Source organism: Rana temporaria, chromosome 4 (genome assembly GCF_905171775.1).
Source record: "Rana temporaria chromosome 4, aRanTem1.1, whole genome shotgun sequence".
NCBI lineage: Eukaryota > Metazoa > Chordata > Amphibia > Anura > Ranidae > Rana > Rana temporaria.
Window position 1 is genome coordinate 319077910 of NC_053492.1, and position 72089 is coordinate 319149998.

At 42.4% G+C, this 72089-nt stretch overlaps 1 protein-coding gene across 1 annotated transcript; it reads left to right on the forward strand.

Annotated features, from left to right (window-relative positions):
- Positions 1 to 407: 407 nt before the first annotated feature.
- Positions 408 to 37796, forward strand: DACT2 (dishevelled binding antagonist of beta catenin 2). The gene is made up of 4 exons (XM_040350677.1): positions 408 to 756; positions 15243 to 15345; positions 22137 to 22397; positions 35966 to 37796. The coding sequence occupies exons 1-4, from the start codon at positions 604 to 606 to the stop codon at positions 37624 to 37626; spliced, it is 2178 nt and encodes a 725-aa protein (XP_040206611.1). The 5' UTR covers positions 408 to 603; the 3' UTR covers positions 37627 to 37796.
- Positions 37797 to 72089: the final 34293 nt, after the last annotated feature.

Here is a 72089-nt window from a genome sequence, read left to right on the forward strand (position 1 = left end):
ATAGCACCCCAAGCATGGATAGCGGATGTGCGCTTTGCTGCGCAACGTAACATGTTACTAACGCAACAAAATGCCACGAAGATTCATGACCGAAAAGGTTCTGGAGCCACTTTTGGGGCATTTGTCATGTGTAGGGAAGCCCAAGGTGGCGCGCACATTAATGCCTGAAAGGTGGGAACGCGCGTTCCCGCTCCGCTCAGGTGTGAATGGTGCCTACAGGAGGTTGTACAATCAGATTGTATTAATCAGTGTATTGATCTATACTTTTGTGTCATTTCTCTTTTTTCCATCCCAATGAGTCCAGACATGTCCTTGCTATTGTCGGAAGTGATTGCAGAGCCATAAAGGAGGACTATTGTAGGACTGGTGGAGTGTGCTTGTAGAGCTCAGTGGGGGGTGCTCAGGCACTAGAATAGGAAGAAAGGAGAAGGAGGGATCACAGCAGTTTCGTCCAGGAAGGTGTCAAACATTAACACAAAGTCACCCGACCAGTCCGGAGTGCAGATTCAATCGGTCATTACAATAGACATGACATCCTGCTCCAGCCTCCTCTTCTTGTTTCCTTCATAGAAGACTATAGGGACTCACTAAGGAAGGGACATCATGGCTGTCAGCTCCTGGGATCGCTGCAGGGTCAGGGAGAGGATACAAGCCGCACTGGCCGGACTACAGGAACTCCGCACATTACAGGAGACACAGGAGAGGAGGGTGGCCGCAGTGCTGCACCTACCGCACACTCCACTACAGGGCCATACGGTACGTTCACACACCATCACTACATTGGGAGAATGACTGGGGGGCTCATACTAGTCTTTCTGTTTTAAAGTAGAACTAAATGCAATTGTTTACACCAGCCAAAGTGTGAAAAGCGAGTCACAGTGGATCGCTATTTAGGAGTGCAGCTAAGCAGCCCCTGTCGGATGTTCAGGGGGGCTCCTAAACGCCTGTTGTATTTTTTTTTTCTCTTTCAAACAGCACTTTATAAAGAGTCTAATGATTAGTATGACATGCTAACGATTCTTTTATTTATAAAGTACTGTTTGGCAATGAACAAAACATAAAAAAAACTGTTTAGGAAACCTGAACACCCGACATGGGCTGCACCCCCAAAATTGCCAACTATTTGTTGGCGCTGTTAAATCGTGTATAATAACTGTTGGCGCTATATAAATCTTAATAATAATTGTTGGCGCTAATTAAATCCAGAATAATAGCTATTGGCGCTGTCAAATCCAGTATAATAACTGTTGGCGCTATAAATCCTGTAAATAACTGTTGGCGCTATGAATCCTGTATAATAGCTGTTGGCGCTGTCAAATACTATATAATAGCTGTTGGCGCTATAAATCCTGTAAATAGCTGTTGGCGCTGTCAAATCCTGTAAATAACTGTTGGCGCTATAAATCCTGTATAATAGCTGTTGGCGCTGTCAAATCCTATATAATAGCTGTTGGCGCTATAAATCCTGTAAATAACTGTTGGCGCTATAAATCCTGTATAATAGCTGTTGGCACTGTCAAATCCTGTATAATAACTGTTGGTGCTATAAATCCTGTATAATAGCTGTTGGCGCTATAAATCCTGTATTATAGCTGTTGGCGCTATAAATCCTGTATAATAGCTGTTGCGCTGTCAAATCCTGTATAATAGCTGTTGGTGCTATAAATCCTGTATAATAGCTGTTGGCGCTATGAATCCTGTATAATAGCTGTTGGCGCTATGAATCCTGTATAATAGCTGTTGGCGCTATGAATCCTGTATAATAGCTGTTGGCGCTATAAATCCTGTAAAATAGCTGTTGGCGCTATAAATCCTGTATAATAGCTGTTGGCGCTATAAATCCTGTATAATAGCTGTTGGCGCTGTCAAATCCTGTATATTAGCTGTTGGCGCTATAAATCCTGTATAATAGCTGTTGGCGCTTTAAATCCTGTATACTAGCTGTTGGCGCTATAAATCCTGTATAATAGCTGTTGGCGCTATAAATCCTGTATAATAACTGTTGGCGCTAAAAAAAATCCTGTATAATAGAAATAATAACAATGCAATGCAACCGCGAGCCAATCGCATGACTTGCAGTTGCAGCACAGCCTGATTGACTTTAATGGCCGAGTTTGAGAAGCGGTGCCGCCTGTCAGCTCGGCATGCCGCATACGATTTAGGGCACATTTAGCTGCCCAAAGAAGTTTGAGTGCCCTTAAGACGTGTTAATGGCACATTTTTTGATTCATTTGTCTCACATTAGGGCTGGACTCACACTGGTGTGTCGTTAGACATGTGATTCGCACGGCACTGCTGTGTAGATCACATGTGATGTCTGTGTGATGCATATTCAGCCATACATATTGTATGTCTGAATTCGCATCGCATTCGCCCCAAAATGGTGCAGGACCCTTTTTTATGATCTGCACTGGAATCGGATCGCATTTGACAGCTCGCACTGCGATACTGGTCTGAGGGTGTCATTAACTTTCTATGGACACCCGCAGTGGTTGGCATAGGGCAGTGTGAATTGCCTGCGAGTTTCTATGCAATGCAGAAACCGGCACTGGAATCGCACTGGTTCCCACATTGCGCTGCTGTGAACCGGCACTAAGCCTAGGTTCACATTAGAGCGATTTTTCATGCGATTTTATCTCTCAAATCGCATGACAAGTCGCACCCTATTGGAGGCAATGGCACTGTTTCAATCGGTGCGACAACGATTTTGCGACGCTGCACCGATTTGCAAAAGTAGTCTCTGCACTATTTTTGCACATTTCATGTGTGACTTCAATAGACATCTGTGCATGAAGCCACACAGATGTCTATCAAGTAGCAGCTTCAAGTGAAGTAGTGCGATTTTAAAGTAGCATCAATGTGAACCAGGGCTAAGGCTGAGTTCACACTTGCTGTGGCTCACAGCATGGGGTCCGATGCGTCCCTGTTCACCGATTCAGGTGCAAATCAGGTCCAAATTTCTGCCTGAATTTGCACCTGATTCGGAGCCAAAGATACACAGGACCCTTCTTCAACGCGGACCGCGGCCGCCCCGGAGGTGTGTGAACTTACTCTATTGAGAGCTGTGCAAACTCTCCTGTCATGCGAATTTGATACAGAGAAATTCCACATCCAATTCGCATAAGTGTGAACCCAGCCTTAATGTTTGCCAGACGCCCCTTCTGTGTTGTTTTTTTATTCTATATATTTTTGTATTACCATCTAACACTTTCTAAATGCATCCCAAACACAATATAAACTTCATAAGGGCATGTTGTGACATGTTTGCGGTGCGTTTGCAGAACATTTCCATTGATATCAATGGAAATGTTTGTGAAACGGTAACGCAAATTAGTGAACATCACTGGGCGCCATAATGCACACAATTTTGACAAGCGCTTCAAAAACGCTCATGAAATGCCTGCTTTAAAGCGGTTGTAAACCCTTGTTTACAACTTAATGTTACAGGAAAGCCTATATTAACCACTTAAGACCCGGACCATTATGCAGTTTAAGGGCCTGTCCTCTTTTTGCGATTCGGCACTGCGTCACTTTAACTGACAATTGTGCGGTCGTTCATCCAAACAAAATTGGCGTCCTTTTTTTCCCACAAATAGAGCTTTCTTTTGGTGGCATTTGATCGCCTATGCGTTTTTTTTTTGTGCTATAAACAAAAATAGAGCGACAATTTTGAAAAAAAATCAATATTTTTTTACATTTTGCTATAATAAATATCCCCAAAAATATATAACATTTTTTTTTACTCAGTTTAGGCCGATACGTATTCTTCTACCTATTTTTGGTAAAACAAAATCCCAATAAGCGTTTATCGATTGGTTTGCGCAAAGTTTATAGCATTTACAAAATAGGGGATAGTTTTATGGCATTTTTATTAATATTATTTTTTTACTACTAATGGCGGCGATCAGCGCTTTTTTTTCGTGACTGCGACATTATGGCGGACACATCGGAAACTTTTGACACATTTTTGGGACCATTGTCATTTTCACAGCGAAAAATACTATAAAAATGCACTGATTACTGTGAAAATGAAAAAGAAAGTGAATGGGTTAACCACTAGGGGGCACTGTAGGGGTTAAGTGTGACCTAATTTGTGTTTCTTACTGTAGGGGGGCGGGGCGGGACGTGTGACGTCACTGATCGTCGTTCCTTATATCAGGAAACAGACGATCACTGCCACAGAGAAGAATGGGGAAGGTTTGTTTACACTTACCTCTCCCCGTTCTTCAGCTCCTGTGACCTGATCGAGGGACACCAGCGGCGATCGGGTCCCGCAGGCGTGGTCACGGAGCTTCAGACTGGGTCGACAACGCGCCGCAGGCAGCACGCTCGCGACCCACGGCTGTTTTTTTTAAAAGAGGACGTGTATATACGTCCATGTGCCCAGCCGTGCCGTATATAGTCGTGCGGCGGTCCTTAAATGGTTAAGGCTTACCTGTAACTAACAAGGATATCTTCTCCTAAACCTGCATGGTTTTAGGAGATATCCCTGTATTTGCCGACATCATGCGGCACATGCACACTTAAGCCAACTGAAGCAATGGCACCATGTTTGGCAGGCATTGCTGCTTTGCAGCTGCCTCCATTATTATTTTTGGTACTTATATAGTGCTGTCAATTTATGCAGTGCTTTTACATATATATTATACCTTTACATCAGTCCCTGCCCTCAAGGAGCTTAAAAATCTAAAGTTCCTAACTCACATTCATACATACTAGGGCCAATTTAGACAGTATCCAATTAACCTACTAGCATGTCTTTGGAGTGTGGGAGGAAACTGGAATACCTGGAGGAAGCCCACACAGGCACGGGGAGAACATGCAAACTCCAGGTAGGTATTGTTGTGGTTGGGATTTGAACCAGTGAACATTTTTACTGCTAGGTGAGAGTGCTACCCACTACACCGCTGTGAAGCCCTCCATTGCCTACTATTAAAGCGCACCACAAGCGTCCTGTACATGCACTGTAAACATGCTTATGGTGTTTACAGGGCGTTTAAGGTGCGGTTGCAAAGCATCAAAAATGATCATTTCCTGTTTTAGCCTTGAAAAAAAAAACATGTCACAGGGCGTTTGAAGAGTGTTGCCTGACACGACATGAATGCCTGTACAACACATCCAAAATGTTCATTAAAGGGGTTGTAAACCCTTGTTTTTTAAATTAAGTTTTGCACAGTGGCCACGATCCTCGTCTTCTGCGTTCCCCAACGGCAGTCGCGGCTCCTCCCCACATCGGTAAACCCCCTAGGAGAAGCGCTCTCCCTGGGGGTTTTTGTGCGGGCATGCTCCTGAGTCCAGCATTTGCGTCCATAGACAAAGAATGCAGGACCTGGCCCCGCCCCCCAGCGCCGCGTCATCGGATTTGATTGACATCAGCGGGAGCCAATGGCCCAGAGAGGGTTTGCGCGTCTCTGGCGGGGAAACAAACTGGCTCAGGTGAGTAAAACGAGGGAGCTGGGGGGCCGGTCAGTGAAAGATGTTTTTTCACCTTAATGCATAGGATGCATTAAGATGAAAAAAACATGAGTGTTTACAACCCCTTTAACACTATAAGTGTACACTTTAAGGCTGCCTTAGAATTAAACGCCTGTCTGAAAGAGCCCTCAATGTAAAGTAGCCTTACAGCGGCCACAACACAAAGAATCGCGGCTGCTGCATGTGAACAGCTTCCCCTGGCTGTAATTTAGCCATTAGGTGGGTGGCCGGTGGGGTTTGGTGGGGCAGTAAAACCATGGCTAAACTGCTTGTGTTTACCACAGCCCATGGTAAAGAGGCCTAAGGGAGGGTTATAGCCCTGTCAGATTGTTTTTTACCATCTGTGTCCTATTGGAGAAAATTCCCTTCACTTCCCCTAAGGAAGGTTTATACACAGTGACGGCTGGTGGGTTCTTCTTTTGGAGGGGCGGCAAACAAACAACACAGCCCCCCCCCCCCACAGACAGCACTTCTCCCAGTGGGCGGTCCAGCAATTACCTGCTCCTGTGGCGGGGCTGGGGTGTCCTCCCCTCTCCTGGGGTGCGGGCAGCGGCGCCTCCAGTGTCCGCTCCTCAAGCTTTCTCTGCCGTGTGTCTCCTCTTCCACCAAAGAGGTAGACATCCAAAAGGATCAACTGACACTTTGGCCTATCGGGAAACAGATCTCCCGATCTGCCTCCTGATTGGTGGGGAGAAACTTTAGTGTGAAAATAGCGTAAATTTATTCGCTATCGTCACACAACTAGGTGGGCTCGGAGTGCAATGCTCTGCGCTACGAGCCCACCCTTTTTTGAAGCCTATTAGAGCTTCTGGCTCTAATCAGGTTCTTCAAAAAAACACCCCTTACATTGCAATCCATGGTCCAGCGCCACTGATATGTAGATCAGGAGGCTGGGCGCATGGATAGGGGAGGCAGCACCCGTGCGCCCTCTATGAACTGGTAATACAGTAAACGTTTTCAGATTGTGCTTTTTTTTTTTTACATCTGGGTCCCATAAGGGAGATTTCCCTTCACTTCCTGTCCCACAGCCACAACAGGAAGTGAGTGGATATCTCTGGTAGTCACCAGAACTAGTGTCCCCTTGAGAAGGTTTTCCCTTTATTATTGTTCTGGTGGAGTTTTTATTTTTTGTTTTTACTTCTGGTTTTTACAGGACAAATACAGGGCCTTTTTATACTGATTAGTTTTTCTTTTGTTTTTTTTTCACTTGCGAAAGAAAATGCATGATCATTAAATCCTATGGAACTCTTCAGACCAGTCTGTTGCATTTTTGTGACATGTTTGGTGCTGTAAAAAAATGCACTCAAAACACACCTCCCCATTGCAATACATTTAAAACGCATCAAAGCTTGGAAAAAATGCATCAAAAACACATCTGCCATTGTGTTTTTGGTGCGGGTTTTGATGTACATGTCCTTTTTTCACCGGTGCAAAATGCATCAGAGACGCGGCAAAGATGCATAGGTCTTTTTTCAATGGAGCAGTGTGAAAGAAGCTTCTATCTCCTTAAAGGGGACATATATAGCAATAAAAGCAGGCCATAGATCAGTGGTTCTCAACTCCGGTCCTCGGGACCCACTAACAGGTCACGTTTTCAAAATAACTGAAATACAGTTATACAGGTGATATCATGGTAATATTTAAAATCTGGCCTGTAAGTGGGTCCCAAGGACCGGAGTTGAGAACCACTGCCATAGATGATGCAATTTTCTTTTATACATCCATGAGTGCAGTCAGTGTTGATGGGGAAATTACTCTCATGGAGCTATTGTGTTTTCCTGGCAGAGGGGGGGGGGGGGGCTCTCCTAAATGCTCCTAAACACTCTTAAAGCGTTGCTAAAACACTACTACAAAAAGCTATTACCAAGATTTTTTATCCATTATTTTTCCTAGCGTTTGCTTAAAGTGGATGTAAACCCAAAAATTGGACATGTTTATCATATGTTATGTTATGTTTATCATAATATGAGGTGATCCACAGTATAAAAAGTGAGAAATCCACCCCTCCCCCACATAACACATCCTGGTAATATACAATGACCTGTGGATCACCTCATATTATGATAAACATAACATAACATATGATAAACATGTCCAAGCTAGATATGTAAATAACCTGTCACTCAAAGCAAGGAGAGAGAAAAGGACTTTGTATTTAGACAGGTTTTTATCTGGAAGTCTGTTAATTTTCACTGAACAATAAAGGAGGATTGCTCAGAGCTCTATTAACTCTGTGTGGCAAGACTGGGCACAGATGATAGGAAATCTTATACTCTACATTGCGACATCAATGTATAGGATGCATTAAGGTGGAAAAACATGAACCTTTACAACCCCTTTAAGCTAAACTCCATTATTATTTCTCCATTAATATTATTATTATTATTATTATTATTATTATTATTATTATTATTTTTAATGACATTTCACCAGTTTTTGTCACTTTTGTCAGCCTGTCTGCTTTTCAGCATCATCCATTTCCAGGTCAAACTTTTATTAATTAAAGAGACCCTGTCGCCTGGCCGTTAATTTTTTTAACAATATTCCCATTATATTATACCGTATATGGATTTGACATATTTTATCTGTGTTATTTGTCTGTAAAAGTCTCCATGATGTAGCTAGCCCAGTGTTTCTCAACTCCAGTCTTCAAGGCTCCCCAACAGGTCATGTTTTTAGGCTCTTCATTATTTTGCACAGGTGATTTGATCAGTTTCACTGCCTTAGTAATTACCACAGCCGTTTCATCTGAAGGGAATCCTGAAAACATGACCTGTTGGGGCGCCTTGAGGACTGGAGTTGAGAAACACCGAGCTAGCTTAAAGGGGTTGTAAACCTTCGCATCCTATGCATTAAGGTGAAAAAACACCTTGCAGTCACCGAGCCCCCGTTTTACTTACTTGAGCCCCGAATTTCCGAGGGCGCGATCCCGCGTCGTTCTCCCATGCCTGTTGGGCTCTTCATTGGATAGATTGATAGCAGCGCAGCCATTGGCTCCCGCTGCTGTCAATCAAATCCAATAACACGTCCGCCGGGGGGCAGGGCCAAGTCATACAATTGGCAGCTATGTATGCCGAGTGTATAACACAAGAGCACGCCCGCAAGGTAACCCCTCGGGAGCGAGCTTCTTACGGGGAGGAGCCGTGAGAGCCGCCGTGGGACCTTAGAAGAGGACGATCGGGGCCACTCTGTGCAAAACGAACTGCACAGTGAAGGTAACTATGATATGTTTGTTATTTAAGCTTTAGTGTCACTTTAAAGCCCTGAGACTGATGCTGAGCGCTTCCATCTTGGATGTGATGCCGACAACCCCAGCAGATTCAGAGGTGTCATTTAAAGCGGAGGTCCGCCAAAAAAAAATATATATTAAAAGCCAGCAGCTACAAATACAGCAGCTGCTGACTTTTAATAAATGGACACTTACCTGTCCAGGGTGCCCGCCATGTCGGCAGCTGAAGCCGAGCAATCGCTCGGCTCTCGGCTGTCCCCGCCGCCATCCTCGGTGAGAGAATTTGGAAGTGAAGCGTTGCGGCTTCACTTCTCAGTTCCCTACTGCGCATGTGCGAGTCACGCAGCGCGCCCTTACTGGTCCCCGCTGTCTCCTGGGACCAGTGTGTTTCCCAGAAGACAGCGGGGGGGAAGGGGTGTGACTCCCGTGGGAGTCTATGCCTGGAAGTGGATGCAAATATCTGTCCAGGTACCTGCACCCCCCTTCCCCTGAAAGGTGTCAAATGTGACATCGGAGGGGGGAGGGTTCCGAAGAGCAGAGGTTCACTTTTTGTGTGGACCTCCGCTTTAAAGTGTATTTAAACCCTAACAGTTAATTTATCTGCTCTCTTTTGGTCTGTTAAATCTACAATCAAAAGCATTTTTACTATATATGTAAGTGGAAAAAAAAAAAGATTTATGGAATAAATAAATAATACTGCAAGTAAGCATTTAAAATACTTGATTTTACTGTACTTTTACCTGCACTTTTTTGATTAGTGACAGGGTCTCTTGAAAGGAATAGAGGATTTCATGGGAATATGTGTTAAAGTGAGACTTTCATCCACTGGTCCTGAAAGCAAATATTTTCTTACAGATATTCTGCAAAAGCCACGTATGTAGTTTAGTGTGTGCCTGCATGGAAGTCATTTATTTTGCTTGCACTAACCTATAAATCCTAATGTTGACCATGCTTTCTATTAAACAAGCAGTGCTTTCACCAACATGCCACTCAATATGTTACTCATTACTTCTTAATGGTTAACTCAAGTAGAACCGAAGAGTTACTCCAAGTTAAACTACTCATCTTTTTGTGTTTAACTGAACTGCAGGCAGTTATTTAAAACACAACATCAAGTTAAAGATTCACTAAAGACTAAAGCCAGCTATATATGGATCGAATTTTGGACGCTTCTGCAGGGACTGGCCGAATTTCGATCCATGTATGGGCAACCTGGTTTTACAAAAGTCGATCTATCAGCCGACTTCTGTACAGCCAGCCTGTCGGATAAATGGCGCAGTGCTGACAGCTATAGCCAGCATCACTGATCACTCAGTATGTTCTGATGGAGGGCAAGTCTCCCCGCTGTCAGAACACAATAGCTCAGAGAGGGTAATTCTCCTATTCAATTCCAATGTATGAATGAAGGAACTGGGTCATTTTTTTCTGCTCAATCCCCTGGAATAATCTATGGGCTGCCTAGGTGCACTTTCTGTAAAGAAAAGTAGTAAATGCACCAATATTTACTAAATGTGCATTTCAGCCTGGATCAGTGGATTGTGGCTGCAGTGTACAAGTTTTGTTGCCAAAACATAGAGTGATACTAAAGTCTATTTTTTTTAGTTAAAAATAACAAACATGTTATACTTACCTGCTCTGTGCAGTTGGTTTTGCACAGAGCAGCCCATATCCTCCTCTTCTCGGGTCCCTCGTCGGCGCTCCTGGCCCCTCCCTCCGGTCAAGTGCCCCTACAAAAAGCGTCTTGCTATTGGGGCACCGAAGCCGAGCCGCAGCTCCGTGTGTCCATTAAGACACAGAGCAGTGGTTCTGCCCTGCCCCCTCTCTCTCCTGATTGGCTAACTGACTTTGATTGACAGCAACGGAAGCCAATAGCACCGCTGCTGGGTCTCAGCCAATCAGGAGGGAGAGTCCCGGACAGCTGAGGCACTCGTGCACATTGCTGGATAGAAATGGGCCCAGGTAAGTTTTAGGGGGGCTGTTACACACAGAAGTTTTTTTTACCTTAAAGCGGAGGTTTGGCCATTTTTTTTTTAAAAAGCCAGCAGCTACAAATATGGCAGCTTTTAAAAAATGGACACTTACCTGTCCAGCGTGCCTGCGATGTCAGCAGCGAGGCTGAGCAATCGCTCGGTCCTCGGCTGCTTCCACCGCCATCCTCGGTGAGGGAATCAGGAAGTGAAGCCTTGCGGCTTCACTGCCCGATTCCCTACTGCGCATGCGCGAGGATCGCAGCGCCCCATCACTGGTCCCCGCTCTCTTCTGGGAACAGTGTTTCCCAGAAGACAGCGTGGGGGAGTGACGTCACAGGCTGGATTCCCCGCAGGGATCCGAACCCGGAAGTGTTCGAGACAGGTATTTGCACCCCCCTCCCCCCTGAAAGGTGCCATATGTGACACCGGAGGGGGGAGGGATCCAAAAAGCGGAGGTTCACTTTTTGTGTGGACCTCCGCTTTAATGCACAGAATGCATTAGGATAAAAAACCTTCTGTCTTTAAAATAACTTTAACTGAACAAGCTGAAGTTAGAAGCTGATTGGTTACTGTGCACATCTGCACCAGATTCTATATGAACCAGTTTTAGTAAATCTCCTCCTATGTTGCATGTTACACTCTAAATAATATGGGCGTAACACGTAACATGGTAAAAAAAGGTGGAATTGCAAGCATCCACCCAGTTCAACCAATAGAAAATAAATGAATAAATAGAGAACCTATATATATATATATATATAGATAGATAGATAGATAGATAGATAGATAGATAGATAGATAGATAGATACATAGATACATAGATAGATACATATTTATATATATATATGTACCGTATATATGTACTGTATATACAATCCTATACCCACAGTTAAACCAGATGAAGGAAAAAAAAGCATGGTTTAATCTGCTCCAGCATGGAAAAAAATCTTTCCTGATCAGAAGGCAATCAGATATTCCCTGGATGAACTAACCCTGGTATTATTACCTATAAATTTTAGTATGCGATTATATTTTTGTGCATTTAGGAATGCTTCCAGCTCTTTTTTAAAATAATCTACTGACCTGGCCAGAACTAGTTCTTGAGGGAGTCTATTCCACATTTTCACAGCTGTTACTGCGAAGAAGCCTTTCTGTATGTGTAGGTGGAACAAAAAAAATGTAGATTCCCTCCAAAGCAGCAGCTGTCAGAATACCTAAACAGCGGGTGCATCTGATAGGATCCGTTGCTTGGTGAACAAACCACCCGGTCGCCCTTCCACCAGCACTTACTCCATCTAGTTTGCGGGCAGCTTCGGCAGCTTTCCCCTGTGTCTCCTTGGCAGCTTCCCCCTGCTTTTGCTCTTGGCCAGCCAATACCATCACTTCTCCTCTCGTCCAATCAGGTCTTAAGACCCGCTTAATGATTGGGTGTGAGGAGAAGCAGGAATAGCAGGAATATTATTCGCTATTGTGACACACCCTGAGCCCACCCTTTTTGAAGCCAATTAGAGCCTCAGGCTCTATTCATGTGCTTCAAAAAATATATATTAAAATCCATGCATGTAGATTAGGGGCCGGGTGCATGGATTAGGTGTCCCTGCGCCCCTAATGAAGCGGCCGCCACTGCTCCTAAGGAAGGACTTCAGAGGTGTAGGACACAGCCACGTTATCTGCCAGCAGTGTCTAGATACTACTGGCTAAGCAGAATATACACATCTTTGACAGGCAAACAAGTTCACATAAATGCATTCAATTATGTTTTTAGCCACATAAAAAAAAAAATATATAGATAAACAAAGCAGCTGCAGGGGCAGCTACAGTGTAACTTTTTTATTTTATTTACACAAGGATAAAACATACTGTTGCAAAACTGAAATTAAAACTCAAAGTTTATTCTTGCAACATTTTTGTTTAATCAAGAAGTAGCGTGGTTTACAAGCGCTTCACAATACGGGCTGTTTTAAAAAATCCTGTCTCGATTTGCTTCTGGTGTGCATTGCCGCATGTGGCCATGGGTGACGCTCTGAGAAACCCAGAAACGTTTCAGAGTGTTTCGAGTGTTTCCGAGTGTCTCCGGCACCCCCATCTCTGGCCACATGCGGTACTGCATACACTAGCAGTAACACTGGAACTAATTATATGAGTTTCCATTGATTCCTATGGGGAAACTCATTTTGATATACGAGTGCTTTGGATTACAAGCATGCTTCTGGAACTAATTATGCTCATAATCCGAGGTATTACTGTAATTCCTATTTTTGGCCTGATTTATCCACCTCATTTACAAAATAAAATGCACAAAAAGTTGAATACCCCCAAGATGACCTTTGCACTCAGTATTAGAAAAATTGAAGGAACTGTCGCTCCTGCACACATGATCTGAAAATTGTACGAAAAATACCGCTTTTGCAGTGATCATACGGTAATCTGATCATTAGTACACATCTTTCGATAGCCGATCCCGACAATTCATGCAAAATTATCAGAAGACACAAATATAAAAATTGTTCCCGTACGATACCAGATCATACTTTTTAAAATTTTTGTTTAATCAGTACAGTTTTCATCCGAAAATACAATACATTATATCACTTCCAAATTTGTATTCTGTCATACGAGAATTGGCGTTAAGCCTGGCACACATGATAAGATTATCGGACAAATGATCATTCTTTTTTTTATTTTGCATACTAGTCTCCATATCGAAAATGAAGATGTTACTAAACTTCCGAAAATTCTTGTACAACAGAATAAAGATTCGGAAGTGATGTAATGTACTGTATTTGTATTGTATTTTCAGACTAATACTGTACTGATTAAACAAAATTGTATGATACCAAAAATGATTTTGGATGAACTGTCGTAATTGGATCTTTAAAGCTGTGTACTTACGATCAGATTATCGCACGATCACTTTGAAAGTGGATTTTTTGTACGATTTTCTGATTGTGTGTATGGGCCCTTAAGTTTAGTTTCCTCTTCATTTTTGATGTAGACTAGCATGCAAAAAAATAAATAAAAAATCAGACAATCATTCATCTGATTAATCTCATTGGGCCATATTCTCAAATAATTTACGCCGGCGTATCAGCAGATACGCTGACGTAAGTCCGATCCTATGTTTAAGTGTTTTCTCAAACTGAGATACACTTAAACATGCCTAAGATACGACGGCCTGCGCCGTCGTATCTTAGGCTGCAATATTTACGCTGACCGCTAGGTGGCGGTCAGCGTAGAATATGCAAATTAATAGTCACGCCGATTCTCTAACGTACGCTTTAACGTTGTTTCCGTAAGAGATACGCGGCGTAAAGATAAACATGCCCCTTAGGTGGCGTACTCAATGTTAAGTATGGCTGTCGATCCCGCGTCGAAATTTGAAAATTTAACGTCGTTTGCGTAAGTCGTCCGTGAATGGCGCTGGACGCCATTTACGTTACAGTCAAAACAAATGACGTCCGTGAGACGTCATTTAGCGCAATGCACGTCGGGTAATTAACCCGACGGAGCATGCGCATTACAATCGGCGCGGGAGCGCGCCTAATTTAAATGATCCACGCCCCCTACCAGGATCATTTGAATTAGGAGGGCTTGCGCGGGTGGACTTTACGCGACGCTGCCGCAAGTTTACAGGTAAGTGGTTTGGGAATCAGGCACTTGCCACTTAAACTTGCGGCGGCGTAACGTAAAGGACATACGTTCCGCCGCCTCAGATCTTTAAGAATATGCCCCATTGTGTGTACCGGACTTTAGCCTAGAGAAGGCTGGCTGTGAATCAAAAAATCAGGGTCCAGGTATAGAGGGCATGTGTCAGAGTAGCAAGGAAAAGGTTTATTTTTTCAACCCTAATTTATCAACCCCTTGCATTAAAAAAAAAAAAGAATATGTACAAAATGCCGAACACCCCCAAGATCACAGTTAATCCCAATAATAAAGCTGAACTCTCAGCAAACCCCTAATGCCCCGTATACATGTTTGGAATTTCCGATGGGAAAAGTCAGACGGACTTTTTCCATCTGAAATTCCGACCGTGTGTATGGAGTTCCATCGGAGTAAAAGAGAACATGTTCTCTATCTAAACTCCAATGGAATTAATCTGAATTTCCGATGGGTCATACAGACTTTTTCCGATTAATTTCGTCGGAGTTTAGATAGAGAACATGTTCTCTTTTACTCCGATGGAATTCCGTCGGAATTCCCATGTGATTTTGGTCAGACAAAAGTCCGACCTTGTGTACGGGGCCTAAATACACAGATTATTTCATATGTTAAAGCAACTATTTTAGCTTCTGAGGAATTTGTATTACTGTCCACCAGTCCTGAGATAAACTGACTCATGTTCAACCAGCTAGCCCACGTATGGTTTTACCTAATAAAGTCCAAATAAGTCAGAAATAATATGTAGTAGGTAGTGGATCCAAATACCACTGAAGGAAACCAAAATCCCAGCAAGCTGAGAGAGAAACAAGAGGGGCCCCTCTCCTTGTTTCCCAAACCACCATTTAAGGATGTTATATATAACTGTGTCATAAAAATTCCAGCTGACTTGTTTTTTGTTTGTTTTTAGTCTCACTTGAGTAATCGCCTTGATCAGCAAATAAGTGCACGCAAACTAGATGGAGATAAATCATCAACAGAACATCTGGAAAGTGATAGCAGGCCAAGCTCAGGTAAGAAAACAGACCAGTAGAACCAAAGTTTACTTTTGTGGTTGATAACACAATTGTAAATTAGAGATTGGCTTTTGTTAAAGCGGTTGTATACCCGCAATAATTATTTATTTTTTTACACCTGCAAGGCAAAAGGCATAATGAACTAGTATGCACCGCATACTAGCTCATTATGAATACTTACCTTGGAACGAGGTGTAGAGCACTTACCTGGTCCACGCCGAGCGAGATGTCATCTTGTCTCGGCGTGTCTTCTGGTATGGCCGCTCCAGCGCTGTGATTGGCTGGAGCGGCGAAGCGGGAGACTTCATTCCGGCAAGGTCCGGCGGCTGCCGGTCCTTTAGCCGAGGATCCCCGCTGCGCATGCGCCACTGCAATCAGCGGCGCATTGCGAGGGGAATATATCCTAAACCGTACAGGTTCCAAAATTCGAAATGTCGAAAATGAAAAATTTGAAATTAGAACATTCGGAATTTCGAAAATTAGAAAATTCGGAATTTCGAAAATTATAAATTTCGAAAATTCATAAATTCGAAATTTCGAAAATAAAAAAATTCGAAAATTGGAAAAATTAAAAATTAGAAAATTCGAAAATTGAAAATTTCGAAATTCGAAAATTGAAAATTTCCAAATTCGAAAATTGAAAATTTCGAAAATTCGAAAATTGAAAATTTCTATTATATTTTGAAATTTGAAAGTAAAAAATTAGAAATTTCGAAATTAGAAATTTGAAAATGAAAAATTCGAAAATTCGGAATTTCGAAATTAAAAAAAAAAACGAATTTTTTCGTATTTCCGAATTTCCGAAAATTCGAAATTGAAAATTCTGTAATTTAAAAATTCGGAAATACGAAATTGAAAAATTCGAAAATGAAAAATTCCAAAATTCGAAAATTAGAAATTTCGAAAATTAGAAATTTCGAAAATTTGAAATTTCGAAAATGAAAAATTCGAAAATTAAAAATTCGTAAATTCGAAAAATAAAACATTTTGAAAATTCGAAAATTGAAAATTTCGAAATTCGAAAGAAAAAAATGTGAAATTTCGAAAATTGAAAAATTCGAAATTTGAAAAATCGAAAATGAAAAATTCGAAAATTAAAAAATAAATGACAAATTCGAAATTTCTAAAATAGAAAAATTCGGTATTTCTAAAATAAAAAAAACGTACATTTTTCAGATTTTCCGAAAATTCGAAATTGAAAAATTCGAAATGGAAAAATCGAAAATTCGAAATTGAAAACCGTACAGGTTTAGGAGATATTCTTTATACCTACAGGTAAGCCTTATTATAGGCTTACCTGTAGGTAAAAGTGGTAGTAAAGAGTTTACTACCACTTTAAATGTAGTACACACAGTCAGAAAACTGGACAAAAAATACAGCTTTTGAAGCGATCGTATGATAGTCTGATTGTTAGTGCACAGCTTTAGATGATCTTGACCGAATATGCAAAATTATCTGAAGGGACAACATGAACATTTTTCTCATACGATACCAGAACGGATGACTTTCGTTGAATCAGTACAGTATTCATTCAAAAAAAAGGAAGACCAAGACAATGACAGAATACATTACAATACAATACAAGACATTACATCTTTTCCAAGACTGTATTCTGTCATACAAGAATTTTCATACCTTTAATAACCTCTTCATTTCTGATATGAGACTAGCAAGAAAAAAACAGACGATCATTCGTCCGATATTCTCATTGTACGAGGGTTTATGGCCCGTACACATGTTCCGAATATCGGACGAAAACGATCCTCCGATGAAGGATCGTACGATTTTCGGGTCGTGTGTACACTACTTTCGAGAGCCGATCACGACAGTTATTATTCGATATTATTCGATCAGACATACACGAAAATTTTCCTAGTACGATGTCAGATCGTATGATTTTCTTTTAGTCAGTACAGTTGTCGTCCGAAAATACAATACAAATACATTACAACACATGACATCACTTCCGATTATTTTTTTTGGTCATACGAGAATTTTCGTGACTTTAATAACCTATTTCATTTTACTTGCGACTATTAAGCAAAAAGTCGTACGATCCGTCGTACGATATTCGGATCGTGTGTACGGGTCATTAGTCTGGATAGAAGATCCAAAATCCAGAAGGAAAAACATGACTTATCAGTGTCCAAGTAGTGCTGCTCCTTTATCTTCTCTTTCTTTCCTAATTTGTTCCATTTTCACTGCTCAGTCAACTTCTAAAGCAGGGAGGATGTTGTGAAGCAGTCTGTAAAATTTCCTTACCTCCTGTGGGGGTGAAACTCGCTGTGCCCTCAATTCAAAGGTTAATTGCTCATTTAGGTCTAGGGCTCAAAGAAGATCTACTTACCTGATCCTCCCCTCTTCCATGCTGATGGTCTCTGCTTTTTTCGTTTATGTTATTTTCGTTTTTTTTATTCTTTCGGAAATTCGGGAAAATCAAAAACAATTTTTTTTTCGTTTTTGTTTCATTCGTTTTTTTTATTTTTTCGTAAATTCGGAAGTTCGGGAAAATCGAAACTTTTTTTTCCGTTTTATTCGTTTTTTTGCTTTTTTCGTAAATTCGGGAAATTCGAAAATTCGGAATTCCGAATTTTCGGATCTCCGAAAAAAGCAAAAAACGAATTAAACGGAAAAAAACGAAATTTCCGAAAAAAAAACGAATGAAACGAAAATGAATTTTTTTTTTCCGGAAATTCAAAAAATGCCGAAAATTTCAGAAATGAAAAAATTCCACAATTTCGAAAATTTCACAATTTCGAAACATTTTTATTTTTCGAATTTTTCATTTTCGAAATTTCGAAAATGAAAAATTCCAAAATTCGAAATTTCGAAAATGAAAAATTTGAAATTAGAACATTCGGAATTTCGAAAATTAGAAAATTCGGAATTTCGAAAATTATAAATTTCGAAAATTCATAAATTCGAAATTTCGAAAATAAAAAATTCGAAAATTGGAAAAATAAAAAATTAGAAAATTCGAAAATTGAAAATTTCGAAATTCGAAAATTGAAAATTTCGAAATTCGAAAATTGAAAATTTCGAAATTCGAAAATTGAAAATTTCGAAAATTCGAAAATTGAAAATTTCTATTATATTTTGAAATTTGAAAGTTGAAAAATTAGAAAAATCGAAAATGAAAAATTCGAAAATTCGGAATTTCTAAAATTAAAAAAAAACTAATCTTTTCGTATTTTCCGAATTTCCGAAAATTCGAAATTGAAAATTCTGTAATTTAAAAATTCGGAAATACGAAATTGAAAAATTCGAAAATGAAAAATTCCAAAATTCGAAAATTAGAAATTTCGAAAATTTGAAATTTCGAAAATGAAAAATTCGAAAATTAAAAATTCGTAAATTCGAAAAATAAAACATTTTGAAAATTCGAAAATTGAAAATTTCGAAATTCGAAAGAAAAAAATTTGAAATTTCGAAAATTGAAAAATTCGAAATTTGAAAAATCGAAAATGAAAAATTCGAAAATTAAAAAATAAATGACAAATTCGAAATTTCTAAAATAGAAAAATTCGGTATTTCTAAAATAAAAAAAACGTACATTTTTCAGATTTTCCGAAAATTCGAAATTGAAAAATTCGAAATTGAAAAATCGAAAATTCGAAATTGAAAAATTCGAAAATTCTAAAAAAAAATCGAAAATGAAAAATTCGAAATTTCTAAAATTGAAAAAAATCGAAAATAAAAAATGAAAAATTCGAAATTTCTAAAATTATGGATTTTTAATATTAAAAAAAAAAGAAAATTATTCGTATTTCCGAAATTCGGAAATACGAAAATTCGGAAATTAAAAATTCGGAAATTCGAAATTTCGGAAGTCCGAAAATTCGGAAATTGAAAAATTCGGAAATACGAAAATTAAAAAATTCGAAAATTCGATTTTTCGGAAATACGAAAATAAAAAATTTGTGAAAACGAAAATTCGAAATTAAAGAATTTACGAATTTTAGTTAAAAAACGAATTAGAAACTAAACAAATTGCACATGTCTAGTCAGAATACAAAGGCTCAGCAGGAAGATTCCCCCATCCGCATTGAGTGTGTGGATAGGGGAATCTGGTCTTTAAAAAAAAAAAAAATAATGCATGGACTGCACAAGTTCAACCCACTCGTTAATAAAAAAAAAAATGTTCTACTAGTCTAAGGCCCATTTCACACTGGGGCGGGAGGTGCGGTGGTGGTGAAGCGCCACTATTTTTAGCCGGCAGAATTGTGGCGGTATTCGGCCGCTAGCGGTGCGGTTTTACCCCCCGCTAGTGGCCGAAAAAAGGTTAATACCGCCGCAATGGGTTTCCCATTGCTTTCATTGGGAAGGAGCGGTGGAGGAGCAGTAAACACACTGCTCCTTCACGGCTCCAAAGATGCGGCTAGCAGGACTTTTGGAGCGGTCCTGCTAGCGCACCGCTCCAGTGTCAAAGCCCTCTGGCTTTGACACTGGAGAAACAGCAGCTGCTGTTTCAGGTCGGTTTGCAGGCGCTATTTTTAGTGCAATAGTGCCTGCAAACCGCCCCAGTGTGAAAGGGGTCTAAGGTACATCATCATCAAGAGTCCATAGCCCTGCATTGGATGTGATGACGCAGAGGGACAGTGCACTCAGAGGAGTGGAGGATCAGGTAAGTTAAAGTGCTTTTACTGTCCCCTAGACCAGTGTTTCTCAACTTTTCAGTCAAGGCACCCTTTTAAAATGATGGACAATATCGAGACACCCCATTCTAAAATGTAAAAAAATAAAACTATACTAATAGTTACTAATAATTTTACAAATTGCAGCAACATCCACACATGTAGGACACCCAACATTGGAAGTACTTTATTCCTACAAAGCAAATACATCTTTTGCACACTGGTACCAACTAGTAATCCAATGTTTCTCTTCTCCCTCAGCTTCTCTCCCTCACCCAGCCAATGTGCTGATGGAGAGGGGCAGGGAAGGGGCAAACAAGGGTGAACAAGGGCCCTCTTAAACAGATGATGTCATTGATTAATAGGAGGCCAGCAGCTTGAAGGTTGTAATGGTGCATAATGTGGCTTTGTGTAACTAAAAGGTAGGCCTTATCCACCTGCTGGCTAGTATGCAATTTTTAGGTAATTTGCCAAGGCACCCCTGAAGAAACCTGAAGGCACCCTGGTTGAAAAAAAGTAGGATATAAAATAAAATTCTTGCTCACAATTTTTCAGTTATTACAGTTTACAGTTATTATTGCTGTAGCTTTGATCCAAGCTATGATAGGTGACATTTTGTCTGTTAGAATACCTTAGAAATCTGAAACTCACTAATATTCACATATATGCACTCTATTTGAGTTTTGTTTGTGTGAAACAGGGTGCAACATACAAGCCAGCACTTTCTCCACATACAGTCTTTGTAAGCCATTGTTGACCTTCATCGTGTTATGTGTGCTAGAAATCCTCCTGCAGTTGGTGTACATGTTTCAAGTGGATATTACTGCTGTGACCCTTTTGCCTTGCCACCTTTTCATTTTATTAAAAAAAAAAAAAATATATATATATATATACAGTATGTGTATATATATATATATATATATATATATATATATATATATATATATATACACACAAGGCAGTCCTTGGGTTACAAACATCCGACTTAAAAAAGGAGGGAGACAACAGGAAGTGAGAGGAAATGTACTTTGAGGAAGGGAAATTCACTCCTGTGAAGCCTCGTACACACGACCGAGAAACTCGATGGGCGAAACACATCGTTTTGCTCGTCGAGTTCTTTGTTAGGCTGTCAAGGATCTCGGCGAGCCAAATTTCTTCATTCCCGTCGAGGAAAAAGAAGACATGCTCTCTTTTTGGCTCGACGGGATCCTCGACAGTTTCCTCGTCGAAAAGTGTACACACGACCGGTTTCCTCGGCAACAAAAAAAAAAAGAGCAAGTTTCTTGCTGGTTTTTGCCGAGAAACTCGGTCATGTGTACAAGGCCTAAGAGTTATCATGGGAAAAAGGTACCTCCACTGATGCTTTATCACCAATCCTTGTTTCCACAACCCAAAATTTTCAAAATCCAATTGTCATTGAGACAGAAATTGAGGTGAAGGGGCACAGACAGCAAAATAAATGTTACAGGGGTATGCTATTCAAAAAGCTTAAAAATAGTATTTTTGGTTGGAGCTACACTTAAAAAATGTACCTGTTCCAACTTAAAAACATATTCAACTTAAAGGAGAAGTCCAGCCTGAGCTTTTTAGGCTGGGCTTCTCCTCTGGGTCACAGGAGTGCAATTCGTTTTGCACTCCTGTGACCCTTTTTCAGCGGAGAGCGGTCTGAAGTTCGTTCTCCGCTGACGTCACGGCCATCAGTCGGGGTAGCGCGTCATCACGACTTCCCAAGCTGCCCTGATTGATGGCAGTCTCAGCGTCCCAGTGAGCCGCTGAGACAGCCTCTCCCCGCCCCTCCACTGCTCAGCTCTCCAATGAGTGTGGAGAAGTAGAGAGGAAAGAGGCTAACAGTCAGCCTCTTTCCTCTCGGGGATCTGTGAGAACCGAGCCAGCGGCGATGTTCGGTAGCTCGGTTCTCTGTGCAGAGACGGCGGGGGACAGATGGAGCATCAGTCTGATGCTCCATCCACCGAGGTAAGTATGAATCTCAAATAACCTGGAAGCCCATACTTCTCCTTTAAGAACAAAACCTACAGACCCTATCTTGTTTGTAACCCGGGGACTGCCTGTATATATATGTATATGTATATATATATAATTATTGTATCAAAACAATTACTACAACAACACTAAATACCTATTAATTTTCTACAGGTTTTTATGATCTGAGTGATTTGAGCTCCTGTTCTATATCCAATTCTTGCACATCTGTATATAGTGAAATTTTGCCATCAGCCTGCAAGGGTGTAAAGCTTTGTTCTCAAAAATGTGGAAACAATTTCAAAATCTCCCGACCAAGATCAACAGATGAAAAATCTTCGCCTGATGTTTCTACCAGAGATACCCATGAGAAAAGAACAAATTCTGGTCCCTCAAATATCCAAGGGAAAGGGAGCCAAAGACCTGTCTCAACTGGTAAGAAAATGAGGGAATACTAACGTTATCCTAAAAATAAATCAGTATGCCGCGCTGTGCTCCCCTAATAAATGTGAATCTTTATACTAACTTCAATTACAAAAGTGAAATAAGAGTTTTCCAAAATATGAATAAACTTTAAATTTCACAAGTGAATGAAAAATATTCCACAAGATAAATGACGTGTATCATCACATATATATGTCCAAAGTTACAACTATAAATGATTTCATGCAATTGATATGCTCAAAGAATTCCATAAAGCAACTTAAAACAACTTAAATAAATGTTAATTAAGTAAAGTGCAATCCATATAGTGAATTAGGTAACAAGTCTGTTGATTGTTGCTGTATAGCCTTCTACCAATCACACCTGTGATATTACTCCATCTGCTGCTCGAAATATGCCACCGCACTTGTGTTCCCCTCTTTTGGGTGTATTCTCACCTTGCTAAATGTGACCCCACAATTAGGTTTGGTCAAATCACGCTTTTTAGCCTGTCCAGGGCTGAGATAAAAACAATCTAGATCTCCTCCTCCTTATTTGCTGCTGTTTCACAGTATGTCAGTCTCATCAGAATACACATATAAAGGTAAAAAACGCCAATAATGCATATATCATAAAACCTAATATTTATTAAAAATGTATGAGAAATCCACTCGCATATTTCAGGTGCTTCCGGCGTACCACTCTATAACACACTTGTAGCTTTTATTTGGTATATCCGTGACACCACACAAGTTGCAATGCAAGTATCTCTACACTGGGTACAGGCGCTGTGCTGTCCTACTGCCCCTCTCCTACGCATTACGCCACATGGACAGGTGGCTTCCTCAGGGGGATTCCTATTGGACGGGTTGGCGTTCACTCTATATATCCATCTGGGCCATCACCATTTTTTTGGAGTCCAATCTTAATAAAGCCCAGGTTAATCCTAATGTTTTCAGCCTTCCATGGCGGTTCCTTGGAATCTTTATAAAAAAAAACTTTTTTTAGGCCGTCTTCTCTAATATTACATATATTGGGATTTCACAGTGTTGTATAACCGTGTGTGTCAGAGATAGATCAAATAATCACATTATTAAAAATTCCCAAATCCTTCATTTTTACCACTGTATACAACTATCAAGCTAACCATATATATTTAATATGCTCTATGGGAGCAAAATTAATAATATTAATATATTAAAAAAACATAATTATACCTAAAAATCTCTATTATTTAACAACAATACTATTATTAATATTAATATATTGCACCTACCCATTAACTGTATCCTCTAGAGCACAGGTATCAAACTGGCGGCCCTCCAGCTGTTACAGAACGACAAGTCCCATGAGGCATTGCAAGGCTGACAGTTACAAGCATGACTCCCACAGGCAGAGGTATAATGGTATAATGGGACTCGTAGTTAGTTGGCACCCCTGCGAGAAATTCCCCATATTAGTAATTACTCAGAAAACATCCCAAATCAAACTCTTTCTTAAAACCACCTGACGCTAATGATCCTAATTTTTATATCCACCATGATTCTCTCACAAAATGATCCCCCCTCCAATGATTTTTAGGGGCTTCTAGACCCCAAAATTGCAGACCTCTATAATCCCTGTTGTGTTTATGCCTAAAGTGCACAGACAAGTAATGTTTATCATATTCCAGCCCTCAAAATTTCCACTCGCCTACTAGCATTTGGCGAGTGGATTTAAGCTGGGGGCGAGTGATGACAGGGCTGCATGACCAATGTCCCTTCAATCTGTGCCTACACTTAGAGTCCCGATGAGATTGGCGGCCGAAGAGGAAAGATGCATGCTCGGGAAAAGTAGTCTGGTGAGCCGCGCACAGGCAGAGCAGTACACAGGTGCTCTACTTACAATTCTCATTAAGCCATGGGACCCAACAGTATGACCTCTCTGAGCCTGCCCCCCTCCCCCGGGCCCCGACCAATGTAGCTGGAGAGCAGAAAGTAATGAGTGAGGTGGAGGATTGCAAAAATTACCACTCCATTACCACTCACTGAAAGTTGCCCTGACATGAGAGCGGCAGCCTTCTAGTTTGTGCAGTTTTCTTCTCCTTGTGCTCTATGTAAGTATCCAACAGTTTAGCCTGAGCACTGTGAACAGACTGGTCTCAATGTGTGCTGTGCGGTGTCAATGTGCGCTGTGCTATGGTGTCAACGGCTGTGCAGTTGTGTGGATCTCAGCGCTGGATTGTACTCCCTCCCGCTGTGCTGCAGTTCCTCTCCTCTCTGCCAGCCTGAATAAAAGGGGGAAGTGGGGACATGCAAGCGTGGAGCCGCACACACAGGCTCCTGATGATGAGATGAATGGGAGAGAGAGAGGATGGATGGGAGTTTCAGAGGAGACAGCAAGAGAATGGGGAAGAGACCCAGTTCTAGTGCCCTGTCCCTCTGGTCTGCCCCCAGTGCCCTGTCCCTCTGGTCTGCCCCCAGTGCCCTGTCCCTCTGGTCTGCCCCCAGTGCCCTGTCCCTCTGATCTGCCCCCAGTGCCCTGTCCCTCTGATCTGCCCCCAGTGCCCTGTCCCTCTGGTCTGCCCCCAGTGCCCTGTCCCATTTTGTTAAAGTTGTTGGTAACATTTAATTTTGTAACTTGATTCTGCATAAAACATTGTCATTCCATGAGATAATCTACGAGGGCGTGTTTACGGGTGCAATTAGGCGCAGGGCAGTGTATGAATTAGGTGGGGCAACTGGTGGCGAGTAACTCTTGAGGCCTGGCTAGTAGCTCAGGACTTGAAATTTTGAGCACTGTCATATTCTATACTTTATGTACAGGCTCATTTCTTTTCCTCAGGGGTCTTTTTGTTATGCCCATGTATAATAAATTATATGGGCACTTCAGGGCGACAACTTAATTGTGAGGTCACATTTAGCAAGGTGAGAATACACCCAGTAATAATATCACAGGTGTGATTGGTGGAAGGCTATATAGCAAAAATCAACAGACTTGTCACCTGATTCACTATATGGACTGCACTTTACTTGATTAACATTTATTTAAGTTGTTTATGGAATTCTTCAAGCACATTGCATATAGTTGTCACTTTAGACTTATATATGTGATGATACACAGCATTTATCTCGTGGAATATTTTTATTTCACTTATGAAATTTAAAGTTTATTTATATTGTGGAATACTCTTAATTCACTTGTGTACTAAGGCCTCATACACACGCACGGTTTTCTCGGCCAGAAACAGCAAGAAAACTGCTGGCAGACCTTTCTTGCTGAGTAAACCGTGCATGTGTTACGAGGCTTTGAGGTTTCTAATTGAGGAAACTGCCCAGAATCTAGACGAGAAAAATAGAGAACCTGCTCTCTATTTTTTCATTGTGATTCTCGGCAGTGTTTTCCTGCCGAGAAACCCGAGCGTGTGTATACTTGCCTGTCTTCATGGAAACCCGCGAATGCTCGAAATGACTTTGACGCATGCACGGTAGCTTCCAAGGCATAGGTAGGCTGAAGCAAGATGGGGGCGATGGCATCGAATGTGACGAGCGCATGCTCATCGTAGTCGATGACATCACCGCGTTCGTGCCATTCAAAAAAAACAGCAAGAGAATCTTGCCAGGAATCTCGTCAGGAAAAACAACTTTTCTTCCTGACGAGAAACCTGGCTGTGTGTACAGGGCTTTAAAGTTAGTATAAAGGTTCTAATTTATTTGGGGAGCACATGACTTTGCATGGGAAAATTCCCTTGCAGAGTAAACTGCCTATTTGATTTTAGTAAATCAACCCTATAGTTTCAATGTATTATTATTATTATTCCTAAGTTCTGGTATGCTTTTTATAAAAAACACTGTAAATAAATACACTTGCTCTCTTGAGGTATTTTTGAGCCATATATGATGCTATGTTGGTAAATCTATTAAAAATATTTTTTTATTTTTGTTTACAAAAGTTTTATTTGGAAGTTCACGTGTAAAGTTACAAAACAGTGTTGATGAAGTCAATTAACAATGAATCTGGGAATGTTCATAGAATATTATATGGTACTGTTACATATGAGAATGATATGGTAAAGGTTACATATAGAATAAAAAGCAAAGTTATACTTAAGATTGAGAATAGTACAATGAAGAGAGTAATGATTATTTTTATCGGATTTTTGCTGCACCGTAAAAGGAGAAGAATCTTATAACATATAAAAAATAACCTATGAATAGTGATGTTTTTGGTAAATTCCAGTAAGACCGTTTTTTATTGTAGATACTGTATGAAGGCTGTCGTGTAATGTGTGGCAGATTCTTTCAGATAGTTTAAGAATTTCCATCCTAGCTAACACCTGCGGCCATAATTGGTTGTTAGATCTCCAGTTAAAAGCAATCATCCATTGAATGTAGCTGCATAATGAGTGGAATAATCTATTACAGGGTATAGGTACATTGTGTATATTGGCGTAGAGAAGGCAAATTTGTGGAGTGGGAACAATTTTCTGTTTGGAAGATTTCTCAATTCTATCCACTGTAGCATGCCAAATCAGTTCAAGGTGTTTACAGCTCCAGAACGCGTGTAGAAATGTGCCAGGTTCAGAGCAGCCCCTAAAGCAATCTGGGGAAGCTGCAGGGTAGAAAGAATGTATTTTGGAGGGGGTCAGATACCATCTGGAGAATAGCTTCACTGGGGTCTCCCTGAAAGAGATTGCTCTGTTGCTTTAATGGAGGTTATCTGTCATGGAGTTCCACCTTTCTGTAGAAAGGGAACTTCCCAGCTCGGATTCCCAGTGAAGCATTGGTCCAGACTGAGGCCTCGTACACACGATCCGAGGAACTCGACGGACGAAACACATCGTTTTGCTCGTCGAGTTCCTTGTGAAGCAGCCGAGGATCTCGGCGAGCCAAATTTTCCCATTCCCGTCGAGGAAAAAGAAGACATCCTCGGCGGTTTCCTCGTCGAAAAGTGTTCCTCGGTCGTGTGTACGAGGCCTTATCCGGCATTGCAAATTTATTGAGGTAGTAGTATAGCTGTGAGATCAGCCGTCTGTTTCTCGACAAGGATGTACATATTTGTTCAAAAGGTGTGCTTGGGGGATGAATAGACAGTGAGTAATGCTTACCATAAAAGGATCGAATTAGCAAAGAATGAGGGTATTCAGATGATGGAAGATTATATTTAGATTGGAGCGAGGTGAATGAGGGGAATTCGGACTTGATTTGTAAGGATCTTAGTGTGGTTAGGTTATTTTTTATCCAGAGGGAGAATATATCACTATTACTATAGGCTAGATTAAATCTAGGATCTCCTAGGAAAGAGGCTAATGGTGGGATATCTGAGGAGAGTTTAAAGGTACATTTTAAGCCATAGTTGACAAAAGTGTGCAACTATTGTGTTATATTTAAGTAGAGTGTGATGGAAGTTTAGATTGGACCACAGGATTCCTTGTAAGTATAGTGGGGAGATTGAGGTGGGTTCAAACTTTTTCCAAGGTATGTTATGAGTCGGGGCAAACCATTGGGATAATTGTGTGAATCTGGCCGCTAGAAAATAATGCCAGAGGTTAGGAAGAGCAAACCCTCCTTTAGATTGTGATCTATGCATGAGAGCATAACTACATCTGTTTTTTTTATCAGATCAAATAAATCTAATAAACTCCCTTTGGAGGGATTCAATCCTGGTTTTTGGGATGTTAATAGGGAGGGCACGGAAGTAATAAAGAAGTTTGGGAATGATGGTCATCTTTATTGCACATATTCTGCCGAGGAAGGAAATGTGATATGCCGACCATGTTTTGAGAAGAGAGCTTATTTGAGTGAATAGAGGGGGGTAGTTAGTTTTTTTATATAATAATTTGTGAGAGGATGTGACATGCATACCAAGATATTTGAATGATTGGGAACACCATATGAATGAAAACATTTTTTGCAATAAAATTTGCATATTATGAGGGAGATTAATAGGAAGGGTTGAACATTTGTTTATGTTAATCTATAGGTCAGAAAGGTTGTGGAAGGTTTGAAGTTCATTAAAGGGGTTGTAAAGGTTAATTTTTTAATTTCTAAATGGGTTCCTTTAAGCTAGTGCATTGTTGGTTCACTAACCTTTTCTTTCGATTTCCCTTCTAAAAATGTTTTTTCTTTGTCTGAATTTCTCACTTCCTGTTGCTCCTCAGTAAGCTTGCCCTTATCATCCATGGGGGTTAGTCAGCCAGAACAGCTTACTGAGGAGGAACAAGAAGTGAGAAATTCAGACAAAGAAAACTAAGAAAAAAAACATTTAGAACGGAAATCGAAGAATAAGGTTTGTGAACCAACAATGCACTAGCTCAAAGGAACCTATTTAGAAAATAAAAAACCTTAACAACCCCTTTAAGGAGAGTAGGTATGGAGATGAGCGGGTCAGTTAGAAATAGGAGAGCGTCATCTGCGTATAGACTAAGTTTGAATTCACTATGTCCTTTAGTGTATTCCTTAAAGCGGTAGTTCACCCCCCCCCCGACACATTTTACCATCGAGACAGGCATTGTAGCGCGAGCTACAGTATGCCTGTCCCGATTTTTTTAACCCCGTACTCACCTTGTAATCGGAGATCGTATTTTTCGGCTCCCGCGGGGAATGGGCGTGCCTATGGAGAGGGAGGATGATTGACGGCCGGCCCTGGCACGTCACTCTCCCCGAAGACAGCCGGAGTAGGTCTCGGCTCTTCACGGCGCCTGCGCACAGGCTATGCGCACGCGTCGTGAAGACCAAGCCTATTTCGGCTATTTCCGGAGAAGCGTGACGCGCCAGAGCCGGCCGTCAATCATCCTCCGTCTCCATAGGCACGCCCATTCCCCGGTATCTTCAATCTACGAGAACAAGGTGAGTACGGGGGTAAAAAATTCGGGACAGGCATACTGTAGCTCGCGCTACAATGCCTGATTTTATGGTAAAATAGGGTGAACCCCCGCTTTAATACTAACATTGTTTCCAATTGCTTGAGCTAAGGGCTCTATTGCTAATGCAAATACAAGCAGGGATAGAGGACAGCCTTGTTTGGTGCCTCTACTAAGGGAAAAGAAATCTGAATTATTTCCAGGGATTTTAATTTGTGTCTGAGGGGAGTGATAGAGAGCATTGAAGCCTTGTATGAATTTGTTTGAAATGCCAAATTTAGGGAGAAGGTACGACCAGTTTACACTGTTGAATGCTTTGTGTATATCTAAGCCAGGGGTCCTCAAACTACGGCCCGCGGAGGACATTTAACTGGCCCACCCCACCCTGACATGCACAGCAGGTTGCACGGCAGGTTGTAACACAGTGGTCCCGCTGTGTCACGGAGATCACAGTGTTAACAGTTCGGGCGCGCTATGATAAAAGTCCCGCCCTCCTCCTGACCTAGACTAGCTCGTGTGATAGAGCCAGTGTTCTGTCTATCACACGAGCTGGTCTAGGAGGAGGAGGGCGGGACTTTTATCATAGCATGCAAACTGTTAACAACACTGTGAGCTTTGTGACACAGCGGGACCGTGACACAGCAGCAGTTTGGCACAGTAAGAAGTAAGGCTGTGAGGGGCTTACGATGGTGAGGTGAGGGGAGGGAGGGGGGGGCTTGCGATGGTGAGGGGGGTTGCAGTGAGGGGCTGATGATGATGATGTAATGATGATGATGGGGGGTTTGCAATGAGGGGCTTGCGATGGTGAGGGGGGGAGTTGCAATGAGGGGCTGATGATGATGGTGAGGGGGGGGCTTGCAAAGGTGAGGGGGGTTGCAACGAGGGGCTGATGATGATGTAATGATGATGAGGGGGCTTGCAATGATCTTGATCGGCTTGCAATTAATGATTGTGAGGGGGGGCTTGCAATGAGGGACTTACAATGATGATGGTGAGGGGGGGGGGCCTTGCAATGAGGGGCTAATGATGATGGTGAGGTGGGGGGGGCTTGCTCATGAACCGGCCCCCTGTTTAAAAAGTTTGAGGACCCCTGATCTAAGCCAAGGAGACAAATCTGGCATGAGTGTAGATTAGCATCTTGAATGATGACCAACCTAATGTTGTTAACTATCTGTCTACCTGGGATAAAACCAGTCTGGTCTGTGTGTATTAGGGTTGTGATAACTGCTGCCAGTCTGTCTGCGAGCATTCTACCAAAGATTTTTAGGTCGTTGTTAAGAGTGTGTGATCCTTAAGTGGTTTTGGGATTAGAGATAGATTGGCCAAGAGCATTTCATCAGGGAAGTGATTACCGTCTAGAATATGATTGAACAATTTAGTTATGTTGGGGGCTAACAGAGTTGCACATTTTTTATATTAAGAGGAGGTGTATCCATCTGGACCTGGGGCAGTAGAAGTTTTAAGAGATTTATTTATATTAATAATTTCTGTGTCAGTACAGGGTTCATTAAAGGAAGTTAATTTATTGTATGTTAAGAGTAGGAAGTTGTATGTTATCTAACCAAGTCCTTGAGGATGGATGAAGTTGTGATTGTGGTCCTGAGAGGAGATCCTTGTAAAATGAGGAAAATATCTCTAAGGCCCCGTACACACGATAGAATCCATCCGCAGATAAATCCCAGCAAATGGGTTTCTGCGGATAGATCCTATGGTGTGTACACGCCAGCGGATCTGTTTCCGCGGAGAAATCTCCTCTGGGATGGATTCCAGCAGATCGGATATTTGCTGACATGCACAACAAATCCATCTGCTGGAATCCATTCCAACGGATGGATCCGCTCGTCTGTACAGACTCACTGGATCCATCCGTCCAAAGGGATTCCCCGCACGCGTCGTAATGATTTGACGCATGCGTGGAATTCCTTATATGACAGCGTCGCGCCCGTCGCCGCGTCATAATCGCGGCGACGGCGCGACACGTCATCGCCAGAGGATTTCCGCGCGGATTTCAATGCGATGGTGTGTACACTCCATCGCATAGAAATCTGCGGAAATCTTTGAGAGGATTTATCCGTGGAAACGGTCCGCTGGACCGTATCCGCAGATAAATTCTCTCGTGTGTATGGGGCCTAAGACATCGTGCCGGTGTTCGACATGGTTGTCAGACTGATCCCTAAGCTTAAAAAACGTGGAACATTGCAGAGGAGGAATTACTGTATTTATTGGCGTATAACACTTACTTTTTTACCCTGAGTGTTATACGCAGGGGGCGGTGGAAAGTTTTTTTCCTGAAACTTCCCTCTTAAAGTTAGGGTTCGTGTTATACACCTGTGCGTGTTATATGCTGATAAATACGGTACTATGTACCATTAATTTAGCCTTATGCCCTGTACACACGATCGGTCAATCCGATGAGAACAGTCTGATGGATTTTTCCATCAGTTAACTGATGAAGCTGACTGATGGTCAGTCGTGCCTACACACCATCCGTTAAAAAAACGATCGTGTCAGAACGCGGTGACGTAAAACACAACGACGTGCTGAAAAAAACGAAGTTTAATGCTGAGCATGCGTGGATTTTTAACCGATGGACGTGCCTACAAATGATTGTTTTTTTTTTTGCTATCGGTTAGGTATCCATCGGTTAATTTTAAAACAAGTTTCAAATTTTTTAACCGATGGATAAATAACCCACACACGATCGGTTTGGTCTGATGAAAACAGTCCATCAGACCGTTCTCATCGGATTGACCGATCGTGTGTACGCGGCATTAGGGAATCTAAGGGATTTTTCTGTGTTAGCTGAGAGAATTAGATCTCAGGCCTCGTACACACGTCCGAGAATCTCGTCAGGAAAAACCTGTCGTTTTCCCTGACGAGATTCTTGGCAAGAAACTCTTGCCGCCAGAGTGTACTGACTGTCATTTCAAAAGATCCGCGGTTCTCTTGAAAGAAAAGAATGCAGTGATGTCATCGCGTATGACGAGCATGCGCTCGTCACATTCGATGCCGTTGCCGCCATCTTGCTTCACCCTACCTATGCCGTGGAAGCTTCCGCGAATGCGTCAAAGTCATTGCGAGCATGCGCGGGTTTCCACGGTGACAGGTAAGTATACACACACTCGGGTTTCTCGTCGGGAAACAGGCCGACAAGAATCTCGACGAGAAAAAAGAGAGCAGGTTCTCTTTTTTTCTCGTCGCGATTCTGGCCAGATTTCCTGACAAGAAACCTGAATGCCTCGTACACACGAACGGGAATCTCGGCAAGAATCAGTTTTCTTGCTGGTTTTTGCAGAGAAACCTGGTCGTGTGTACGAGGCCTAAGGCTTGGAGTTTGTCTTGTATTTGTTGTGCGAGTTCTTGGGATGGAGAATGGTGTAGTTTATTGTACAGGATGTCTAGGTTTCTAGTGAGGCATATAATGTCAGTGAGTCTTTCTTTATTTTTGACCGCAGCTAAGTTGATTATATGACCTCTCAGGACCGCTTCATGAGCCACCCAAAGTGTTGTGGGAGGTGTTTCATCATTTGTGTTGTCTGTAAATTAATTCTCTATATACGAAGATATGGTTTGGATATTTGAAGGATCTGTCAGAAGGGAGGGCTGCTCTTTAAAGCGGAGGTTCACACAAAAAGTGAACCTCCGCTTTTTGTATCCCTCCCCCCCTCCGGTGACACATTTGGCACCTTTCAGGGGGAGGGGGGTGCAGAGACCTGTCTGAGACAGGTATTTGCACCACTTCCGGGTCTGATCCCCACGGGGAATCCAGCCTATGACGTCACTCCCCCCGCTGTCTTCTGGGAAACACTGTTCCCAGGAGAGAGCGGGGACCAGTGACGGTGCGCCGCGATCCTTGCGCATGCGCAGTAGGGAAATGGGCAGTGAAGCCGTCAGGATTCACTTCCTGATTCCCTCACCGAGGATGGCGGCGGAAGCAGCCGAGGACCGAGCGATTGCTCAGCCTCGGCTGCTGACATCGCGGGCGCGCTGGACAGGTAAGTGTCCATTTTTTAAAAGTCAGCAGCTGCCGTATTTGTAGCTGCTGACTTTTAAAAAAAAAAATTGTCGGAACCTCGCTTTAAGAACAGGTTTAAACCTTCATGATCTATGTACAACATTCACTACTGTTTTAAATGGCAATATAGAAAACCCTGTTACTCTACGAAATGAATGAAAGCATTTCTGTAAAAGAATGCCTTGCTGCCTTGCCATTGCCACTGAATGCCTCTCGGATCCTGAGAAATCTTTTGCTGAAATACACAAGGAAACTCCTGGGTCCTCCTGCTGACAGATGCAGTACGTATGTCATTACAGGACTCTGCAGGAGGTCATGGTCAGCAGGACAAACCAGTGAAAGCTGTGGGGGACTCAGGAAATTAAGACTCCCAGAAGTTTCATTGCATGCTTCACCAAGATTTCTCATAATCAGAGATACATTTTGTGGCGTGAGCAGCGGTAAAGGAGATTAAATACAGTTTTCTTTTACAGGTATGTCTAGTTTCAGTTACGTTTTCTGCAGTGACAGGGTCACTTCAAGTTGAATTGAAGTTACATAGTTACATATTTACATAGTTGGTGAGGTTGAAAAAAGACACAACTCCATCCAGTCCAATCTGTGTGTGTGCTTATATGTTAATAGTACAATAGTACCCCTGTATGTTGTGGTTGTTAAGGTGCCCATCTAAAAGTTTTTTTTAAATCATCGATGCTCCCCGCTGAAACTACTGCTTGTGGAAGAGAATTCTACATCTTTACCGCTCTTACAGTAAAGAACCCTCTACGCAGTTTAAGGTTAAACCACTTCTCTTCTAATTTTTGTGAATGGTCGCATGTTTTTTTAAATTCCCTTTCGCAGAAACATTTTTTCCTATGCTAGCGTCCCCATAGCTGAGATCCTCCAGTCCATTTATTAGCTTTGTTGCCCTTCTCTGGACTCTCTCCAGTTCCAGCACATCCCTCCCTAGGACTGGTGCCCAAAATTGGACGGAATACTCCAAGTGTGGCCGGACCAGAGTCTTGTAGGGTGGGAGAATTATCGTTTTATCTCTGGAGTTAATCCCCTTTTTAATGCATGCCAATATTCTGTTGGCTTTGCTTGCAGCAGCTTGGCATTGCATGCCATTGCTGAGCCTATCATCTACTAGGACCCCCGATTGCTTTTCCATCCTAGATTCCCCCAGAGGTTCTGCCCCTAGCAAGTAAATTGCATTCATATTTTTGGCACCCAAATGCATTTTTGTCATGAAAGTGTATAGAGGATAGCCTTTGCCGACCTTTTCTTTTGGGAATACTAATTTGTTGGCTGTCATTCTGATATTGTAAAGCACTGTACAAACTGTTGGCGCTATATAATTCCTGTATAATAATAATATTTTTGCCTTGCTTTGAATTGCCGACATCAAACAGACATAAAGATAAAGAACTCACATTTTTCTTACAGCATGTTAGCGTTTACTCCAGTATAGTTACTTACAGTTACTCATAACTTGGCATATGATAATTTTTTGGGGATCAGCGTGTAGCTAGTTTAGATAGGTACCCACTCCCAGTCGGATTGCCTAGGTGATCCGAATGAAAGTTTGCCCCCTCCCTTTTTTTCCACAGCCTTCTGGAACACATCACAGGTCCCAGAAGGCTGCAGCGCATTCATTCACACATATGCAGTGGGAAGAAGGCTGTGAAGCCACAAGGAGTCACAGCCAGCTGCCCACAGTAAACGTGCTGACACCAGGCACCCAAAGAAGAGCTGGCCCAGGTGTGGATAGTGCCAGATCCCTGGACATGTGTCCTTTTATTTAAAGTAATTACATTTTTTTTTTCTAGGGTGAATATCTTCTTTAAAGCGACTTTGCAATATTTAAAAAGAATAAATACAGTACCTGGTCTATACTGACTGCAGAACCAATCATCGGTGTCTTAAAGAGCTAAGGTTTTCTAAAGAATCTATAGTGTCCGGCACACTCCCAGGTGTGTCGAATGCCTGATCTAAAGCTAAGTGCTGTGGTTCCTCCCACCAGTCCCATGTCACTACTGTCTTCTGAAGTGACATAAGGTCCACTAAAGGAAACCACGGTGTGTGGAGGGAGACCAGGCATCCGGCACAACCAGAAGTGTTGGTTGTTGAAGATTCTTCAGAAACCCTATCTTTTCTAGAGAGCAAAGACTAGCAGCACAATTGACATTTTTTTTCTTTGCAGGCAGGGCTTGTGTTTTTTTTAAAATATGACATTGTTGCTTTTAAACACTTCCCATCCAGCGACGTATCTGTGCGTCACTGGACTTACGGTGGTTATACCAGGATGATCCCTCCTGCCGCCTTCAACAGCTCTCTTGGGCTCTCCTATCCAACCAAACTGCACCAATGTAATTATGCAAATAAGATCATATGTCAAGTTCAGCATTAATGGATTGTAATGAAATGAAGACAAGCAAAAAAGCACAGCTGACCACACTGACCAAAGAGAGCTGACCACACTGGGATGGATGTGCGATTACACCTAGCGTGGTCAGTTTAAAGTAGAAAAGCAGGGGGACTGGTAGAATCACCAGATATTTCACACAGAGAAAGAAATACAAAATAAAACTTTTTAACACAAGTACATGGCACAATAGATACATATCAGGAATATCAAATGTTGGGGTAACAATTGAAAGCGACAGACACAAAGTTATATTTTTATTACTTAGTGATTCATAGCATTTTTATATATATTGACGACCTTCTGTATTTATATTGCAGGAGACCTTGAAAGATTCATACAAATGTACCATGGATTTCAAATCAATAGTGACCATAAAAGCAAGTCAACATTTGACATTCAAGATGATATAAACTTTCAATGCATGGATCCAAAGTATCAGACTGACCTTGTTTCCAAAAACAGAAATGAAGTCTACACATATCCAAGTCCTCTCCATGCTGTTGCTTTACAGAGTCCTTTATTTCCACTGTCTAAGGGATCACAAAAGTATTCTACAGAGAACAACAACTCTAGAAATATGTTTGAGCTGTCACCAGGACCTGGTCCGTCTGCAGAAATGGAACCAAAAGGCAATGAAAACAAATTGCTGGAAGTAACAAGGTGCCAAGAAACTGAGAAACTTCAATTTATTCAAGAAACCACCAAAAGGGCTCTACCAGCTCTACCACACAAGGAACTTATCTCACAGCGCTGCCTTACCTGCATAAATAATAGCATCTTCCAAAGACAAAATAAGGTTTCTTCAATAGAAGGGGACATGAAAGAGCAGGAACACACCAGGGAAATAGAACTGAAGTCAAATGAAGATGCCAAACAAAACCCTATTATTAGTGAGAATCCGAAAATCACCCTCCCAGTTCCTTCAGAAAATCCATCCCTCTCCACTAGTCATCTAAGTACAATATATGAGAACAATTTAATAAGCTTAACTCATTTTGCAAAGAAAGTATTGCAAGCTTCTGATCAAACGATATCACATACATCACCCAAAGTGCACAGCCCTCAAAAAGGAGTATGTGCAACAAAGAATTTTGAACAATGTGAGTTTGTTCAAGCTAAGTTCATTCCTGCAGAATCCCGCCAAGTTAAAATAACAGTTTCTACTTCTAAAAATATATTAATAAATGGAAAAAGAAGAAACAGTGAAAAAACATCAAGCCCTGTACATATAGTAGAACAGCCAAAACTAAAGGCATGCATAAGGTTAAAAGATGATTGTACTGAGCATTGTAAATCAAAGGTGGGCAGAAAACGATCCATAAAAAGACCAACTTTTCTTGTTGCTGCAGCGCAAAGGTCCTATTCAAAAGACAATTTATATCCTAAACAGTGTAGAAATTCATCATTTATATCCATATCTCAGGCTGATGTTTCCTCAAGTACTTTATATTCCCCCAGGATAATGGAGGATCAGAACCACATGGTACACAGTTGGCAGTCAGCAGTAGATATTTCTGATAAAAAACATAATTGTAATTTTTACAAAAGTCCTCAAACTGTCTGGGTCCAAAACAGGAAACCAATGAAAAAGGCTGGGGCTTACAGGTACATAGACTTAAATGATCAAAGTGAGTCTGAATATTCAGGAGAGTGTGCCTCTCTTTTCCATTCCACGGTTATAGACACAGGCGATGAGGTATCCAGCGAGTACACCGCCAATCGATTTGGAGACTTAGGATCCAGTGATAGTGACTCAATGATTACTACTAGTGATAGTAGCCTTTCCTTGAAATGTGAGAGCCTGAATGTGATTGAACTGAAGTGGGCTGGTAATACCTCTAAAGCACCAGCAGCTCCCAAATTGAACAGGCATTCACAGCCAGAACCTATGATTTGTCGCATCAAAGCTTCACAAGCATTAAAGAAAAAAATCAGGAGGTTTCATCCAGCATCTTTAAAAATTATTACTATGATGTGAAAATGTTTGCTAAACTTTTCTTCAAGTACCCAAAACAAAGCTCGCTTTCTACCTGACTACAAACTTCAGATTTGTATTCCTGTTTTTTATTACCTTCTGGTTGCATTACAGGGGTTTTTCTATTTTTTACTATTCGTTCCAATAAAAGATATGATTAAATATTGCACAAAAAAAAAAAAAATTTTTTTTAAACATACAAAGGAAAATAAATGAAATCTTAATTATTAAATTAATCATAAAATATTAAATAATTCTCCTAAATTGTTAAGTTACATAGTAGGTGAGGTTGAAAAAATATTTAAACATACAAATGAAAATAAATAAAATCTTAATTATTAAATTAGTCATAAAATATTAAATAATTCTCCTAAATTGTTAAGTTACATAGTAGGTGAGGTTGGAAAAAGACACAAGTCCATCAAGTCCAACCTAAAAGTGTTAGTGGTAGATGCCGAAACTGTAAACCACTTGACAATGTCTTATATATTTGTTCTTGAGTTCTAGGATCTGTATGCTTACTTTTACCATTATGAGGGGGTTCCCATCTTCTATTCTCAAAAATAACTTGTAACATGAAGAGTGGGATAGGAACACCGATATAACAAACCAGAGGCTAACTGAACTGACCTAGAAATAAAATATTGTTTTTGGGAGAATTGATCTGTTAACAACACACAATGCATATAAAAAATACAACCCTTTACTGGAACCATAAAAATAGTAAAAACCCTCATATAAAACAACCAAACATTTTGTAATGGAATTCATTTTTTTTAACATTTCCCTGTTGCATCTTTAGGAGAAACTCTAGATTGAATTTGCTATATTTCAGAATAGAAGTAGAAGTAATTCCACCTTGTTGGAAAAAGATACAACTACAAAAAAAAAATGAATGAGGGACTTCACCCTTATCATAAAAATTACAACAAAGGCACAATTAGAAATCTATATTAATGGATATCTACAAACAAATACTTAGAGATAAATGCAAGATTTTTTTTATCTTTTCTTATTCCCTATTTTCTTTACCTTCCCATTCTTCTTATGGTAGCCATTTTCACTAAGGGAAAATACATCTCTTTACTTCCTGGAACTCTGCCTAGAACTTTAGGTCTGCCTCCTGGAACATGCCAGGTACTTCCCGTGATTGCAGATTGCAGAGTCAAGGATTAGATTACCCATGTTTCAGGAAGCCAGGAAATCAGTAACTGTTAGTAAAAACAAAAAACTGTGTAACTAATGAATGCAAGATTATTTACTATCAGCATGAAGAGCTGCATGATGATGCGATTTTTAGTGAAAAGAGGCAAAGGTTCACTTTAAGCCCTCACTTATTTCACATATTCTTTCATAATACATGAGCATCAAAATAAAGATACAATTACTGTGTTTCCTGTGCTCCCTAAAATAAATAAAAACAGTAAAAGCATTAACACACGTTGGCGTGTGTTGCAGTGCACTTTGTATTGAATGTCAAGGTGCATTGTGATGCCTTGATGTGCATGCAATGGGGGTTATTTACTAAAGGCAAATCCACTTTGCTCTACAAGTGCACTGCCAGTGCACTTGAAAGTGAACTGAACGTGCACTTTCAAGTGCAGTCGCTGTAGATCTAAAGAGGACATGCAAGGAAAATAAAAAACAACATTTTAGCTTGCACATGATTGGGTGATAAAATCAGCAGAGCTTCCCCTAATTTCAGATTTTCCCCTCAAATCTACAGCGACTGCACTTCCAAGTGCACTTACAAGTGCGAAATGGATTTGCTTTTAGTAAATAAACCCCAGTGTGTTGATGTGCCCCAGGACATGTACATCTAAACGCATGCCTTTTGGCACATTTCCATTCATTTCAATAATTTTTTTAGGGAATACAGTGAGAAATAAAACACCCAGCCACAAGCAAGGAAAATTAAAAAATTGTTTTGCTTGCATATGATTGGATGATGGAAGTCAGCAGAGCTTTACCTAAATCACTAAGCTTTGAGAAAAATTCTCTTGCAAAGTAAAAAATCACTGTGCTAAGTAAACAGCCTATTCACCTTTAGTAAATGTCTCCAGTGTGTTGAATCCAAACTAGTCTGGAATGCCTCATACACCCATTCAGCATAACTCATGCTGTAAAGGAAAGAGATACCAAGAACACTACTGTACATCATGTACCCCTAGTAGACTTCTACATTGAAGGGACATTAAAGTTGGAAATGTTCCATAGATTCCACCACCACTTCATGCTCCATATGACTGTACAGTGTTCAACAGTGTGGGGAATGCAATATATAGCACAGTATACATAGTCCAATTCCTTTATTATGTTTGCTGTTGTTACCTCATATGGTTGAGTATTCCACAGCTTAACTACAGCGATCATTACTCTTGAATTTTTTTTTTTTTTTTTTTACATGTGATATTAATTTCAAAAAATATATGCCCACCTCAGAAACATTTTTAGTTCAATGCCACTTGCTTTTTATGCATTAATTTTTATCTTAATATATTGCCTAAAGTGTTTAAATATACTGTAGCTATTAATTAGTTATTTAAATGTTAATGCATTTACTATATGTCTCAGTCTTAATATTATTAGCCAATGTAAATATATTACATTTGAATACCATGAGAATGGTTCCCTTTGTCAAATCAAAGATGGTTCTTACATCTTTTTTATCTTTTTTCCAGTTTGATTATTTTATGTTTTTTGTGTGTTAATTATTGTGTATGTACTTAAAATTCCATAGTATAACAATTAATTTAATATAATATATATGTTTTACATTTTTTTTTATTTTGTATTATTTTTACTGGGTTTTTTTTGTTTGTTTTTTTACATTTAAATTAAGCTATGCAATAAAAAATATAAACGATTATGCTCATTGTGTTTGTTATCAATATAAACTATTATGCTCATTGTATATTTATTAGCAGGGTGAACTAATTTAGTTTTCTTCAAAAAAAAAAAATCTGATATGTGTACTTAGAACTTTCCCCCGCAAAGATCTCCAAGGCTGTCTCTTGAATGTTTTTTTAATCAGTCATCTACTCCCTCTTTCAGAAATGTGTAATGAATGTGGTCAACTTAATAACTTTATAAAGTAAAAAAAATATATACATGCTTATAAGCTGATGCATTAGCTGAACCTGAATGGTGAAAGCTTTAAAATACAAAACCAAAACATCTCTAGGAAGAAAAAAAAACTGAACTGATGCATTGCTTGTGCTTCACTTACCTGCTGCCCTCTTCAGCAGCTTATGCTCTCTTTTATTCCACAACTGTTCAATTCAGCATATACAAGTGAAAGAAGTCATGTGTAATCAACAAGTCACGACTTAGCAAAGGAAGGAGGCATCGTGTGTACGTGACTTATAAGGCACTGCTGGAAGCATTAAGAACTGCTTGTAATAAGGTATTGAAATATTGAGTATTACACAGAGGTATGAGGCATTTCATGAAACAGAGAGGCATGAGATAATATAATAGAGAGGCAGAAATCACCCATGCCCAGTTATATGCTATAAAAAAAATCTTATTACAGTGAAAAAAATATGAGGTGCAGTATTTGTGAGAAACCAAACTCTTATTACGTCAGAAGAAGACAGTAACATCTGAGTCATAAAGATTTCTGTTTCATAGTGGTTATTAAGTTATGGGTCCTTGATCTGGGAGGCTTTGTAGTGCCTTGGTATATGGGATAAAGCCTCTAAGCCCTAGGTCCATGTTGGTCCTGTTGCCACCCTCACTAATTATGCACCTGTACATAAATGTTTTTTGATGTGAGTTCACCAAGGCTCAGGGCTCTTTTCCCAGAAGACTGTCATATTGTAAGGCTGCAGCATGTGTGTACAAAGAGTGTGTGTCTGTGTTCTGGCGTGAAAAGTTAGGCAATCTGACCAGGCTGTTGCCTAAAGAGAATGAACACTCGGCTCCCAGAACACAACGGGGACCAGTGGGAACGGTGCAGTGCGACTCGCACATGCAGCACATGCAGCACTTCACTTCCCGATTCCCTCACCGAGGATGGTGGCAGGGAAAGACGAAAGCCGAGCTACCGCTCGGCTTCTGCTGCCGACATCACGGGCGACCTGGACAAGTAAGTGTTTATTTTTTAAAAGTCAGCAGCTGCTGTATTTGTAGCTGCTGGCTTTTAGAGAAAAAAATCAGTTAACCACCGCTTTGATTTGAAAAAAAAACTCCTGGAAATGCCTTGCGAAGACATTTCCAAACAATGTAACTGTGCTATTAGTTTGTTCCAGTTAAACTAAGCCCCACAGCTTCATGGCATCCTCCAATTCAGTTGCTAGTAAAGAGGCTTGTTCGTACATTAGTTCTGTCTCTACTTTTCTATGCATTACACTCCTAGCTCTGCTGAAGTGCTCTCCTTTCATGTCAGAGGTAGAGAAGAGAATTGTAATACCCCAGGCCTCCCCTGTGGCAGCTGCTATAAATGTAAACAAGAAAGTAAAGAGGGCGAGTAGAGCGCATGTGCGGGCCTCTGAGTATGACTGACTGAGCCGAGAGCTCCGCTCCAGTTGTGTACAGCGGCGCCCACAGAAGCCGCCACGACGAACGGTTTAACCCCAAATTTGAAGAGCAGGTAGATAATCAACCCTGGAACACTCCTCTATGCTGGTTTTCGAATTTTAAAAGACTTTAAAGCCGCAATTTTAATCCGTTGGCATGGACAAAAAATCCAAGATGGCCGCCACAGCACGGCATATAACCTCCAGTGAACTCTGCCTCACAGAAAATAGAAATGTAATCACCTCAGCGGCTCAAAATTTCACCTCAGAATCCCAGGCAGGACCCCCACAATTACTTTTCCCCTCACAAATCTCCACTGAACCTCTTATCAGCTACTTAGTATCTGGCTCTCCCTACACATCCATAGAGAACAATTCTTCAGCTCAGAATACCTTATTTCTGTCAGAAACTCGCCTCAGAGACTAGGCTTTTCAAATGGAGAACCTATTCCAGATTTTTTTTAGAACTTCTGGATAGGGGACTGGCTCAAACAGCGGCAAAAATAACTCCAAATAAATTTAGGAGCAAGGATAAACACGATTGAACATAAACTGGAAGTTACAGTGTCTGTTTCTAATCAACATTCCAAACATTTATCCACAGTCCAGGAGCAACTTGATTATGCCATCTCCAGAATTGATGAACTGGAGAACAGGTCCTGCAGGTACAATATTAGAATCAGAGGGTTACCTGAAACTGTTCTAGATGTCTCTTCAGCAGTCCAGGAACTAATCAAAACAATGCTACCTAATGTTCCCCAACACCGCCTTGAACTAGACAGGGCCCACAGAGCCCTTGGACCCCAAAAAAGATGAAAAACCCTGAGAAATTATTGCCAAACCACATTATTATTCTGTAAAAGAAGAGGTCATGAAACAGGCCATATCTGCTTCCTAAGCTTTATGCCAGGGAAACCCTATCCAGTTATTTGCGGATCTCTCTCCCTCCACAATTCAACGTAGAAGAGCACTAAAAACATTATTACTAGTCTTGACGCAGAAAGAAAACAAATATAGATGGACTTTCCCTTTTGCAGTCAAGTTTTCTGTCAACGGAAAATCGTACTCCTTCGCTAACCTTCAGGAGGGAGAAAAAATATTACTACAACTCAAACTCATCTCACAAGAGGCTGAAATGGATACCTCCTCAACCGGCACCGGTTTAACCAAAAAAACCCACTCCAACGAGCCCTCAATCTTCCCTTTGGAACAAAGGAAAGATGAAGAAAATCAAAGACAGCGGTTCCACCTGACTTCATTCTTTTTCTACACCACCATTTTCCTACCTCAGACCTAGAGTCTGACCACAGACCTGTCTGTGAAAATTATTAAGGGATCCTCCTTCCCCAGGGTTTTTTTTTATCCATGCCTGCCTTACAGTTTTTCAGACTTTCATGGACTTACCTAAAATGTATTATTATATTTTCTTTATTATTATTTTTATTTATTTGTTTTTTTTTTGTGCTTAAATGTTTTGCGGTGCTAAATTTTGCAAATTTTATGATATGGGCGCCCTGTGCAGGATGGTCCACATGTGCCTCCACCTACCCCTTAGAGACCTACAGGCCACTGAGGGATAGGTTGTCTGATCACCACGGGTCAGACTACTTTCTGTTTTAGTTTTGAGGTTTCAGTGGGTGTCTCCCCTCCTGAACCCTGGTTCTACATGTTAGGAGACTTTTCCTTATCTTTCATCCTTTTTCATCTCTCTTTACTTGTCTTTTATTCTTCCATAAATGCCTAACCTTCTCGTATTTCACAGAACTTCGTGTCCCTGGATATCTAGGGATATCTTATTCCCCTACTACTGGTTGGGAGAAATCCCTGAAACGCCTCAGATTAGAAGACTACTAGGGATGAGTGGGGACATTGAAAGCAGGTATGCCTCACCTGACCCTCATGGCTAGCTCACAAACTCATCTTAAAATAGCCTCCCACAATGTCCAAGGTTTGAATTTGCCCAATCAATCGAAGACAATTTTTGGACTATTACAAATCACTTAAATTAGATGTCCTTTTACTCCAAGAGACACACTTTCCTATACAGTATAGTCCCAAATACTTACACCCATATTTCCCCCAATTTCACCTAGCTAATGCAGAAAATAAAACCAAGGGGGTAGCCATTACTTTTTCAAAGTCCTGCAAATTTGAAAAATCCTTTGAATATATATCGATCCCAAAGGGAGAATTTTATTAATACAAGGCACAATAGAAGGACACCTATATTCCCTAATTTCTTATTATGCCCCTAACAGAGGTCAAGCTGCCTTTTTTAGGACCATGATGAACACTCTAAGGCCCCGTACACACGGCCGAGGAACTCGACGTGCCAAACACGTCGAGTTCCTCGTCGAGTTCTGGGATGAAGCCGCCGAGGAGCTCGGCAGGCCGCCTTCTCCCATAGAACAACGAGAAAATAGAGAACATGTTCTCTATTTTCTCGACGAGTTCCTCAGCGGCTCCATCGAGCCAAAAGTGTACAGACGACAGAGTTTCTCGGCAGAATCCGGGTTTTGACCGAGTTTCTCTGTGAATTCTGCCGAGAAACTCTGTCGTGTGTACGAGGCCTAAGCCCTATGTTAGTAGGCACAGTAATTTTTGGGGGAGATTCAAATGCAGCATTCGATCAGGCTCTTGACAAATCCAAACCCCCCAAAGACCAAATGACTCGTCCAACCAAAGAAAGCCACAAAATTGCCAGAATATTTTCGGCCCATAATCTTACTGATACTTGGAGGGAATTAAATCCTTCTAAAAGGGACTTCACACATTACTCACATCCTCACAACACTTATGCTAGAATAGACCATATTCTTACTCCTACACCCTTACTGCCTTTTATAGGTAGTGCGCACATCAAAGACACCGCCCTCTCCGATCACTCAATAGTAATGATATCTATCTGTTCTAACATTCTAGGTAGGAAACAGGGTCAATGGAAACTCAATGAATAAAGGGATATGGGGTGGTTGCGCTGTCTCTACACTTCCCTATATGTAATAGAAAAGGGAGTGATAAACAAAAGTGCTTGCTGTGTAATCCAAAAGCAATAAAAAAAATATATAATAATAAAATAGATATAAGGTGATAGCCAAATATGTGCAAAAATTAGTGCCTTAAGAGGGGGCACCGGTCCCCTCAACTGCTAAGTGCAATCCTATGTGAAGTAATAGATGATAGTAGTCACCTCAAAATAACTATAAATATGTATATATGTGTGTGTGACTGAGGGTCACACACACAGGGTGACCACACAGGTCGTGCCAATACTGTTGCAGATATATACAGTGTGTAATCAAATTCATACAGTGTACTTATTTTGTTACAATATTGTAACAAAATAAGTAAATCAATTATTAGTAGTGAGAAGTCCAGTGCTTATTAATGGGTACCCGGCCTCAGTGAGGAACCTTAGGTGCACAATTCCAAATAAAAATCAATTTATGCACTTTACCCCTGCAGGGGTGAGTGTCTCTGGTGAGTGGGGACCCAGGAGGGGGAGCACCGGAACCACTGTGTGAATCACCTAATGCATACTCTGATCATTCACCAAGTCAAGGCGCACTTTTGAATGGACTAATTTATTTTTGCTGCTATTTGATCAACTGCATTCGGACTGTTGCTTTACCTATTGGATTATTTATTTATTTTTATTTTGAATTGTGCACCTAAGGTTCCTCACTGAGGCCGGGTACCCATTAATAAGCACTGGACTTCTCACTACTAATAATTGATTTACTTATTTTGTTACAATATTACACTGTATGAATTGGATTACACACTGTATATATCTGCAACAGTATTGGCACGACCTGTGTGTTCACCCTGGTAGAGGATACTAGGTCCTCAGTCAAACACACATATATACATATTTATAGTTATTTTGAGGTGACTACTATCATCTATTACTTCACATAGGATTGCATTTAGCAGTTGAGGGGACCGGTACCCCTCTTAAGGCACTCATTTTTGCACAGATTTGGCTATCACCTTATATTTATTTTATTATTATATATTTTTTTTATTGCTTTTGGATTACACAGCAAGCACTTTTGATTATCACTCCCTTTTCTATTACATACAGGGAAGTGTAGAGACAGCGCCACCACCCCCATATCCATTTATTCTTTACTTTTTGGATATAACTTTGGGGAGTACTTATTAGGTGGGGCTGCAGTTCGTTATTTTATTTATTAATTCTTCTATTTACTTCCAAACACTTACCCTAAGCGCGGTTTACTCTTCTATTATTTATCAATGGAAACTCAATGGGCCGGATTCAGAAAGAGATATCTCTGAGTTCGGCCGGTCGTATCTATGCGACTGATTCAGAGAATCAGTTACGCATAGATCTCCTTAAGATCCGCCAGGTGTAAGTGTCTTACACCGTCAGATCTCAGGCTGCAATTCCAGGCTGGCCGCTAGGTGGCACTTCCATATTTTTACGCGAGGAATATGCAAATGAGTAGTTACGCCGATTCAGAAACGAACGACCGCCCGGCGCTTTTTTTTTTATGTCGTTTGCGTTTGGCTTTTTCCGGCGTATAGTTACCCCTGTTATATGAGGGGTAGCTAATGTTAAGTATGGCCGTCTTTCCCACGCCGAGTTTTGAATTTTTTACATTGTTTGCGTAAGTCGTTTGCGAATACGGCTGGACGTAATTTATGTTTACGTCGAAAGCAATGACGTTTTGCGGTGGATTTTCGAGCATGCGCACTGGGATGTTTTCAAGAACAGCGCATGCGCCATTAAAAAAAACGTCAAATACGCGGGGTCAAGCATAATTTAAATAAAACACGCCCCCTACATCCCCATTTGAAATACGCGGCCTTACGCCGCAACACATACGTTACGCCGCCGTAACTATGGGCGCAAGATCTTTCTGAATAAAGAACTTGCGCCCAAAGTTAGAGCGGCGTAACGTATCGTAGATACGTTACGCCGGCCGGACAGATACGCGGAGGTATCTGAATCCGGCCCAATGAGTCCATTCTGTCAAGTCCAACTTTAATTGAAACAAAAAATAAGGCACTTAAAGCGGGGGTTCACCCTTAGAGGGCACTTTTCCCCCTTAGATTCCTGCTCGTTTTTACTAGGGGAATCGGCTATTTATTTTAAAATATGTGCAGTACTTACCCGTTTACGAGATGCATCCTCTCCGTCGCTTCCGGGTATGGGCTTCGGGAATGGGCGTTCCTTCTTGATTGACAGGCTTCCGAGAGGCTTCCGACGGTCGCATCCATCGCGTCACGATTTTCCGAAAGAAGCCGAACGTCGGTGCGCATGGGGGAGTATAGAGCCGCACCGACGTTCGGCTTCTTTCGGCTACGAGTGACGCGATGGATGCGACCGTCGGAAGCTTCTCGGAAGGCTGTCAATCAAGAAGGAACGCCCGCTCCCGAAGACCCATACCCGGAAGCGACGGAAGAAGATGCAGCTCGAAAACGGGTAAGTACTGCTCATATTTTAATACAAATAGCCGATTCCCCTAGACCGAACGAGCAGGAAGCTAAGGGGAGAAATTTTTTTTTTTTACAAATGGGTGAACTCCCGCTTTAAGGAGTATTTTTCTCTCAATGACACAGGTAATATCTCGATCAAAGTGCTTTGGGCTGCCCATAAGGCTTACATTCGAGGTAAAATTATCCAAATTTCTACCCAAACCAAACGGGATCGTAGGGCTGACATAGGACGCTTGGAAACAGAATATGCATCCTGCGAGCAAGTCATGAAAGGGATCCCACCATGGTTCCCATAGCCCTAATTGATAGAGCCAGACTGGATCTTAATCTTGGTCTCACTACACAAGCATAAAAGACAATTCAATGGAGCTGTAATAAATTCTATACGCACGCAAACAAAATGGGATCTTTACTCTCTGCAAAACTCTCTCCCAGAATCAGAACTCATACTATGCCTAAAACCAGGATATCGGGTCAACCCCCTACAGCCAATCCGGTCAAAATCTTAGGCCTCGTACACACGATAGTTTAACCAGAGGACAACGGTCTGATGGACCGTTTTCATCGGTCCAAACCTATCGTGTGTGGGCCCCATAGGTTAAAAAGAAGCCAACTTGCTTTAAAATTAACCTATGGATTCCTAACCGATGGGGAAAAAACGATCGTTAGTAGGCACAACCATCAGTTTAAAAAAATCCAGGCATGCTCAGAATCAAGTCGACGCATGCTTGGAAGCATTGAGGTTCGTTTTTTTCAGCACGTCGTGTTTTACGTCACCGCGTTCTGACACGATCGTTTTTTTAACCGATGGTGTGTAGACACGACGAACCATCTGTCAGCTTGTACGAGACTTAAGAGGCATTCCATAATTTCTACTCTGACCTGTAAAATTCTCCTTCTCAGCCTGTCAAAAAATCAATAGCTAGGTACTTGGATGACCTCCCCATCCCAACTCTAAACACCACACACAAAAAATGTACTTGAATCTGCTTTTACGGTGGAGGAGGTTAGGGAGGTAGTTGGAGGCCTTAAAAGGGGTCAGCTCTGGGCCCTGACGGATTATCTATCCCCTATTATAATGTATTTGTAGACATCTTAGGGGGTAATCCACAAAAGGGATACGCCGGCGTATCTACTGATACGCCGTCGTATCCCTGTTTCTATCTATGTAACTGATCCACAGAATCAGTTTACCATAGATAGGCAGAAGATCCGACATGTGTAATTGAATTACACTGTCGGATCTTAAGGATGCAATTCTAGCCTGGCCGCTAGGTGGCGAGGCCATTGCGGCCGGCCTAGAATATGCAAATGAACACTTACGGCAATCCACGAACGTTCCGACGGGCCCGTCGCTCTAAATCTACGTCGTTTACGTCGAGTTACGCCGCGTAAAACTAGGGCTGAGCCCTAGTTCTCTTAAGCCATGTTAAGTATGGCCATCGTTCCCGCGTCGAAATTTAAATTCTACGTCGTTTGCGTAAGACGTTTGTGAATGGCGCTGGACGGCATTTACGTTAACGTCTAAGCAAATGACGTCGGAGCGACGTCAGTTAGCGCAATGCACGTCGGGTAAGTTACCCGACGGAGCATGCGCAGTACGTCCGGTGCGGGAGCGTGCCTAATTTAAATGGGACTCGCCCCATTAGATTCGGCACGCCTTGCGCCGGACACATTTAAGTTACACCGCCGCAAATTTCAAGGTAAGTGCTTTGTGGATCGGGCACTTAGGGAGAAATTTTGCGACGGTGTAACTTAAATCGGAAGATTTAAGTTGCGCCCGATATTTGTGGATTTGGCCCTTAGCACCCTATTTGACCAATTTTTTTTAACGCTAAAATACAGGGGGTCCCCTTGGACACGCAACTTAAAGCCGCATACACACGATTAGTCCATCCGATGAGAACGGTCTGATGGACCAAAAAAAGGAAAAATAGTGATGCGCTGAAATCAACTTTTGCTGATAATATGTGTACAATATGTGCCGAATTGATACCAAAAATACACACTCAGGAGGGTATCAATAAGAAAACACAATAAAAAACAAATAAATTGTGAGATGATCCATAAGTGCAAAAAACAACCTCAAGTGTAGTAAATGTCCAGTTCTGAGTAGTAGTACTTATAATACAAAAAGGGTTTCACACCCACTTGCTATCACAGGCTGACGTGTTGTTAAGCTTTCAAACAAAACACAGGCAGACACCTTGAAACTTAAGATTAGCAAGTGTGGACTGGTGCTTAATTGCTTCCAAATGGCACAGCATATGAGGACGCCTTGCTGCTTCAGGGCAATATAACTCAAAAAGAAAAGAGATATGGTGCAATACTGTGGATCACAGATTAAGCATGGATAACAGCAAAAAAGCAGATGCACTCACGAATCCCCTCTTTAGATACAGCCTTTGAACATAGCCTTACAAGCCGCTCAGTATAGCGATCTCCTCACACGAATAAACGTCCGTTGATCGCGTCACTAGGCTCTTCCCCCACGCGTTGCATCACTCGGCACGTGACTTAATCATGAGTCTGATGGACCGTTGTCATCAGTTAACCGATGAAGCTGACTGATGGTCCGTCGCGCCCACACACCATCGGTTAAATAACCGATCGTGTCAGAATGCGGACACGTAAACCACGTATGACGGCACTATAAAGGGGAAGGTCATATCCAATGGCGCCACCCTTGAGGCTGCTCTTGCTGATTCCGTGTTACCGCGTGTTAGTAAAAGTTTGGTTCGAGCCGATTTGTGATTTTCAGTCTCCGTGCTTTGCAGATCGTTTTCTCGGGTTCAGTTTGTGCTTGTGGGTTCGTATCTGTTTTTCAGTGCTTGCAGTCAGGTCATATCTGTTTTTCAGTGCTTTCCTGTCCGCTCGATTTCTGTTTTTCAGTTCGTTCTTTTCAGGATTTGTTGTACTTGGTTGCTTTCTGCTTTAAGTGTTCTTCCATCATACAAGTGATACAGAAGGTCTATATTAAAGGGTCACTAAAGGAAAAAAAATGTTGCCTAAAATTAATGTCTGCAAGGTAGACAGACAGAATAGTTTAATGATTCTGTTAAAAAATGAGTAAATACCTATTAAATTCCTTCATCTATATCACCTCCGGCATTCTAGTTTCTGTTCTCTCATTTACTTCCTGGTTTGCATCATTTGTTCATGTAAGAACTACATTTCCCAGTATGAATTGCGGCACGCCCAGTAATTCACACCTCCTTGAAGTCTCTAACATGTAGAGAGCGTCCTGCCGCACAGATGTAGTTCCCAGGAGGGGGCGAGCACGTTACTCACCACCGCAGTAAAGCCTCCCATCACGGTGGTGAGTAACAATCAGACAAGCAGGAAGTAAAAAGAACAGAGAAGAAATAGAGCAACTTCTGAGCAAAAACGAACAATGAGGAAGTGAAAAGAGGAATGTCTGCAGGTAAAGGATGCTTATTATGAAAAAAAAAAATTCATTTACAACCCCTTTAAGGTAAGTAGAGATGTACAGAACTGTTCGCCGGCAAATAATTTGCGGCGATTTTTGCGCATTCGCGTTCGCCCGATGCGCGCGAACATATGCGCTGTTTGATCCGCCTCCTATTAATTATCATTGAGCAAACTTTGACCCTCTATTTCACAGTCAGCAGACACATTCCAGCCAATCAGCAGCATACCCTCCCTCCCTGACCCTCCCACCTCTAGGGCAGCATCCATTTTAGATTCATTCGGAACCTGCATTCTTAGTGAGAGGAGGGATAGTGTTGCTGCTGCTGAATTGATAGGGAAAGCTTTAGCTAGACTAGTGTTTTCAGTGTCCACTCCAGTCCTGAAAGACTCATCTGATCTCTGCTGTAAGGACAGCACCCCAAAAAGCCCTTTTTAGGGCTAGTAACCCCAAAAAGCCCTTTTTAGGGCTAGTATATCAGTCAGCTTTTTTTTTTCTCTGTAATCTAATTGCAGTTGCCTGCTAGGAAGGCAGCGTGTGTGTGTCAGGATCACAGCGTACACTGTGCCCAGTGCCACCCACCACTCGTCATCTATCTTGGTGGCACAGTACTTAACATTTAAAAAAATATATATATATTATTACTGCAATATAATTGTAGTCAGTTGCCTGGCTGCCAGCGTGTGTCAGGGTACAGTGTACACTGTACCCAGTGCCACCCACCACTCATCTATCTTGGTGGCACAGTACACAACATTTAAAAAAAATAAAAAAATATTACTGCAATATAATTGTAGTCAGTTGCCTGGCTGCCAGCGTGTGTCAAGGTACAGCGCACACTGTGCCCAGTGCCACCCACCACTCATCTATCTTGGTGGCACAGTACATAACACTTAAAAAAAAAATATTACTGCAATATAATTGTAGTCAGTTGCCTGGCTGGCAGCGTGTGTCACGGTACAGCGTACACTGTGCCCAGTGCCACCCACCACTCATCTATCTTGGTGGCACAGTATATAACATTTAAAAACCCCAAAAAATTTACTGCAATAGAATAGTAATCAGTTGCCAGCGTGTGTCAGGCTCATAGTGTAAACTGTGCCCACTTGCCCAGTGCCACCACTCATATATCTGGTGGCATAGTATATTAAATTTTAAAAGAAAAAACACAATTTTGACTGCAATAGAATAGCAGTTAGTTGTCTGCAGGCGTGTGTGTCAGGCCTACAGCGTCTACTCTGCCAACTTCTGCCAGTGCACAGTGCCACTCATATCTGGTGTCACAGTAGCTTTCACGCATAGTACAACTAAACAAATAAAAAAAATGACTGGCAGAGGCAGGCCACCCCGCAGGGGCCATCGTGGTCGTGGTGCTGTGATTCCCTTTGGCCCTAGAATAATGCCCAGTGTTCAGAGACCACGTACCCTGAACTCGAAAAGTTCTGAGGACATAGTTGACTGGCTAACACAGGACACCCAATCTTCTACAGCTTCCGCTCATAACCTTGACACACCATCCTCCTCCAGCTCAGCTTCGGGCACCTCTCAAGTTACCACTCGCCCGCCTGCCACCACCACCAACACTAGCATCACAGCTGCTTCACTTGATCTGTCAGAGGAGTTATTTACACATCAGTTGGAAGAAATGAGTGATGCGCAACCATTATTGCCAGAGGTTGTAGATAAAAGGGATATGACTCAGTCAGGCAGCATTACACACATGGACGTATGGTGTGATGATGATGCCGTGAACAAGTCCCTGTTGAGACGAAACGTCGGGAGGCGGCGCTTTGACGTCACCGCGTTACACGTGTGAGGACCCGGAAATCCCGGGCACACGCTTCCAACACAGACTGGCCGGCTGTGTTTTTACATGCTTATTTTTACTGGATTGATGTAAGTGCATTATTTCCTTTTATTTAATAAACCACCATACAGTATTATGCTATGAGTTCCCTTTGATCTTTTCACATACTCTGGAGTATTACATCGGGCTGCCAATAGAGAGGATAACTCAGTGTCGTGGTGTTACTATTGGATGGATGATTGCACCTGTTTCCTTAGTGGAGAGTGGATATCGTTTTTGCTGTTTTTAAATTGTTTTGTGGTAAGAGTCAGTGTTATCCGTTGGTGGAGGTCTCCTGTCTGTTATTAATCACAACGTCGTGGATTCATCCAGCACCTTTGGGACTTACTTTCTTACATCACTGTATCTGGGACTGTGTTCATTTTTTTCAGTCCATTTTTTCAGTTCATTCCTTTTTTTCATTAATCACTTTGTGGACTATTTTTGATGTTTGAACTGCTATGAGGATCTCAGTTCATGTTTTATAGATCTGCATTTAACAATTCACTGTCGTTCACATTATATTGGTACTCATTTGCAATTTTTTAATCATTTAGCGCGACTCCCTTTTTGTTCCATGTTTGTTTGATGTTGTATGACATTTGAGACGCAGCTGTTACACATTTATTCACTTTGGTATGCGCAATATTTCTGTTTTTGTGATGATGATGTACCTGCTGCTGCTTCCTTTGCTGAGTTGTCAGATACAAGTGAAGTGGTTGATGATGACGATGTGTCCGGGGATGTCACGTGGGTGCCCGCTCGAAGAGAAGAAGAAGAGGGGGAAAGTTCAGATGGGGAGACAGAGAGGAGGAGGAGACGAGTTGGAAGCAGGGGGAGGTCGTCGCAAGGAGCTAGTGGCACAGTCAGACAGCATGTATCGGCACCCGGGGTCAGCCAGACAGCACACCAATCAACGCATGCTGTTGCCACCACCAGAATGCCGGCATTGCAAAGCTCAGCAGTGTGGCATTTTTTTTGTGTGTCTGCCTCTGATAACAGTGATGCCATTTGCAACCTGTGCCAAAGTTGTGGGAAATCCAACACCCACCTAGGTACAACTGCTTTGCGAAGGCATATGATCGCACATCACAAACGCCTATGGGATCAACACATGATGAAGAGTACAAGCTCAAAGCTGCCACTCCGTCTCTCACCTTGAGCAGTTCCTGCTCATCTGCCCACAGTCAGGTGTCTGTCAAGGACATGTTTGAGCATAAGAAGCCAATGTCACAGAGTCACCCCCTTGCCCGGCATCTGACAGCTGGCTTGTCGGATACTCTTAGCCCGCCAGCTTTTACCATACAAGCTGGTGGAGTCTGAGGCCTTCAAAAAATTTGTAGCTATTGGGACACCGCAGTACCCGGCCGAAATTTCTTTTCAGAAAAGGCAATCCCCAACCTGTACTCTATTGTGCAAAAGGAAGTCATGGCATCCCTGGCACACAGTGTTGGGGCAAGGGTCCATCTGACCACTGATACCTGGTCTGCAAAGCACGGTCAGGGCAGGTATATCACCTACACTGCGCATTGGGTAAACCTGCTGACGGCTGACAAGCATGTAATGCGTGGCTCTGCAGAGGAGTTGGTGACACCGCCACGACTTGCAGGCAGGTCTGCTGCCACCTCCTCTACTCCTCCTACTCCATCCTCTTCGATAACCTCCTCGGCTGAGTCCTCTTCTGCTGCTGCGTCTTGCTCCACATCAGCTGCACCCCCCCAGCTCCCACATCACGGATACGACAGTGTCACGCCGTCTTGGGGTTGACTTGCCTGAAAGCAGAGAGTCACACCGGACCAGCACTTCTGTCCGCCCTGAACACACAGGTGGATCAGTGGCTGACTCCGCACCAACTGGAGTTCGGCAAAGTGGTGTGTGACAACGGAAGCAATTTGTTGGCGGCATTGAATTTGGGCAAGTTGACACATGTCCCGTGCATGGCACATGTGATGAATCTGATTGTACAACGCTTTGTGCATAAGTACCCAGACTTACAGGGCGTCCTCAAGCAGGCCAGGAAGGTGTGTGGCCATTTCAGGTGTTCCTACACGGCCATGGTGCACTTTTCAGATATCCAGCAGCGAAACAACATGCCAGTGAGGCGACTGATTTGCGACAGCCCGACACGTTGGAATTCAACACTCCTAATGTTCGACCGCCTGCTCCAACAAGAAAAAGCCATCAACGAGTATTTGTATGACCGGGGTGCTAGGACAGCCTCTGCGCAGCTGGACATTTTTTGCCACGTTACTGGACGCTCATGCGCAATGCCTGTAGGCTCATGCATCCTTTTGAGGAGGTGACAAACCTAGTCAGTCGCACTGAAGGCAGCATCAGCTACATCATCCCATTTGTTTTCTTCCTGGAACGTGCCCTGCGAAGAGTGCTGGATCAGGCTATAGATGAGCGTGACGAGGAAGAGGAAGAGTTGTGGTCACCATCACCACCAGAAACAGCCTTATCAGCATCACTTGCTGGACCTGCAGAAACGCTGGAAGAGGAGTGTGAAGAAGAGGAGTCAGAGGAGGAATGTGGCTTTGTGGAGGAGGAAGACCAACCACAGCAGGCATCCCAGGGTGCTCGTTGTCACCTATCTGGTACCCGTGGTGTTGTACGTGGCTGGGAGGAAGAACAGACCTCAGTGAGGACGAGGAACGGGACATGAGTAGCTAGGCATCCAATCTTGTGCAAATGGGGTCTTTCATGCTGTCGTGCCTGTTGAGGGACCCTCGTATAAAAAGGCTGAAGGAGAACGACCTGTACTGGGTGGCCACGCTACTAGACCCCCGGTATAAGCAGAAAGTGCCTGAAATGTTACCAAATTAACGGAAGTCGGAAAGGATGCAGCAGTTCCAAAATAAATTAAAAAGTATGCTTTACACAGCATATAAGGGTGATGTCACAGCACAACGGGAATCTAACAGTGGAAGAGGTGAAAGTATTCCTCCTCCTACCATGACCACGCCGGCAAGGACAGGACGCTTTACAGACGTGTTGTTGATGGAGGACATGCAGAGATTTTTTAGTCCTACGCGTCGCCACAGCCCTTCGGGGTCCACCCTCAGAGAACGACTCGACCGACAGGTGGCAGACTACCTTGCCTTAACTGCAGATATCGACACTCTGAGGAGCGATGAACCCCTTGACTACTGGGTGTGCAGGCTTGACCTGTGGCCTGAGCTATCCCAATTTGCGATAGAACTTCTGGCCTGCCCCGCTTCAAGTGTCCTTTCAGAAAGGACCTTCAGTGTAGCAGGAGGTATTGTCACTGAGAAGAGAAGTCGCCTAGGTCAAAAAAGTCTAGATTACCTCACCTTTATTAAGATGAATGAGGCATGGATCCCGAAGGGACTGACAGTGGGCGATACATTTGACCAAAGGCCTGATGAGATGAGCTTCCTTGGGCTACAAATGGTCCACACGCTGCTGTATGTTAATTCTGCATGCCGGATGACTTGCGTGACTTATCCGCCACCAACTAGGGTTCAAGCCGCAATGTTTTAGTGCACTTTCTGCCTGGAAAACATCAATTTTTCTGGCCGCTGCTACAGCAGCAGCTGCAACAATACCTACTTTTTCAGGCATGTTTACATGCCTAATATTTCTGGCCTCTGGTGCTGCACTGTGGCTGCAAAAACAAAAACAAAAAAAAGGCACATACATGTGTCAATTCCCCTTCGTGATCGTTACCTTGTTGTGGTGAAGGGGCTTGCGTATCACAATGAAGCGACCACCTCTATGAGTGTGTTGGCAATGGCAATGTTGGCACACCACAGATAAGGTCGTTGCTTCATTGTGATCAGACCAAAAGCGATCGGCTGGATAATTTTGCATAGAAAAAACATTAATTTTCTTTGTGATCATCTAAGGTGATCATTAAAGCCTACTAGGCCAACAATGGGCCCACACTGCAGAATCATTGTTTTCTGGGTCACTTAACTGTCACTGAACTACCTCAGCACGACCATAGGCTTTGAAAACCCCCCATTACCTGCAATCTCCAAAACGTTCATTGACGTCAGTGAGGACAAGGAACGGGACATGGCTAGCTTGGTCTCCATCCTTGTGTAAATGGGGAGTTTGCGGTTGTGCAAATGGACTGTTTGCAGGTGTTTGCGGTGCGTTAAACGGGGAGTTTGATCTGTCAGAGTTTGGTCTGTCACTGTGAACCCTAACCCTATTACAGACAGGGTTAGGGTTACAGATGGGTTTAGGGTAGGGTTACATATAGGGTTACAGATAGGGTTAGGGTTACAGATAGGGTTAGGGTTACAGATAGGGTTAGGGTTACAGCTAGGGTTACAGATAGGGTTAGGGTTACAGACTGTAACCCTATCTGTAACCCTAACCCTGTCTGTAACCCTAACGCTATCTGTTACCTTAACCCTAACTGTAACCCTAACCCTATCTGTTACCCTAACCCTATCTGTAACCCTAACCCTAACTGTAACCCTAACCTAATGCTATCTGTTACCCTAACCCTATCTCTAACCCTATCTGTTACCCTAACCCTACCCTAACACTATCTGTTACCCTAACCCTATCTCTAACCCTAACCCTATCTGTTACCCTAACCCAAACCCTTACACTACCTGATCGATATAACATCATACTTTATGTTTTAAAGCATGTTATTCCAAACAATTTAGGAATCATAGGTGATTTATGCTCTTTATGGATTAAAAACGGACTCTGCGACAACTACGTAATTTTCCATGGGAGTTTTGCCATGGATCCCCCTCCGGCATAACACAGTCCAGGTGTTAGTCACCTTGAAACAACTTTTCCATCAATATTGTGTCCGGAAAGAGTCCCTGTGTGTTTTAAAATTCGCCTGCCCATTGAAGTCTATGGCGGTTCGCCCGGTTCGCGCATTCGCGGACATATGCGCAAGTTCGCAATCGCCGTTCGCGAAATTTTAGGTTCGCGACATCACTAAAGGTAAGTTGTCTCCTTTCACATCACAATCTATATATGTCTTAAATGTATGCTAATGTCTTGTATTTCTTGCATCATTCCCTAATTACCATGATTGTAATATGCTGTGAATGTCCCCTTTGTCCCCATGCATGTTATACGTTTTGAATGCTCCTTTTTTGGCCTACATGCATATTTCCGTTCACTAACCTGTCCAGCATGCTATCCTAGGCCCAAACACACCTAGCCTAGTCTGTTTCCTACTTTTTTTTTGTCTGCTTCATTGTAGTTCTGCCCCCCCCCCTTAAAATGTGTCCCAATGTTTTTTTTTCTCATTCCATTTTGGCAGAATGCTAGAGGGTTTATTTTTCTGGGCCCAAACTCAGCTAGAAACACCCCCCTTAAAATGTTTAATGGCCCATCAGAGGGGTGAGGAGTCTGATAATTGGGCCTATTTTAGTTCTAGCATGAAATTAGCACTCCACTAATAAATGTTATACTGATGTTGGACAAGGATGTATTTTGTATTGTGATTGCATTGTTTTTGTGCCAAAGTAATAATTTTTATTTTTGTTTGACTCCACAGTTTTCATTCCACGCCACAGGAATGGCAGACTGTGGCTTCCCAATTGGCCCAACGGTAGGACTTCTCTAATGTGGAGAGGCAACAGATGGGAAACACGTCCGCATAGTGCCGCCGCCCCATTCAGGGTCATACTATTTCAACTACAAAGGTTTTCATAGTATTGTGTTGATGGTGTCGGCACAGTACAAGTTTTTGTATGTGGACATGGGGAAGAACGGCCGGATGTCCGATGGTGGAGTCTTTGCGCAGATGGAGTTTGCCCACCGTCTCCAGACTGGTGGCCTGGCCCTGCCACAGGATGAAGACAATGTCGAGGCACTCCCTTTTGTGTTTTTTGTCGCGGATGTAGCTTTCGGGCTTGGACCACACCTCATGATGCCGTTTACCAAGAGGACTCTCACCCCGGAGAGGAGGGTTTTGAATTACCGGCTGGCCAGAGCCCGGAGGGTTGTCGAGAATGCCTTCGGGATAATGGCCAGACTATTCCGCCTGTTCCAGACAGCCATGCACATGGTGGAATATAAACTGAACACTGTCATTTTTCCTGCTGCATTTTTCATAATTATTTGCGCAGGCATTCAGAGACCTACCTTTCAAACATTTGGCCTGAGGTGAGACAATCATCTGAGAACCTGACTGGCCTGGACACTGGCCGTACTGGATTGGCCCCCCCGAACTGCTCGAGATGCCCCTGATCTATACGTGGAGTACTTCACTGGTAGGGGGGCCATTGCTATGCCAGACCATATTTCTTCGTAAACAAACAAAAAAAAAGACAGAGGCGCATTTCCCAGCTGGAGGAAGAGTGTCTGCAGGTCAATATGGGGGCAGCTTCCATCATGAGGGCCCCCTTAACCCTGTTGAGGGCTACAGCACCTACCTTGCTGACCAGCTGCAAAAAATGGATGAGCGACAACGGGCCCTGGCAGAGGATTTTTTAGCCCGAGAATATGATGCGATTCATCGACAAATATTGAACTTTTAAAAACCAGTGGGAAATCAGAAATCCATCCTATTCTAACAAGAATGTTCGAAGGGCAACAACTGACCAATTGGTCACTTATATGCAGACCTGGATACCAGAGCTAACTTCCACCATGATAAGTAATTAAATCAATAACATGAGGAATGCTTACAAGAAGCATGTGATACAGGTCCGTGCTTCTCGGAGGTCAGGAGCAGCAGATGAAGTACAGGAGCCCAAGCTGTGGTACTATAAACACCTCTGTTTTCGGGACGATCAGATCGAGGCCAGATAATCACCTTCCAGTCTTCCTTCCACCGCTCCCTCCAGCGTTCCTTCCACTGTTCCCCCCACCCCTGCAGAGGGTGCCGCGGAGCTTGAGTAGCCAGATCTGAACATCTTCAGTCAGGTATAGTAGTTTACAACATATTTCTTGGCCTCCGAAAATTTTTGGGTTAACGAGATGTTTTTTGAACCAAAATGAAAGCTTGAAAACCCAAACAAAAGTCGTGGGCAGAAAATATAGTGACAGGGATGCCAACTGCAGGGGTCAGAATGTGAGTCTGTTCAATTTAACAAAAAAAAACAAAGTCATGAGCTTGAAAATGTGTGTACTTGATGAAGCCAAAAAAAAAACATGCCCCTTTTTTAAACACAGGAAGAGATCAGCCAAGAGGAGGAAGGGGTGAGTGGCAGACAGGAGGAGGCTGGGCCGAGTGACAGTCAGCAGGTGCCCAGGCCCAGTCTCCTCCTCCTGCTGCCATATTCTCACCACCCGCAAGGGGCCGTGGAAGGAACGCTGCAAGGAAGACCAGAAAGTGATTCCCTGGCTTCAAAATGATTTGCCAGAAAACTGAGGTTGTTGTAGTACCACAGCCTGGGGTCATGTATGACATCTGCTGCTGCTTCTGATATCTGGGATTTGGGGAGCACATTGTGACCCAAATTAGAGGGACTCCTGATGTTATTGATTTTGTTGTTTAACATGGTAAAATGTGCCTTTGGTGTCCAAAGTCACCATATATTTGGCTGATTGGTCAATTGTTGCCCTTCATTTTAATCTTTTTATATCCAGAATAAATGGTGATTTAATTTAAGTTAAATACTTGTCTAGTGTGTTTTTCTGGTGAATAGCCATCAACATTTCCGAAATACAATGAGGGGGGGGGGGTGAAAAAAAACATTGTTGTGATAACTTGAGGGAAAAAAATGAAATTTCTCTCAAAAAAAAAAAAATATGTGGAGTACAAAAAATTATTTTGGAGATCTGGCTTTCTAAAAAAAAAAAAAAAACATGAGATCACAAGCAAAAACTAAAAGAAGTCAGTTTGGGAGAACTCTGTCTAAACAGCATCAGCAAAACAACATGTTTATTCTAGCAATAGAACGAAGAAAAAAATGCTCTGCAATAAACGAGGCACTAATTTTAAAAATGTATAATGTGCCATCTCCAAAACGAACGCTAGTTTTACAAGAACGAGCGCTCCCGTCCCCTAATTAAGTTTGAGCATGCGTGGATTTTTAACCGATGGTTCGTGCCTACTAACGATCGGTTTTGACCTATCGGTTAGGAATCCATCGGTTAAAATTCAAAGCAAGTTGGCTTTGTTTTAACCTATAGTTAAATAACCTATGGGGCCCACACACGATCAGTTTTGACCGATGAAAACGGTCCATCAGACCGTTGTCCTCTGTTTAACCTATCGTGTGTACGAGGCCTAACACAGCATATATCACGGTTATCCTTAAACCAGACAAAAACCTTGTGGAAGTTAACAACTATCGCTCTATTTCCCTAATAAATAATGATATAAAAATAATGACAAAAATAATGGCCAACCGTTTGGCATCTTTTATCAATACCTACATTCATAAGGACCAAGTGGGCTTCATCCCGGGCAGACAAGCCCCTAATCAAATAAGAAGAGCAATAAAAATTTCAATACTACAGTCAAATTGGGAAGGAGGAACGAGACAGAAGGGACTCCTCTTGTCTTTGGATTTACAAAAGGCCTTTGACACAGTGTCTTGGCCATACATATTCAGCCTTATAGAACGTTGGAGTTTTGGAGAACGATTTACAGGTCTTCTACATTCCCTCTACTCTCATCCCAAGGCACTAATTTGTTTACAAGGCTACTATTCTAAACCAATTAACATAACACATGGCACTAGGCAAGGGTGCCCACTTTCACCCCTCATTTTTGCACTAGTCATAGAAACTCTGGCAATAGCTATCCGACAAAACCCAAACATTAAAGGGGTAACTTGTCCAAATTCACAAATGCAGACTCTTTGCTGATGATATACTCCTATTTGTAACCTCTCCGTTGATCTCCCTTCCCAATATCTGTCAAGTCCTACACAACTTTTCTAAGATTTCGGGCCTTAAAGTCAATTACACAAAATCACAAGCCCTTAACACCTCGCTCTCTCTCTCTGAGGTTTCCTTATTAAAGCAATCATTTAAATTTGAACGGAATGACACCTCAATCAAATATTTAGGTATTACAGTAACAGCCCGTATTGAAAATCTATATACACACAATTATCCCCCACTGTTCAAGAAATTAGAAAGTGACCTTTTATCCTGGTCCAATAATGAGTTATCCTGGCTGGGAAGAATCAACTCGATCAAAATTACATTACTCCCTAGAATTTTATATTACTTTAGGTCGCTCCCTATCCCCATCCAAAAAATCTATTTGAAAAAACTTCAGAGTAAAATACTCAAGTACACTTGGGGCTCATCTGTATATCGAATACCCCAAAACACCCTTTTCCTTCATAGGAATAAGGGAGGCCTAGGTCTCCCTGATCAACATAAATATTATCTTGCAGCTAGACTAGCACAGCTGATCTGACCTGTTTCAGGGGATGCCAACTTTTAGGGTCAATGACCCATATCTGGTGGGAATGTCCTAGAATCCGCCCCTTTTGGGGAACAATCTTCTCTATGATTATATAATAGCTCTCCTAAATGCTCACATACCTTAAATACCAAAAACTACACAAAAACGAATCCATTTTATTCTCACAGAAGCCAAGATTAAGAAGCCAAAGCGTGGAAGAAACCTGAACCTTCTTTCTTGGAAGCCAAAAATAAAATATCTTGGATAATGACTCAAGAAAAGCTAGCTAGTATTCTAACTGATACTGTTCCAAAATTCGAAGACCTTTGGGACCCTTGGGCTAGATATGTAGGAATCTCTCTTACCCAGGGTGTACTTCCAGTTCCTACATAACTCTAAGTTAGGCACGTTTCCTATCTCCCCCCCTTCCTATCCCTTCTTTCCTTTTTCTCTCATACTTTTCCCCTCTTCTTTTTATTTTTTCCCTCCTATAGGGATTTCTGGTGATGTTCTGAGGGAGACCTATCTCCCCCCCTTTTTTTAACTTTCTGATTATACATAGAAATGATAGATACAATATCCTCTTTCATATATAATAAGGCCAATCTCTTGGCTATTCCAGGGATCTTTAAGTAAAACTGCAAGTATGGTGAGAGGTTTCCTCCCCTGATGAAGTTAGTTCCCGATAAGGAGCACCAGGAGGACAGAAATGTCTTTGTTTATCCGTTGGCCTATATATAGGAAAAAATTCTCTTATTTAAATTCTTCATATTAATTATTTAACATTCTAAAACCTATCGTTTTAATGATATGTCTTTATTTATATACAAAATAGTAGTATTTATTCTAAGAGGTCATCTACCAGATTTTATTCATAACAAGATGGACCGTAATGTACTGAATTATAATATTTATTTTCTGAAAATAAAATATTTTAAAAGAAAGTAAAGAGGGCGTGTTCTGATGTAAGCAGCGGCGGACATGTTCCAGGAGATCTCCGGTTATGCTTACCTCCATCCTGTGCCATCCGTGCATCTGCTGACCGGCCTCAGGATTGTTCCCCTTCATCCCCTGCTCTGCCCTGGCCAAAAATATGACAGGGTCTGGTCTAAGTGGTTAGCAGAACCCTCCACTGCAGCAGCAGATTAGAAGGCTTCTCTGAAATCTGATGACCTCCCTTGAAGTCTTGAGAAACCGTCCCTTGCTAGCACAGCAACTTAGCTGGTTAACTATCATCCTACCACTGGAGCATGAGCCAGGCCAGCTCATTGATGATGGTTTATTATGGTAGTCGCAAATACTCTAACATATTTTGGTTCTGTACTGCTACCTTGCGATCCCTGCGCGGGTCCCGCTCCTGATATTAGCCAGATGTTGGCTGTGGTGTTGTACATTTGTATTATCGGTGTTTATAAAAAATAAAAAGAATTAAAAAACATGAAAGTAAAGCTGGGACCTTTAACTGCATAAGGACCACCCCACGTACATTTACTGTGGCAGGGTGGCCCTTAAGCGCCAAAATTGTTTTTGTAGGTGCTATAACTTATGCGCAAACCAATTAATATACACTTATTGGGATTTACCACAATTATGTAGCAGAATACATATTGGCATAAATTGATAAAGAAATTTGATTTAAAAAAAATGTATTGGATTTTTTAGCAGAATATAAAAAAATATATATATTTTTTAAATTTATAGCACAAACAATAAAAACCGCCGAGGTGATCAAATATGACCAAACGAAAGCTTTATTTGTGGAAAAAAAAGGACATACATTTTTTTCTGGGTACAGCATTGCACGAACGGTCAAAAAGGTGTTTTACCAAAAGTAGACTGAAGTGTTGCCGTACACACACCTCTCCCCGTTCTTCAGCTCCTGTGACCGGCAGCGATCGGGTCCATGGGTCCCGCAGGTGCGGTCACGGAGCTTCGGACCGGGTCGCGGGCACGTGCCCGCAACCCACGGCTGGGCACTTAAAGGGAACGTACAGGTACGTGCCTGTGCCCAGCCATGCCATTCTGCCGACGTAAATGTGCAGGAGGTGGTCCTTAAGTGGTTAAAGAGAATTCCCCAAAGAGGGTTGGGAATTTGAAGGAAACCTAATATAGGTAAGAAACCAATTAAATAATGATATCATTTATTAAATATTGTAAAAAAAAAGTCAAGAATGTGATAAGCACTAAATTTGACTAGTTAAGAACAATATAAGATAAGATAAAAGTTACAATAAATTGCAAATGGTCTCCTAGGTAGAGATTACGTCCGACGCGTTTCAGGATCTTGTCCTTTCCTCAGGGGAATTCCCTTGTGGAGAACAGTGTGCATCTATAACAAAAAACATACATAAACGTTGGAAACATAGAGACAAGGGACATGAAATGAGCATCGTTGAAGACAGGAAAGCAACGCTGAACCAGCACATAGGTCATGCAACTAACGCCATCAATTATGTAAAATAAAAGATAAAACAAAAATAACCTGGTGTCAAAATGATAGTGGATTTACTGCTGTCTATACAGTATATATACAGGGCTCAAAATTTCAAGTCCTGAGCCACTAGCCAGACCTTAAGTGTTACTTGCCACCAGTTGCACCACCAAAACCTCTTCCCCTGCCCCACCCCTAAGTCCGCCCCTAAACACTCCCTTGTAAATTATCTCATGAAATTACACTGTTAAATGTTTTCAGCAGAATTAACTTCCAAAAATAAATAACAGCAACTTTAACAATATTAACATAAAGCATATCAGTACCCATCAAATGCAGCCGCACTGTGCCCATCCAATGTAGCTTTACGGTGCCCATGAATGCACACTCACTGCCCCATCAATGCAGCCTCACTGTGCCCATCAAATGCAGCTTTATGCAGCCTCACTGTGTCCATCAATGCAGCCTCACTGTGTCCATCAAATGCAGCTTTACAGTGCCCATCAATGCAGCCTCACTGTGCCCATCAATACAGCCTCACTTAATACACAATGGTGAAATTGTGAAATTAATTAATACAAATCCGTGCTGTAGAAATCAGCAAGTAGGTATACATATGTGGAATACCTGTTGTGTAGTCACATATGTGCAAACAAATGTATAATATATACAACAATGTGATATGAAACAAAACTGGATGTTTGGTACTAAAAAGATGCAGAGTCAGTTGTAAAGACAATCTTCCAATGGCAACATTCCACTATTCCACTATTAATCAGGTGTGCCTCAAAGGCCTCAACCCAATCCTGCAAATACACAAAGTCTGCTGGAAAACGTGGGTTCTAAGTAGTACATATAAACTTCCAGTGTTGGGTGGAGCAGGTATCTTCAATGTTAGAACTCTTCAGTATCGGACAAATAAATGGATAAATAAACGGGTGGGTACCCTTACCAGAGTTGGTGGACCCTCTCAACCACCATACGGTGGGAGGGTCGTCAGGGCTTATATAGACCGATTGTCTGGGTCCAGGGGTCCTCACTCCGCGTGTCCAATCCAGAAATGGTTACTGAAGCACTTGTTCTTTCAAATTGGATAGCTGGGATCGGTTGATCGATAATGGCACGAAAGCGAGGCTTGTGTGGGCGGAACCTCACGTCTGAACGAACGTGAGGTAACAGGAAGGAGGGGGAAAAAAGAAGAGAATCTCCGAGTGGAGCCGAGCGGGGAGGCGGAAGTGCCCGAGGCTGACGTCACGCAGCGGGATCGGCCGAACTCGGTCGTATAGCGCCCCTCAGCCGGTGCTCCTTCTTCCTGTGCTCCGGTGCTCCTTCTTCCTGCTAGGTTTTGCAACGACTGATTTAAGAACGGCACTTGAAGAACGGGGACTAGCTAAGAGCCCGCTCTTAGCTAGTCCCCGTTCTTCAAGTGCCGTTCTTAAATCAGTTACACGAAGGCTGTCCAGCGGCCTCCCGTCCAGCGTCACGTCTTCTAGTTCTGCCATTTTGGACGTGTTCAGTCGTTGCAAAACCTAGCAGGAAGAAGGAGCACCGGCTGAGGGGCGCTATACGACCGAGTTCGGCCGATCCCGCTGCGTGACGTCAGCCTCGGGCACTTCCGCCTCCCCGCTCGGCTCCACTCGGAGATTCTCTTCTTTTTTCCCCCTCCTTCCTGTTACCTCACGTTCGTTCAGACGTGAGGTTCCGCCCACACAAGCCTCGCTTTCGTGCCATTATCGATCAACCGATCCCAGCTATCCAATTTGAAAGAACAAGTGCTTCAGTAACCATTTCTGGATTGGACACGCGGAGTGAGGACCCCTGGACCCAGACAATCGGTCTATATAAGCCCTGACGACCCTCCCACCGTATGGTGGTTGAGAGGGTCCACCAACTCTGGTAAGGGTACCCACCCGTTTATTTATCCATTTATTTGTCCGATACTGAAGAGTTCTAACATTGAAGATACCTGCTCCACCCAACACTGGAAGTTTATATGTACTACTTAGAACCCACGTTTTCCAGCAGACTTTGTGTATTTGCAGGATTGGGTTGAGGCCTTTGAGGCACACCTGATTAATAGTGGAATAGTGGAATGTTGCCATTGGAAGATTGTCTTTACAACTGACTCTGCATCTTTTTAGTACCAAACATCCAGTTTTGTTTCATATCACATTGTTGTATATATTATACATTTGTTTGCACATATGTGACTACACAACAGGTATTCCACATATGTATACCTACTTGCTGATTTCTACAGCACGGATTTGTATTAATTAATTTCACAATTTCACCATTGTGTATTATGTGGTATTAGGCTTAGACTTTAGGCCACTTACCTTCTGAGTACACATCTAATTTCACCCTTTTTTAGGGGTCCTTATTATTTTTTGGGCGCTACATTTTCTTTCTCACATTTTTCACCTTATATCCATATGGTATGTTGGCAGCCTGATTTACACCCAATATTTGGTTTGCGCAATATTGTATATACACTTTTAATACAGCCTCACTGCCCGTTAATGCAGCCTCACTGTAAACGCAGCCTCTCTGTGCCTGTGAACGCAGCCCAGAGGCAAAACTAGAACCTTCAGGGCCCCCGATGCAAGAAACCATGAAGGGCCTCCTGACCCCTGGAGCGACCCAGCCCCATGCTTTAGAGGGCCCATGTGTCACCCCTGTACACCTGGATAGGAAGAGCGCCGGGGGCAGAATACAGAGGAACCGATCCCCTCCATTTTCCCATCCCCCATCCCATTCCCCCATCACTGCTACCACCGCTCACTGTCACTCATCCAAGCCCCATGCTTCAGGGGGCCCATGTCTCACCCCTGTACACCCGGATAGGAGGGGCAGCGGGCTGAATATAGAGGAACCAATACCCTCCATTAGTGTCAGGGGTGGTGGGATCAGTGGTGGCTGTGAAGGAGGTAAGATCACTGGCAGTGGTGACGGTGGGGGGTGATGGGATCAGTGGTGGGATTAGTGGCAGGGGTGGTGGGATCAGTGGTGGCTGTGAAGGAGGTAAGATCACTGGCAGTGGTGACGGTGGGGGGTGGGATCAGTGGTGGTGGGATCAGTGGTGGCTGTGAAGGAGGTAAGATCACTGGCAGTGGTGACGGTGGGGGGTGGGATCAGTGGTGGTGGTGGGATCGGTGGTGGTGGTGGGATCAGCGGTGGGGGTGGTGGGATCAGCAGCGGGGGTGGTGGGATCAGTGGTGGCTGTGAAGGAGGTAAGATCACTGCCAGTGGTGACGGTGGGGGGTGGGATCAGTGGTGGTGGTGGGATCGGTGGTGGTGGTGGTGGGATCAGTGGTAGGATCGGTGGTGGCTGTGAAGGAGGTAAGATCACTGCCAGTGGTGACGGTGGGGGTTGGGATCAGTGGTGGTGGTGGGATCGGTGGTGGTGGTGGTGGGATCAGTGGTGGGGGTGGTGGGATCGGTGGTGGCTGTGAAGGAGGTAAGATCACTGGCAGTGGTGACGGTGGGGGGTGGGATCAGTGGTGGTGGTGGGATCGGTGGGGATGGTGGGATCGGTGGTGGTGGTGGTGGGATCAGTGGCGGGGGTGGTGGGATCGGTGGTGGCTGTGAAGGAGGTAAGATCACTGGCAGTGGTGACGGTGGGGGGTGGGATCAGTGGTGGTGGTGGGATCGGTGGTGGTGGTGGGATCAGTGGCGGGGTGGTGGGATCGGTGGTGGGGTTGGAAGTAAGAGCCAGAGGCAGAGGTGGTGGAGGAGCATGGCAGCGGGGATAGGGATAAGATCTGTGGTGGTGAGGGGGGTCAGTAAGAGGCAGAGGTTGGGATCAGCAGCACTGACTATTATGTCACTTACTTTGTCAGTCAAATCCTTCCTCTTCATCGTCACTACCATGCCTCCAGGGATGCTCCAGTGTCATGGGATCTCCTGCAGAGGGGAGAGCTCCTCCCCCTTCACTGCATTGGTGTCAGCTGGTCAGCTGGTGTCTAGCGTCTTACATTGCTTTCCTTTCCTATGGCTCGGTAATAGCCTTTCCTCAGCAAGCAAACAATCCCCCCATCCCCCCGCGCAGTGTAACAAGGTCCCACACCCCTAGATGGCTAGTGTCATAGGCGGAACACTGATACTATCGCACAAGCTGTTCTAGGGGGGGCGGTACCTTGTTACACAGTGCACTGATCACAGACACAGCCAGCTCCATAACACACAACGGGACATCCACGCTGTGTGTGCGCGAAAAAACATAACAAGAGGAGGAGAGAGAGAGGGAGGGGAGCGCTGCAGCCTCCTCACCTCAGCTCAAAGCCGCGCCTCAGCTCAAAGCCGCTGTGTGTTTTCTGGCTGATCGCTTCAGCCAGGAAACGATCAGCCTGGTCCACCCCCCTCTTCACTCGCCCTGAATGAAATTCCACTCGCAAATTGCGAGCAGGCGAGTGGAATTTTTGAGGGCTGTCTATATATATATATATATATATATATATATATACACATACATATTTGTATCATCTGATCCTTTAAAGAAAGAATTTTAGTCAATATATCTGGATTAGCAAATCATATCCAACTAAAAGGTTCATCCCCAGCATATAGGCTTTAGTAGTGGACATTCTCTATAATATGTAATTGAAAAACCTGCTTTGCCATTCAAATATTTAGTGTATATAGCAAGACAGGTTAATTCCCAAATCTGTGTAACTCTACTTCCAAGACAATTTACAAAAAGAGTTTAAACTGAATAGCACCATTTATCCCTGGTTCTTCAAATGCCTTTAACTAATAAATCTACCTACACTTTCTTTGTAGGAGATGTTTATCCCAATCTCTTTCCCCTCTTCTTCCTTGTCTGCTGCTCTTGTGTATTCTATCTAAAACAAAGAAAAGGAGTCCATCAATTCTACCATTGTGTTTTTAAACTATTTGATGTGCTACAGGTGACATAAGGTTCCATGACCCTTGTTTTACAAGTGTCTTGAGAGTTTATCTTTCTGGATTTTGTGGTCCTACCAACATAATGCAGGTTGTAGTCTCAAAATTATAGATAACATACTCACTGAGTTTCACAGTTAGCAAAAGGCCCACTCTGTACTGTGTAAAGTTAAGGTGCAGCTATTCTCTACCTACTTTAATATACCAAATGTATGTTCGTTTTTGGATTCTTTGGAAAGTTCTTATATTTGCAACAGTTTACATTTTTCTGACTATAAAATACACTAGATACTATGGTAATTTATCTTTCAAAGCTTTGACCAAATAAACCCTTTGATTGATTTGGTCTAAATTTGTTTCTTTTAGGATCTCCCCATATGACTGACCAATGTTTCTGCAGTATCTCAAAAACTACCTGATGTTGGTTACAATTACAAGTAGTAATCATTATTACTTTCTCATCTCCAGTCCCCCCACTTTTTTTATATATTAATGTTGGCTTTTCAGATTTGGTTCTTTTATAGGACTTACATAGTACGAGGAGTCTCAAGCAACTTTGCCAATATAAGTGGGAAGAACCTGAGATGGGCTGTCTATGGGAAAAATCAAATGTCCCAATTTTGAAGGCTTATATGCAAGTTATTGGCCATAAAAAGAGTATAGGGGCCCAGGTAATGCCCTGGGGGACATGTACCAATGTAAAAAAACTTTAAAAACATATAGGCCTGGATTCACGTAACACTTACGCCGAAGTATCTACAGAAACGCCACGTAAGTGTAAATGTGCGCCGTCGTATCTGTGCGCCGTGCCCATAGAACTAGATATGCCTGAAAATAGGCTTCCTCCGACCGACGTAACTTTCCTACGCCGGCGTATCATGGGCGCATATTTACGCTGGCCGCCTTATTTCAAATATGCAAATGAGGGAGATACGCCGATTCACGAACGTACTTGCGCCCTGTCGCAGAAATATACGCCGTTTACGTAAGGCGTATGTCCGGCGTAAAGTTATTCCACCTAAAGGAGGCTCATCCCATGCAAAGGTATGGACCACGGAACAGCCGTCGTATTTTACGTCGTTTACATAGGACTACGTGAATAGGGCTGGGTTTAGGTTACGTTCAGTGATTCGACGTATCTTAGGCATTCAATCTGACGTGATTCTGAGCATGCGCACTGGGAAGCGTCTACGGGACGGTGCATGCGCCGTTCGTTCAGCCCATCATTTGCATGGGGTCACGGTTCATTTAAATGGATCACGCCCACCGTCCACCTACTTTGAATTAGGCAGGCTTACGCAGAATAATTTACGTTACGCTGGCGCAACGTAGGGAGCAAGTTACATAGTTAGTCAGGTTGAAAAAAGACACAAGTCCATCCAGTTCAACCACAAAAAAAATAAACAAACAAAATAAAAAACACAGTACAATCCCATACACCCAACTCCATACCCACAGTTGATCCAGAGGAAGGCAAAAAACCCCAGCAGAGCATAAGATCCAATTTGCTATAGCAGGGGAAAAAATTCCTTCCTGATCCCCCGAGAGGCAATCGGATTTACCCCGGATCAACTTTACCTAAAAAAATCTTAGTACTTAGTTATATTATGAACATTTAGGAAAGTATCCAGGTCTTTCTTAAAGCAATCTACTGAGGTGGCCAGAACCACGTCTGGAGGGAGACTGTTCCACATTTTCACAGCTCTTACTGTGAAAAAACCTTTCCGTATTTCCTCTAGACGTAAAGAGTGCCCCCTTGTCCTCAGTGTTGACCGTAAAGTGAATAACTCAACACCAAGTTCACTGTATGGACCTCTTATATATGTGTACATGTTGTACAAGTGCTTTGTGAATACTCTGCTTGCCTCTCTGTGTTACGTCGGCGTAGCGCATATGAGATGCGCTACGCCGGCAGAAAGATGCGCCGATCAACCTGAATCCGGCCCAATGTTTTTGATAGAAGCACCGATTTTTATGATGCTTAAAGTGAAACAATAAAAAATCCTTTAAATACAGTGCCTGGGGGGTCCCCTTAGTCTGCCTGTAAAGTGATGCATCTGTACCGTGTATAGAACCTGCTGCAGCAAAACTGACATTTGTAAAGAAAAAAAAATACATTTAAATAGATTTTCCTTGTAAGCTTTCTTTATTTTGTAAACAACAGCTTGGGGAGCCAGTCTGTATGATGAGGCCACATTTTAGTGCACTCGGAACAGGATTAGAGATTTTGTGGATAAATTCTGGTGTCTCTTTGGCAGACTTTGGATGGAAGTTACAACGTTTTGCACCATAGTGAGCAAGCCCTATGTGAAGAAGCCAAATTATAGTACACTCTGGTCAAGATTATCAATTTTGTTTTAGATAAAGTCTGGTGTCTTTTTCTCAGACTTTGGATAGAAGTAACAGTTGCGAAAAATTGGGCTTTGGGTGTTGGTGGTGCCTTCACACTGTATTCCTATAGAGGTAATCTTGATAAAAGCAAGAATTAACCTTGGTGTAAAAAAAATTACATTAGATGACCCCAGTCAAACAGTTGCGGAAAAATTGGT

Excerpts from the sequence above, each read along its gene's own strand:
- DACT2 (XM_040350677.1), top strand. The coding sequence starts at position 604 with ATGGCTGTCAGCTCCTGGGATCGCTGCAGGGTCAGGGAGAGGATACAA. Across the intron at positions 757-15,242 it reads CTCCACTACAGGGCCATACG|TCTCACTTGAGTAATCGCCT; the intron begins GTACGTTCACAC and ends GTTTGTTTTTAG. Across the intron at positions 22,398-35,965 it reads CCAAAGACCTGTCTCAACTG|GAGACCTTGAAAGATTCATA; the intron begins GTAAGAAAATGA and ends TTTATATTGCAG.